Source organism: Vicugna pacos, chromosome 6 (genome assembly GCF_048564905.1).
Source record: "Vicugna pacos chromosome 6, VicPac4, whole genome shotgun sequence".
Classification (NCBI taxonomy): domain Eukaryota; kingdom Metazoa; phylum Chordata; class Mammalia; order Artiodactyla; family Camelidae; genus Vicugna; species Vicugna pacos.
In genome coordinates this window covers 4,308,294-4,369,241 of record NC_132992.1, presented here as the reverse complement: position 1 = coordinate 4,369,241, position 60,948 = coordinate 4,308,294, and the positions used below count along the sequence as shown (strand labels likewise).

The window sequence follows — 60,948 nt, the reverse complement described above, 5'->3', positions numbered from 1 at the left end:
CTTCACCACAGTGGGACTATAGTAGTTAGAAAGACAAACAAATGAAAAATAAGCTTGGGAGGTTTGTTATAGGACAAGAAATTCTAGGCAGTGTTTAGATGCTGCTGGGAATGTTTCAGAAGGAAGGAGACCAATAACGTAGTAACGATACTAACAAAATAACAGAAGGCCTTGAGAAATGAGAGGGACGATGGGATCCCCTAATAGTGATGTGGAGGGACTGAGTTTTGATTAAAGGGATCCTTCAGCTGTAATTGGAGAGAAAGGTTGGGTGCTGAAGCACGTATAGTTTTATAGGTTTGATGGTTCCATCATTTGGTTTCTTAATGAAAGGCAAAGTTGGATGTAGAGGGGAGAGAACATATTCAACGTTCGTCTCAGAGGAGTAATATTTAAGTCATATGTTGCCTGTTTCTCAACTCCTAAAGCTCCCTAGTTGTGTCACATTTCTTGAGATTTTTATTTAATTTTCATTATTCCTTTCTGACAAATTCCTACTTGTTCTTCCAGATCCATCTGGGCTACCACCTTTTTGTGCCACCATACCTGGCATCTCACTTCTGTTGTTATAATGTACTGATGTTTGTGTTTGCTTCCTCTGCTAGAGTACTGTGCTTCTTGGAAAGCTTACTAGTGTGGGGCCCATGTAGGATATTTAAGTAAGGGTTTTCAATCAATGTTTAACACAAACCTTAATAACAGACATTTTGTCTGTGGAATCTACAACTAGAATTTATTAGAGGAATATGAAAGTGTCAAAGATCAACCAATCACTAGAATAAAGCAGCTCAGATATCTGCATCCTTTTAAAAATGGCACTGTATTATGGATACACCACTACAATGGCCTTCGTTTAATCCTTTTGTTTTATTCAAATGCCAAAACAAGTTTCAAGATACAAATCGTAGTTACACTCAGTTGTGTTTAATTTAAAAACATCGATTATGCTTTGTTAACAACTTCCAAAACCAAATGTAAGTTGTTGTGACTAAATGTCTCCCAGTCTATTTCAGGACGAGTACCCTTAATATATTTAGTTGTTACTCCAATTTTCACTCTACAAAAAGGAAAATGAGGCTGTAAGAAAAAGATAGTGAACAGTTATAATATGAAAGACTTCCTGAGAGAACTTTAACCATTGCTAGGGCGACCAAGAAGGATACCTGTTTCTGTTCCATACTAGAGCAACCAGGCTTAAACACTTTGCAAAAGTGCATTTCTGGTCCTACCCCAGCCATAAGTAGTTACCTTATGTCTCTTATTACTTCACAGAAAGTCCAACTCTTCATCAACAAGATTTAGAATTTGCTAATAGCTTAAGGTTCTTTTCCTAGGAAAAAGGGGCTAAAAGGAAAACTCAAGCGTTTATAAGCCAAAAATTGAAAACAAGTATTTAAATGTACTCTCATTTAAACAATTTCAAATGAGGCTGAACTGAATGAATAGTACAGAAACTTCCATCAACACAGAAGGAAAGAAAAAAAACTTAAAAGGTACCTAAATATTTTAATATGCATGGAATCAAATAAAATAATTTTCATTGTTAAGCCCCCAAATTTCCACTGTTTAGTTTTGTTATATAATCAAAGTTAATAACTTATATTTTAGTATGAACACTTCACTTCTGCTGATAGCAAAGCATAGATTTTCTAATGTTCTATGAAGCCAAAGAATTGGACAAATATCCAGCAAAAAAAAAAACAAAACGGAAAACTAGCTAGGTACTTTAGGTAAACGTACAATGTTAGGATGTTTTATTTACTTCAGCATATGGCTGTTACTATGACTGATGCTGCATGCTACGTTTAGAATTAGATGTAGTCTTTTTCTGAAGATTTAAGGCAGACTTCAATTCCATCTGCTCACTTATGGTATGAAAATGGATCAAAAATGGCAAATAAATCAGACAAGTCAGTAAGAGAATGGCCTTTTTACAGTACCAATTGGGAAGTTAGTGTCATGTGTAAGTATACAACTAAACAAGTCATCAAAACATGGTTCTTCACGGTACTTTTTCCATGAAATTTATGACTACTTGGAAACTACTTGTTCTAATTTTTAAGATGAATAAAATTCAAATATTTTCAGGAAACAAGTATGGGTAGAGAAGATTAAACTAAAGAATTGAATCTCAATCTTCAATTTTAAAGAATTTATTTTCCCATTTGTAGAGTAACATTATTGTAAAATCCACAGTTACTGCAACATCTGCATTGCTTAAAAGAACTCCTAAGAATTTTGTTAAAGCATATTTTTAAAAAACTGAACGAAAATAATGTACATTTTATCTCTGAACAGTGTGTCATTAAAGTCCACGTAATGTCCTCTGTATAAATCAATGTGATGTTACATAATATACATGATCTGAATTTTATCCTAAAAGCTTCTGACCATGTATGATATCCAAGATAGATCCAATGTTTTTAATGTCAGACTGCTGAGACAGTTACGATCCTAAACAAAAGAAGGAAAACTTTATATACAGGACAGAATTCTGACAGTTTAGCTATTTGCAGCATCTGCTTGGCGAGGCCACCCTTCTTCTTCAACTCCAGAGTCATACTCTTCTTCAGAGGATTCTTTTGTTGGAGCCCTATAATGAAAAGCCATGCATTTTTTTTTTTTTAAATAAGAACTATGGGTAAACACAACTTCTCAAAAAATAAATAACAAATTGATAACAAAATAATAAATTAATCCACAAGCTACCCAAAGAAAGAAAATATTAAGAGCACCTTTAACATTAAGATTGCTTACTGATAAAATACAGGAGACATTTAGAGCACACAACCAAAAGTTGCAAGTCATTTTTCTAACATTTTCCCTAATAAAAGTTTTACTGAAATAAATCAACAATGAGGCTTCCATTATGAAGGCTTAAAAATAAATCCACTTCTTCACCAAAAAAGTAGAATCTATTATTTCAACCCAAATCTTTAACATTTAGCATCTATCAATGGCAAAGAAGTTGAAAGCTTCTGACCAAACCAATATGACTCAAATTAGTGAAAATTATGGTCAAACCATCACAATTCCTTTCTATTAATATCAAACAACAGTAAAAGATTATGTCTCTTTGAATAAGCAACGTTGTTCAAAACCAATCATCTCATAAGTTATCTTAGAAGATAAACAAAACGTAATACACTTTGTGATAGGAACCTAATTTTTGTGTAGGTAACATTACAGTCAAGCCCAGTTTAATAAATATTTACTGAATAGATCGCAGTCACCAAACCACAACCTGCAGGCCAAACAAAGCCCACCATCTGTTTCTGTAAATTAAGATTTATTTGAACACAGACACGCTCATTCATTTATGGATCGTCTGGCTGCTATCAAGCTATGAGGACGCTGCTGAGTAGTTGCAATAAGGATTGTATGGCCCTGAAGTATTTAGCCCTGTACCGGAAAGCCTGCTGACCCCTAGAATAGTTATATAAAGCAATCAAAGATACGTCAAATTTGTCAACTGATAAGATATGACAAATTCTGTCAACAAAGTTTTGGTCTTATGAAAGACATGGAACAAGTCATTCACAAATTACAAAATTAGCAGGAAGGTTCATTAGAATCTCTTCATTTGGATTACTTTTATGTCTTTTTTGATACTTCATCCTTAAGAGAAAAAAGTGGAGGCTAATTTTGAAGATCAATTTTCAGAAAGACTCAAAATATTATTTTATAAGTAAAATTAGCATCTGTTCTAGTTTGACAATACACTTTACCGGATGTATCCTGGTTCCTTCTTTCCTTCTACTACTTCTTTGTCAACTTCCACACATACTATATCAGAATTAGGGACTTCGAACATTGGTTCTAGTAACAGCTTTTCCTAAAATGATAAAGTAATGAGTTACATGGGAAACTGAGGTTACATACACAGTACTTGTATTCTACAGGTTATCAATCAAATTCATTAACTCAGCAAGTATTAATGAGTCCCTATTATGCACCAGGAACTGAATGTTAAAAAAGTCAATGTAAAAGATTTCATATTCTTCATATTAAAATAGCTTCTAACTAAATTCAGAGAGAAATGACTCTATAAGGGAAGGCTATTTGTAGTTCTGCCTACTTGGGTCACTATGCACATACAAAAAGACTACTTTCATTTTGTATGAGACTCAGATATTACTCAGAAGCATCTGATATACGCTATGACCAAAGGAGGACCAATTAAGGAGGATTACTATCCTTAATTTGGAAATGATTTAATCCTAAATCATCTCTACCAAGCTATGACTTCAAACAGTATTTGTCTCAAGTGCTGCAGTAGATCTAAAGTTATTTACTAAAGAAAACTAGTTTTGCCTACGAGTAGGGGCTGGATTACATTCCATCTTAAGGAAAATACTGGTCGAGTACACCAAATTTGCTGGGAAAAAAACATCAACTATATTATTTATTCTTCTAGTTTGCATGTTTATAAATCTGTCATTAACACCTGAAGTCCAGACCTTCGTTAAAGAATATAATCCCAACAACAAGGACCTACTGCAGAGCACAGGGAACTATATTTAATACCCTGTAATAACCTACAATGGAAAAGAATCTGGAAAAGGATATGTATAACTGAATCACTCTGCTGTACACCTGAAACTAACACAACACTGAACATCAATTACACTTCCATTTTTAAGAATTAATTTAAAAAATAACAAAACACAAAAAAGAGAGAGACTGTAATCTCAAACTGTCTGTGATGAATGTGTAGATCTAATCAGAACGTCCTACTTTTTACGAGAGAGGTAATATTCAGCAGTGAAATCCTTAAAAGAGAACAGGAACATGTGCTTGTTTGGGGAGCATGTAAGGAAATGGTAACCCACTGTACAGCCGTAGCTGGTAGGCAGGGAGAGAACGCTAAGAGAGTGGGTGGTGGCTGAAAGTAGGCTGGTCTCTAGGATTTGTAACAAAATTAAAAGTGAGTTCAATAAAAAATGTTAAAAAAAAAAAAGTGAGTTCATACCATACTGAACAATTCAGGGGTAAAATGTCATGGTATCTACAATTTATTTTCAACAAACAAGAATTAAGATCTCAGTTAGTCTCACAGACATAGAAAACAAACTGTAGTTACCAGTGGGGAAAGGAAGGGAAGGGATGAATTAGGAGTTTGGGATTAACAGATATTACTATTGCATAAAATAGATAAACAACAAGGACCTACTGTATAGCACAGGGAACGATATACAATTTCTTATAATGGAAGAGCTATAACAGAAAAAAATCTAAATATACACACACACACACACATATATGTATGTATATGAATAACTGAATTGCTTTGCTGTACACTTGAAACTAACATTGTAAACTGACTACATTTCATTAAAATTAAGAATTAAAAAAAAAAAGATTTCAATGAGTCTGAGAAGGTGCTCTGGGGCTTAGTCAAAAGGCCTATGCAGACTTTTCTGAAATTCTCCTTCCCACAATCCTGATTTCCTCTATTTCATTAATTATATTATGTGTATGTCCTCTGTTGTGAACACCTTTAAAGTTAGTTTTTAGAAAGAAGAAAAATATAATCTACTGCGACCAAAACAAACAAAGAAACAAAATCACAAAAAAAGTTAGGCTAATTCTCTGCATGTATTTCCAAACAAAAGACATGAAAGTTTAATATTCTCGAAATTCAGACCAAGAAATCATCTAGTTTTTTGTATACTAATGCCAACTTACCATTATGGACCGAAGGCCTCGTGCACCTGTTTTTCGTTCTAGTGCCAGTCTGGCTATAGCTTTCAAAGCATCTTCAGTAACATTCAGTTCACACTACAAATATATTCAAAAGAAATAGCTCAGATAATACTTAATCTTACTTTTGTAATATAACCATACAGCATTTGATCTATTAACAATTACTACCTACCACTATTACTGGTCTTTTTAGAACAAAAAGAGACCAATGCCCTGACTTTACAGATAAAGATATAAGTTCCAGAGAGTTAAGTACACTGATTCACTAATACTTAGAAAGAAACATGGGGTCAGAATCTTCATGTTCTGATTGACACTATTCCTTTTCAGACTGAAGCATTTTTAGGTTATCACTTTCTTTCTGGAAAACATTCATTTTAAAGAGTGTTACCAACTCATCCTATGGAACAAAGATAAAACTTGAGACAAGCCTCTCTAAATTACCAGATTTTAAAAATTACTGAGAATTTAATATACCAACCACCCCCCCAAAAAACAAAATACTTTGGAACATTAGACTTCACAAGATCTTGGTATTAAACTTTTGGTTATTAATTTCCACCTGCAGAAAATGTAAAATTTAAGTGAGGTAATTATCTCTCATGATGCTTTAGAACCTTGCCTTCAGAAAGCATTTGTTTGTAACAGTTAACCTATGAGAAGGTATCAGTATGAATCACAAGTTTGTCCTCAGTCTCTAAAGAGGTTTTCTAGATTAACACGTATTTTCTAGGACTTCGTTCAACATTTATTGAACCTCTATGTGTTTATATATTAGAGACTAAATGATGAATCAGACATCACCTTTGCCCTCAAGAATCTGAAGTCTATTGGGTGGTGACAAATCAACAAAACAGCATTTACAGCATAGTGTTTGCACACAGTGCTAAGAGAGCACTAGAGTGGGGGCACCTAAATAAGGCTAGGGGCCCACTGGAGGATTTTAAGGAGGGGAGTAAAATAATTAGCTTTGTGTTTATTCACTCAATAAATATTTATTAAGAACTTAATATCTACTTGCTGGGCACTGTGTCTAATAACTTTAAAAAGATCCATTCTGGAAATGAAAGATAATGATATTTTGGTGGCAGTGGTCAGAGACAGACTTGAGATAGGGAGATCAAGTAGGAAGCAAATGCACAGGTAAAGGTGAAGAATTATAAATGGGCTTGCCTTGACGTACAGACAGTAGCCACAGAGAGACTGGTATTTCAAGACACTAAGTTCATAAAACCCAAAACATCTGCTATCTGATTGGTTGTGTGGGTTAAAGTGATCTCCAGGTCTGGCTGCAGAGAAGTAGGTGTGAGAGCTAACTTTAGAAAAAAGTATACAAAGTATGTCACAATGGAAGCATTTAGAATATCAAGGCTAAAGAGACAATCCTGTGTGCCTGGCTAGAGGGGTTACAGGCAGGCTGCTAGCATAATTTCTCTCTCATTTATATATACCCTTGGGTTTTAAAAGCTACAATGTCAGTTTCAATGAAGAAAAAAATACAGCCAACTCTTAAGTGTCTGATATAACACAATGTGCTTTCTGTGATTCCTAGATGAACAGATCCGTATCTAGTGAAGAATAGGCTGGTATTCCAGATGCGGAGTACTGCTTTTTAACTTGTTAGGCTAATACATACAGAGTTTCAATAGCAAAAAACCTCATAAATCACAAAAAATACAAATCTAACCTTATCCATGCTGAATAAGGCCTGGTACTGAGGGATAACAGCATTACGTGGCTCAGTTAGTATTTGCACAAGTGTCTTCTCATCTAGGCTATGCAAAGGAACTACCACAGGCAACCGTCCCACAAACTCAGGAATCATGCCAAATTCAATGAGATCTCTGGCTTCTACATGACGTAATAAACGGTCTTTTTCTTCAATGTCTTGGTGAGTATTTGATTCTCCACTTCGGTTGGCAAGGTCTGCAGCAGCTGCCGCCCTTCTACCTTTTCCCAGATTAGACGGTGTTCCAAATCCAAGATACTGCCAAAGAGAAGACAGATATTACAAACAGCAGAATGAAGCTGCATCATGCTAAGCATTTTGCATGCATATCTCATATGATCTTCGCCACTGAAGAAGGTCTACTATCATTCATATTTTACAATGAAGAAAACAGGCTTAGAGAGGCTGAGTACTTTGACTAAGCTGTTGCTGCTCTAAGTGTAAAGCCAGAATTCGAACTCAGGTCTATCTGCCTTCAGAACTGAAAACCTAACCAATTTTCAAAGACTGAATTCTAGTAAAAGTAGGTAAGTAAGAACTGTGAAGGGAAGTCCCTTAAACTCAGATAAAAATGTTGCAGGATTTTTAAGACCTCTAGACTAGTGTGGTTTCCAAAATGTGTAAGAACTGTGAAAATGGAGGCTATAATTTTTTTATAACCAGAGTCAATTTTATAATACTCTAAACAGGAGTAGGGTCTATGGAATAAGCAGCCTTATAAGGAAATTACCGACAAATGTCTTAAGTCATTGCTAAGCATTCTATTAAAATCATGATTTGGGGTCATATACATTACCCTATGAGTTAGAATAATTTAGATTTTATAAAGAACAACATTTAAAGATTATACAAAACAAAAATGGTAACTTGGCTGTAAAAGGTTGGGTATCCAAGGTGTATGGATCTTGCTTCAGTCAATATAAAAGAACCATACTCCAGACAACTGTCAGAAAGTTTAATTTTGATATGTCATACAGCTTGTCAAAAGTACAAGAAAAGTTACATGGTATGTGAGAAAACAGCCTAAGTTAAAAATCTATTCCTAAGTCTCTAAGCTTTGTATGTGGACAGTTAGTGTATCAGAAAACAAAATACCTTTCATTCAATAAATACTTATTAAGCATTTACTGTATACACATGTGAGCACATATGGTAATACAAACATATATGCGCACACACACACACACACACACATATATATATAAACATTTATTAACCATTATAGTAAAATACTGAGGATACAGACCTGAAGACAGCCCTTACCTTAATGGGGCTTATTTTCAGTGAGAACACATGAGGATATTAAAGTATCATAGGTGTAATGAAGGACAACTGTGCAGGAAACCCTGGTAGTGGAAAGGAGGAAAACAGGCACATACTAGGGAGGGAGGGTAGGAGGTGATCAAGAACGCCTTCACAGAGGAATCGCCTAATTTTTTTTAATAGATTGAGCTTTAGAAGATAAACAAGTGTTTGCCAAACAGACTGAGGCAGGGAGGGACATGAGCAAAGGCAACAGGAATAAAACTTAGGACTGCAAGCAGTTTGATATGGTTAGAATATATTACTTAATATTGTACCCCTGGTTTTCAACAAGGTTTTATTAAAACAACAGCCAAATGGATGTGTTTAATCCTTTATAAAATCACTGCTGAAGACTCTTATGTTTCTATTTTCTTTTCATAAAAATCTATGTGACAAACTGTTTTTAAATCTTTATGTCTCATAAAGACATAATACCCTTCCTCTTTCAGGCAATAAAAACCAGCTCACAATTTCTCCCTATTTTCCATTAAGAAGTTTGAAGCTAAATGGAGTGACAATTTCCATTAAGTTGAAGCCATGACCTAAACCTTTCTTTTATATGTTTCTGATCTCTTTTCTAACATTACTTTTAGTTGTTCTTTTCTACAAGTTTCTAGCTTCAAATTCTTTTTGGAAGTATGAATTATAAATAAATATCAGAACATGGTCCCTGCATTTGGTTGCGAATTTCAAATATTAAGTTGTTTCTCTTTCTCTTCCCCTCATCTCTCTCATGTGCACACATGCAAAGAAATAATTTCTTCTTTCTAATTTGTTAGGCTAGTTTATGCAGAATTTCAAAAGCAAGAAAAACATAAATTAACTACTATGAAAAATTAAAATCTAACCTTATCCACGCTGAGTAAGGCCAGGTACTGAGGAATAAGAGCACTACATGGCTCAGTACTTGTATAAGAGTTTTCTCATCTGGGTTACGCAAAAGAATTACCACAGGCAACCCTCCCATTAGCAGCACTGTTTTTTTTTTTAACTATTACTGCTACTTAAACTAGTGCATGCAAGGCCAACGAGACTTAAAGCAAGCAATACAGAAAAAAGTGGATCCATGATATATTCATTTAAATAGAAAATAATACATAAAAGAGATCATTTGTGGCTAGCTATTACGTAAAACAGAAGAACATGGAAAATAGGCACGTTTGGGGGCAAGAACTATGTTGGCATTACATTTTACTGTAATCAATCAAATGTACCAACAAGTAGCTACTGGGCATGGACCTTGAGGATATGAAGAAGTAAGTTCCAGTTAAAATAGTTAAAATCAAAGCTTAGAAGAATGTTTAAGAAACATCTGTAAAACTAGATGAGTTCACAACTCAGCTTGAGGGGTTACAAGCAGGCTTGCTAGCATAACTTCTCTATTTATATACACCCTTGGGCTTTCCTCCATCTGTGAAAGTGAGCAGTGATCTACGATAGACTCTAACGATGGGGGCAATGGAGACAAGCTCTTTACTGGGCTCCAGTGAATTGGGCAAGAGAAATGAATGAATATATATTTTACCAATTCAGCAGCTACCTCAAATAATAGAAGAATCCCTTAAGTGAAATATAAAATCAAAATCGTCAAGTTATATTTAAAAATGCTCATATACAGATGATATTTAGAAATTTTCCAATTTACTACTCTGAGATTTCAAAATATAACTAGGAATATATTTCTGGTATAATCTAAGAAAACCTAACTCTTAAAAATCCACCGCTGGCGGCCAGCAGATATGAAGTTAGAAACTGAGGGTCCATCTTCTGTAACTAAAAATGCTCTCTCTACTAGTAACCTCTCAGAAAAACTTACCTTTTCATTTTTTCTCCTGCTGATGATTCTGTCCAAACCATTGAAGGCACCAGATGCAACAAACAGGATGTTTGTTGTATCAACTTGTACTGTTTCTCCACGTAGCTTACGGGAATTCTTTTCTGGAACATTGACTATCGTGCCTTCTAGTAGTTTTAATAAGCCCTAAATAAAAAATGAATGATTTATGGCATAATCGTGTAAGTGTATTATTTATTATACTTAAGATTATGGGACTCAATGGGGAAAATAATACGTGGTTATGGTCAATGAGCATAAATGAAGAAACCTTCCACATTTCTACAACTAAAGTGCAAATCACATCGATAATTCATAAACTTATTTGGAAGAGTTACTGGGCTCCTTATGTATTCAGGAAACCATACCATTAACCTGAGAGGTTGTTTTTGATGGTAAGGACATAATTCTGACATAAAGAGAAATATGACTCTGTAAGATGTTACCCAACCATGGTGGGAACATTCAGAATTTGAAAATATTTGAAGATTTGTATTTCATGTAAATTAAAATTCTGTTCTACTCCTAGTGTTAAACTTTGAGAATACTTTTATTGAGATGCCTTTATGAGAAATTATGCAGCATATTTTATAAGTGTGATTGCACCTCTGGTCAAAAAAATCAAAAGCAATTTTCCTTACCCTGCAGTTTATGTCATGATTAGTTACCAGTAAAAGGTCAGGTTGACTAAAGATCATTATGACTTAATTATGACTCTACAAGGAATAAAACACTATTTTACCTTCTAACTAAGCGCAAACAGTAAGATACTTGTACATAGTTCATTTATGTATAGTTGGAACCAGAACTTTCTTTAAGAGTCCTCTAGAAATGTTTAATTGGGCCTTTGAGGAATAAAACCAACAAAAACTAAACTTCAATTTTTTTTCTGTTCTTTAAAGACTTTTTAATTTCTTAACAAAGGAAATCTGGTATTTAAAATCACCAACAGCTTTCTCTTAGCTGAACTAAATGGTATGTGGAATTTTGGGGTGGGAGAAATAAACAAAACAATCTAATTCAATGTGAAACCAAACGTACAATATTTGGGAGGTTGATGTATTCCCTTCCTTTTAGTGGACTTGAACAAAATATTCAACTGCTTACTTGCTGAACGCCTTCTCCACCTACATCCCGTAACTGATGAATGCCTGGCACACTGCCAATCTTATCTACTTCATCCAGAAAGACAATTCCTATAATTTAAGGAGGATTCTATTTATAATATGAAAAAGATATACACAAGACAATCTCAGCTTTAAAAGACTAGGTAGCTAGAGAGCAAGGTTATTCAATCTTTCACATTTAACATATGCAATGGCTTAATATTATAAAAATATACTGCTACTTTTTCCACCTGTCATTTTGTACAAATGTTTTATAATTTACTCCACAGAATATCATTTGGGTATGATAACGAACTATGGGTATGACCATAGTTATCTACCTCACTAATGTTTTCAGGTTCCTTATTCTAGGAAGCTGAGATAGAGGTATAGAGTGAAAACAGGAAGTAGATACAGTGCCTGTGCTAGCAAAACTTTAGCTTACTCTCTCCCATCTACATCCTTGTCTTATAGGAAGCTAGAGAGGAGGCTGTCAAGCTCTTCATGAAAACAAGGACAGATAAGAGATGGGGAAAGGAGAAATGCAGCATCTATGACATCCTGCAGGTCAACAGGCTCATCTGTTTCTATATTCATCTGGTACTCTCTTGCCTTATCCCCTCCCCATCCCTACACCAGCATTAGGAGTCTGGAGGAGAATCAGAACAGGAAAAACAATGATAGTATTAAAAATCTAACAGAATAGTAATCTGGCCTATTTTCACCCTACTAGCCATCTTATCAATAAGGCAAAGCAAGTTTTGTGGCCCTTAGTCAGTATGCTAGAAAATGTTTAACATAGCTACTTTTATGTAATTATAGAATTTTACTCTTTGACTCAAAATTAAGAATTATATTATCTCTTACTACTAGACTGCTTCCCTACATTTGGCGACTACATCTGTGGACAGACAAGCTGTGCTGAAAACATACCTTGTTGTGCTTTTTCTACATTATAGTTGGCATCCTGGAGCAGTTTGGCAATCACAGATTCAATATCTTCACCTACATATCCAGCCTGAGTCAAAGTCGTACAGTCACAGATAGCAAAAGGGACATCAAGGCATTTAGCTAGAGTTTGTGCCAGCAGAGTTTTACCTACAAGTAGAACCAGTAACCGAAACTTTACTAAAAATATTGATGTACAATTTCTCTACAGAAGTGCAAAATAAATCTGAATAGTATGTAATAAAAAAATTATGGTTACATCTTTTCCATACCATTATTTAGATCTAATGGTACGTTATTTTTATTATTCCTGTCAAGGTCTAAAGGGCAATACCAATGTCTCAAGTTCAGCCTGAAGACTTGTATACATTCTGGTAATGTATCTATAAGATTGGTCTTAGATTTTCTTCTTAGAAGCCAGAACCCCCCCAATCACAAGACACAGGTTACAAAATTATTTATATCCTATGTTTTAAATAAGTAGTAAATTTTCCCAGGAAGTTATTTACCTGACCCAGTTGGTCCAAGCAGCAAAATATTGCTCTTTTCAAGTTTTATGTCATCGTGGGAAGAATCTAATACTTCACCTCCTCGTTTTTCCTGAGGTATTTGTTGATTTACCTGTTGCTGCATTGATGCTCCTAAAGCATTACCATGTGGGCTAATTCCAGCAATCTGAAGCAATTCTGAAAAAAAAAAAAAAAGCCAAAGGAATTTACCAGAGCTTCATTTGAAAAAATGCCCAAAAAACTCTACATCTCAAACCACTTATTGAGAAAAAATTTGAATACTGTCTTTCTTACCTAAAAAGGAAGAAAACCTAAACTTATCTAGTGACAAATGTACAATACATAATGATTATTCAGGGAATCCCAAGCAAAGAAATGCATTCTTTTTACCCTCCTTATTTATACAAACCTGTATGAAGAATGCCTTTTCACTCAAAAGAAGGCAGTACAATAGAACAGTGCTACGAGTCAGGAAGCTTTAGCTTTGGTCTTTGTCTCTACATAGCTAGCTATAATATTGAGCAAGTCATATAAACTTTGTGTTTCTGTGTCCTAATCCATAAAATGGCAATAATACCCATCCTATCACATCCTATCAATTTCAAACACATCTTTGGAAAGTGTAAAAACAAAACACAATTGATTTGGAGACACTCTGAAAGACAAACAAAGGTGTATTATTTTTTTCAGTACAAAGGAAAAGAAGCAGGGCTGTAGAGAAAGGGGAAAACACTGACCTGAAAAATAGGGAACTTGGGTTCTACTCTCGGTTCTATCATTGTGTTGTAAGACCATGGCAAGTCACTTAGCTTTACTGGGCCTGGTTCCTTACCTATAAAGTGAAAATACTGAGACATACGACCTCTACAGTCTCCTCCACATCTGAAAATGATCCTGTGGGTCTACCAGAGAAACCAACTATGCGAAGAGTCACTATCCCTGGCCCTGTCTGAATTTCTGATTTTACAGAATCTCAACTGGATCTTTCTAGTCCCTTTATTGGAGACATAATCTTAACTAGATGGGACTGACATTGCTCATGAACTAGCATTTTATCAGTTGAGTCCCTTAAAAAAAATCTTATTCTCTCTCTTGGCTGAAGGAAAGAATCCCAATAGTCTTTTCAATTAGTCAAATTTTCAAATAGATACTGCTTCTGGCTCTCAGCATTTAAGGTATCTGTGCTTATAACATTGTTGCTTGTATTTTCTGGATTTATTTTTAGGTTGTTTCTAATAAATGCTATGTCTCATTATAATCCACATGAGGCAAAAAATGCAGTCTTCTATATGAGTTCAGTTAGCTAGTTGTCTCTAGCACATACACATGCACACACACAAAATTTAAATTTCAGCAAAATCTAGTTAGGAATTGTGACAATATAAAAGGTGCTTGGCTCAAGTGTAGGTCTACCCAATGGGGAAAAAATGATTTAGGTGAATAACTTGAACAAAATTGCAAGAAGCATATTAACTACAATGCAATCACATGAGACACATATTTAACTTACTCTATGATTTAAGTTTAATAAAGAGGAATAATTTAAAGAATACAAAACAAATGATGTATGCCATTCCATTTTATGAAAATATGCCTCAGGATAAACTTGAGATAAACTTCCTGTTCTTTGAGTTGTCTCTGTTCTTGCATCTCTCTCACCACATAAGCAGTTCTCTATAATGAGAAGGACCATGAGCAAGTAGGCTAGCTCAGTTGGCTGGGTGGAGCTCATCAGCTATATGGCCCTAGGCAAACTACTTTAAATTTCTGTGCTTCAGTTTTCTTATACTTAACATGGTGATGTAAAGATTAGTTTCTGTCTCACAGGTTTGGGCAAGATTAAATGAGTATATACACATGTAAAACACTTACAACAGTGTCTGGGAGATAGCTTTCTAAGTGCTTTAGAAGCATCTGCTATTAGAATTAATATTTTCCAACTGTTTAACCATCTGAATAACATGGCCGTTAAGCACAAGCCAACTATTTCATTTAGTGTTTAACTTAAGAAAAACATTATGTTCCAATGATAATGGAAAAAACCCTCAGTCTTAACATGTTAAAGAGATACACGCTGATCTCTAACATGTGATTTCCAAAGGAACTTTCAAGAACATTTTGATTATATATGATTTTGGCCTAATGCCCTAACTTTAGAACTTAAAATCCCACATAGGACAAAACTAAACTATACATGAAAATTAATTCTATTTAAACTCTCAAAATATTAATTTCCAAGTCAATCAATAATATAATTACAACTCGCTTTTTACCTAAGTTCTTAAATACTGTTACTTGTTAACATTTAAATTACATTAAATCACTACATACATTAAAAACATCACTACACTTACGATATTTGTTTCAAAATATTCACTATAGACTTTATTAATTCACAGCAGTTTCACTAGCCATCTGCTCAAATTTATGAATATAGTATTGACAGCACATTTTATTACATGTAATAAATCTCATTCCAGAGCTGGTATACAAGTTCTCATGGCTCACCCTGAATATACAGGACACCTCAAAAAGTCGATATATAATACCACTTGGTTCAAAGGCAAATGTAAAATTATCAAACTTTTAAATGAAAAATGTTTATGCTGTCTTATCTATTGTCTTTTGTTTGTTATTACAGTTACTGGAATACAAAAGGCCATGTGAATCTTTTTATGACACCATTGAAACCTTTACCCTCTGTGTAGCAACTATATCCACCTCCAAAGAAATGGGTGCAAGATATCAGAATGGCCACTAGCCTTAGTGTCCCAGGTCCTTCCACACCTTCCATCAGACCATCTGATGTTTATGGGGCAATCTAGGGCTGGCAACAGTGAGTTGGGGCTTATTTAGAATTTGCAAGTCTATATACTATGTTTCACAAACACCAAAAAATAAACGGTGTGGTTCCTGGCAAAGAATAGCTGGAAGATAATCTGCCTCTCCCCAAATCTGTCACTTATAAGTAGGCCAACTCTAATTTATGGTTAAAAAAAGGATATAAAACTCAAGCTATGGATTTTTAAAAATACAACTCCCATTAATATGCAGATCTATATTTACAAAGGAAAACTATATATAATACTTTTTATTTCTCCACATTATGCTTTTAAGAAATATCACAACAGAAAAGATTAAATCAAATATCTAAAATAACCCAACATCTACAAACTACACAAATTAGCTATGTTCCAAAGTTACATATACCATGTACGATAAATACCTTTAGATAATATATAGTATCTTTTTGGGTAAAACACAAGCAAATGCATGTCTACTGTTACTACTGCTGACATACTTCACTGAGGTTAATCTCAAAAGGAAGAATGATTACAGAGGAGGACCTGAGGAGAGGTCACTTACTTGTAAATCTGTACTCATCCTCTCGTCTTCTTATTTCTAACTCTAAGAAAGAGGATGAAAATGGCAACATGAAAATATTATATATCTGTTTAGTTTAGGGGAACAAACAAGGAGCATCCCACTTCTTCCCCTCTTCCAAATATATTTTAAGACTATGTTCATTAACTTTTTTTAGCTTTTCACATTATTAACAAATTTATTTGCTAACGCTTTTCTAAATTAAAAAAACCCAAACATGCTTAATGATGGCTGTCCAGTCGCTAATATTCACATTTGTCAAATACAAAGTTGATATTACAAGAAAAGAGTAGTAATAATGTAAGTCTTCAGTAAGAGTTTAAATCCTTCATACTATAAATACCATATACCCATTTGCTTTCCAGCACCTAGAACAGCCTAACTATTGATTTGCTGACTAAAGGAATCAGAAAAAATCATTTTGCTCCATGACTAAACAGTGCTATTGGACCTTACAAAAATGAAGGTTCCAAGTCTTCCATTAGTTATTGTGATTTTCACTTTCTAAAAATAAAGTAACTGATACTACTACATAACTATTTTGCAGTAAGTTCAACCAGTGAACAAGTGTCTTCACTGAGCCAATTAGTTACATATATAGTAGCTACTAAAAGTAATTCAATACGAAAAGTAGTTAGCAGAACTCCTTCAAATTGTAAAAGGATGGGGGGGAGGGTACAGCTCAACTGATAGAGCGCATGCCTAGCATGCATAAGGTCCTGGGTTCAATCCCCAGTACCTCCTCTAAAAATAAATAAATAAACCTAATTACCTACTCCCCCCACAAACAATAAAAAGGCTTTAAATTGTAAAATGATGACTAAAAGAATTTAAAACGATAGGCTGTATGTAGGACTAAGTAAGAAACCATACCTCCTTGACCAAAAAAACCAACCAAACAAAAACACTTCAAATGATTCACATTTTTAAAATAAAATTCTACTAATATAACACACATTACTGTCCATGATACATTGAGATTACACAGTATACTGGTATGTTAGAATCCATCATTAACAAGAATTATACTTTGAATCACTTACAAATTTGCCCTTAACCTTGCACCCTGTAGCTAGGGCCCAAAAAGGAAAGAGTGCTGGATATGTTCTGTAAATTATCATCTCCATATACCTCTGCCTTAGGCAAATTAAATTCTGTATCTTGAACCCAAAAGAGAAGAACACAGAGTTTTACAGAGCACTGCAATGATCCGGTCATGGGGAGCTAGTTGTAGTGAAGTCTACAATTCAAAAATGATGTCTCAATCTGTACCCCCAGTGACTTTCATTTTTCACTAAGACACTTGTTGAGAGATACATTTTACTGTGTGATTAAGAACCCAAGCTCATAAAACTGAAAACAAAAGTTTTAAGAAACAATACTTAACTACAAGTTGTTAAGTACTCTGGTAATTTCTACTCACACTTACTTTCTTTTAAAAATGCTATTGGCAACATACCAAAATGATTTCATGAGCCACTAATGGGAAGTGACCTGCATTTTGAAAAATGTTATACTATACTAAAAGTATTTTAAGACAAAAGCAAGGAGTTGCACTCTAAGCACAGTAATCTCTATTTTGGTCAATTATCAAAACACTAACCTCTAGGAGTTAATGATGTTTGCTTCTCAACCTCTGCTTGCTGTCTCAAATTAGCTGGGATATTATTATATATTCTTTTATAATGATTGTACACAGCAACTGAAAGCACCTTCTTAGCAAATGACTGGCCAACAACGTACTTGTCGAGGTAGTTATAAATCTGAAAAATGATTACATATGAATAATTTACTATGAGCTATCACAAAAATACACATTAAAAAGTCATATACTGAGCACATTTGCTTACAGTTTAAAATTTGAACAAAGACTCATCAAAATGCCAGGGGCATGATACACCAGGTAGCAATGATACAGAGGCCCCAAACCCTAAAGGAACAAAAACACAGTTTATTTGCTCTTTAGCTTAAAAAAATATCACTGTGCTCTTATAGTGTTATGCCAATTTCTATTCTATAAACAATGTCATCAATCCTAATTTTTGAAAGTTAATATTAAAGTCACTTAGAACACCTCCACTTGCCACCACAGGTGTAAAGTTATTATTATTAATGTAAATTACTTTAAAAAATCCTTTCTATACCTTTCACAATCACACAAATAATATTTTTCACAAAGATAATATATAAAATTATCTTTTTCAAAATAGGCAGTATAATAAAAAGTTAAATCACCAGTATAAATGTGTTTTAATACTCACAAACATATAACTTTTTCTCAGATATTCACTTTAAAGCTATGCATTTATCTAAATGGCAATCTAAAAGACTTATTCTTGGCAGAAACTAAAGCTTTATTTGAAACTTGGATACTGCCTACAGCTTCGAACCTGGGGTGAATTTCTTCCAACTTTTAGTAAACAGAAATTAACTGTTAATATTCACTAACTCCTTAAAATAGTTTTTTATTTATTATTTATAAGCAAAAAATTGTTTATTCATTTTCTACAACTTTGACTCAGATGTCTAAAGCCTACGCAAATTCGTGGGGAATATAAAGCTTAACAGCTTTATTTTCTACTATATTATCTTTACACGACAAATTCCTCAGTTGTTGACTGCATGCATTTTATTATGGAGTTTAAAAATTGCCATTCCTCACAAATTATACCCGTGAATTATTAAATCTGCCACAGCACATTTGGAAGTAGAGACAAATACACTAGCATCTAAACAGCAGAAGAAAGCCACACTGAGGCAGACATAGGTGAGAAATAACTAAGTGTGCAACTATCTGATGTATGGCCAGAACAGAGGGCACACAGCCCAGCAGCAGGGCACCTCCTTCTCAGAAAGCGCATGCCAACGACCCAGCGGAGCTGGTGGTACGCTCTGCTGTATTTCACACGGACAAATCACAATCAGTCTGAGACTCCTAGAAAAAGCCCACACCACAAAAGCCAAAGTGCTACACAGGAGAGCCCTGGCACATTGGTCATGAAAAAAACTGCGCGCTTTTATTGTTAGCCTGAAGCTGTTCTACCATAAAGTAGATTAATCTAAGGATGAAAAGCTGCAGGTTGGTATTACAGATTAATAAAAATAAATCCACAGCTGCTCTTTTTTAAGGATATCATTTTAGATTTATTTAGTATTTTCAGAATATGTGCTGCTGAAGTGAGCACTAGATTTATTTAGTATTAATACCACTTTAATCATCATCAACTATATTTCATTATAACTGAATACAGTCATCATGACACGGGAAAACAGCAATGGACTCCGCAACTAAATTTCAAGTATCAAATATCAATAACAATTCAGCAAGGTATAGTCCATATTAAGAACTTATAATACTTATTTAGATACTAGTATTAAGATTTAATGTAAACTGGAGAGAGGGAAGCAATAAAATGTTTTCAAGATAAAATGCGTGTAAGACTGAGCTTGGATGTATACCTTCTTGGGGGGAGGAGGTGGCCTCTGTTGGAACGCCAATTTTACAGCCTCTGCTGCTGATTCAGGTTCTTTAATTACGCTTTTCTTTGAGTCTGCTTCTGATAGCACAACAAAAAAATGATGACATTTTTCACACTTCACAAAACGGGTAGATGCTGTAAAAGAAAGGTCAGCAGAGAAAAATAATTCAAATTGTGTTTAACCTTAAAGATTCACTGAAAATGAAAACCATGTACTTGACAGAATGCTTGCAGTTCACTCCACTAGCCACAATAAACAGCCTAGTTTACACCTAGATAAATGATAAAGATGAGTTCAGATAACTGCATTTTGTTCATTTCAACTAAGTTCTTTCACTTGTAATAGACTTCATCAGAGAAAAGATTGGTTGAAATTCTTTCAACTTCCCCATTCACTAAAGTTAATTTTAAAACTTAATTAAGTTCTAAACTCTAACACTATATTAATTATTTTATTGAAATACTTGAACAAATAAACTGTGAAAAAAGTAAAGTAAATTATTCTATTTTTCCAATATTCTATTACAAAAAAGTATAAACATATACAAAAGTTGAAAGAAAAATCAATTTTAATCCCTAAAAACTATATTCTTAAGGTTCTTTTCAAACCTATAAGCATTTTTAAAACTTTGACTTGGTAAATATATAAAGTCATACCTTCCTTATTTTCAACTTTAACTACTTCACTAATTCCTATTTCTTTGACCTAAAAACCACTAAAAAACAAAATAACAATATTCTCAGTCATACTGAATTATTAATTCAATATTGTATTAGTCATACAGCTTTTGAAAATAACACAAGGGCAGTTAAGTGAAGGTAAAAAGGGTTTCTCAATGCCAAGGCTTCAGCTACAGGCACCCTGTGTTTAAACCAAAGCTGATTTCTTCTTTTCTCTCATTTAGGATTCAGACATATGAACATATATTCTTAAACTTCTCTAAACCTAATCCTATCAATGGTAACCAGGGACCTCAGAAAGCAGCATGGGAAGAGAATCCCATATTAGACTATTAGACTATAGACTATTAACAGATACAGTGCAAAAGATACATAAGAATTAGTCACACGCTGGCAGGTCTACGTAATACATTTTTGGGTTACCTTTGTATAACCTACTAAACAAGTAAAAAAGGCAGAGAAAAAGAATTTTTAAAACTATAGGAATCTCTCTCCTTTGGGAAAACTAAAACTACCTATACACAGATTATAGGAAAAGCTGCATTGGCAAGCACATCTCAATCTTCAAAAAAAAAAAAAATCCAACTTTTTAAAAAACAGACAACGCCACATTAAAACAATAAATTTAACTATTGATTCAGTCAATTTAATTCTTAGATGTCTGTTATTAAACACAAGGCCAGTCAAAAATACATTTTAGACAAATTCCAGTCACAAATTTTAAACTAGACAAGGGATCATTCATGTATTCTATTTATCGATCACCTATTAAAAAAAAAGTGCTTCCCTAAAGAAAAAGATCAAGCTATTCCAAGCACCTCTAATTAACACAAACCCAAATACATTATCACCATTTTCCATCAATGGGAAAGACAGTGGCTTTATTTTATGATAAGGCACCAGCTTATAATTGTTACTGATGGTAAACAGGGCAAGGATTAAAGGGCAGAGAAGCCTCTGATCTAGTTTAGGCTGTGTGACAGGAAAATCTGGCCTAGGAATACAAGAACAAAATATTTCTCTGAAGAAATTAGGTCAAAGGGAAAGAGATTGAACACTGACAAAATAACATTCCTCTTTGCTTAGCTGAAGAGTTGCTTAAATTCTACCTGAATATCTGCAATACACGTTTACACTGAAACATGTTCAACATATACCCAAGTTCAAGGATTCAGTTTCACTGTCAGAAAAACAAACATTGCAATGCATATTTTTTACTCTTAAAACCAAGGAGCAAAATCTAATTCTGTTAAATTATAAGGGGATTTAAAAAAACCTCTTTCCTTTAAACGATTACTACACACATCCTGTATTTCTTTATAAACAGAATACTGATTCCAGTAAACCTGCATGTATAGTATACCAACAACAGAAAGACTACCTTTTTTTAAAATTGAAGTGTAGTTAGTTACCATGTATCAATTTCTGGTGTACAGTATAATGTCCCAATCATACATATATATATTCATTTTCATAAAAGGTTATTATAAGATATTGAATATGGTTCCCTATGCTACACAGAAGAAATCTGTTTATTTTTATATATAGTAGTTAATATTTGCAAGTCTTTAACTGCCAAATTTATCCCTTCCCAACCCTTTCCCCTGGTAACCGTAAGACTGTTTACTTGGTGAGAATGTACATTGGTGCAGCCACTATGGAGGACAGTATGGAGGTTCCTCAAAAAACTAAAAATAGACTTACCACATGATCCAGCAATCCCACTTCTGGACATAAATCCAGAGGGAACTCTAATTCGAAAAGATACATGCACCTCAATGTCCACAGCAGCACTATTTACAATAGTCAAGACATGGAAGCAACCTAAATGTCCATTGACAGATGACTGGATAAAGAAGGTGTGGTGTATCTATATATCCATCCATATATATCCATATATATATAAGGGTCTAGTACTCAGAATATATAAAGAATTCTTATAACTCAACAATAAAAAAAAACCCAATTTAAAAATGGACAAAAAATTTAAAGTCTTTTTTCCAAAGAAGATATACAAAGGGTCAATAAGCACACGAAAAGACGCTTAACATCTTTATTCATTAGGAAACTGTAAACCAAAACCATGATAAAATAACATTTCATATCCCTATGGTGGGGACAATAAAAAAGACATAAATGTTGAAGAGGATGTGGAAAAATTGGAACCCTTCATTAGCTAAGTTGTAAAACAGTACAGCCACAGTGGAAAAGTCTGGCAGTTCCTTAAAAAGCTAAATAAAGAGTTACCATTTTACCCAGCAATTCCATTCCTAAGCATATATGCAAGAAAAGTAAAAACACATGCACACACAAAAACTTATAAACAAATGTCCGTAGTAGCATTATTTATAATAGCCAACAAGCAGAAACAACTCAAATGTCCATCAACTGATGAATGAATAAGCAATGGAATACTATTCAGCCATAAAAAGCGATAAAGTATTGATACATAATATAACACCGATCACCTTGAAAACACACTAAGTGAAAAAAGCCAGACATAAAATGTCACATAATGTATAATTCTATTTATGTGAAATATCCAGAATAGACAAATCCATAGAGACTGCAAGTAGGTTAATGGTTGCCAAGACGGGGAAGGGGAAAGGTGGAAAGTGACTGCCAAGGGGTATGGGGTTTCTTTCTGGGGTGATGAAAATGTCTTGGAATTAGATACTGGTGATGATTGTACAACTTCATGAATATACTAAAAACTCTGCAACATACCCTTTGAAAGGGTGAACTGTATGATATACGAATGATAGCTCAATAAAAAATTAAAAATTTAAAAAAGGAAAGGACTAGACTTGTATGTATTAACATACTTGCTCTCAAAACATTGCTGAATTGAAAAAAGCAATCTGCAAAAATATGGACACTATTAAATCACTTATGCTTCTTAAAAGTTACATGTTTGATGAAGATACATAACAGAAATATATTTTTAGCATTACCTATAACGGTCTACTTTTTTAACAAAGGGAGATATACACATGTATTTCTCAGGTAATTAAAAATAATTTTAAATGATGAAAAAGTAGATAATTACCTAAACAGGCCTAAACAAAAGATTACAAAGGACCAAAAAGCATATAAAAAGATGTTTATGAAGTAATAACTAAAGAGATGCAGATTCAAACAAAACTCTTTAGAACTAGGATGACCCAATTTTCAATGAGCAGACACAGAAGATCCTCAGTATTCAAAAGGGACGTATTCTGAAGAGACTTTTATTATGGACCAGCAAAACCAAGGGAAGAGGGCCTCAACTCACTGTTGGGGTCTCCTACTCCTGCGTAGCAAAGCTCCAGACGACAGGGACAGTGTCATGCTCATCTGTGTATGGTCTCAGCTGAGTGCCGTCTGACTTAACCGGTATTTGCTTACTAAATTATGTATAAGTATGTACTCTTCTTTTACTCTTTTCTTCCACATTCTCTACTCCCACATCCCCCTCCCTAATTAGAATTCCAAACAGCCTTGAGTTGATTAGATAACACTAAACTATAGTGTTTTCCACAGTTGGTCTCGTTAAACATCAGATTCTAGGACCCCATCCAACATCTAGATAATCTATTTAAATTTTTTATTTAAGTATAGTCAGTTTCCAATGGTGCATCAATTTCTGGTGTACAGCATAATGTTTCAGTCATACATGTAACATACCTATAATCATTTTCAAACATTTAGATAATCTTAATGGGAAGGTGGGAATCTGTATGTTTAACAATCACCCTCACTGACTTATTCAATCTGGTAAGTTTTGAAAACATTGTATAAGAGAAAAATTTAATCTCAGGAAGAGCTAGTTTATCCCGAAAGAATTCCAGCTGGTAGAAAGGTATCACTTAGGAATTTCTGAATAGGAAAGGAACTTCTAAACAGGAAATCTTCACTGCTCTGTGACCTTGGGATAAGTTACTGAAACTTATTCAATCTCAGCTTCTTCATTTATAAAAATGAGGATATTCTCTGTCCTAACGAAAATAAGATTGCAAGAATAAAATTACATATACTGGCATTTATTAAATGTTAGTTTCTTTCCTTTTCTACTCCAAGAAGAGTAGAATTATAGGCCTAATAAAGGTGGAAATCTTTCTTTGGGGAAAAAAAAGAGGAAAATTTCTTGATTAAAATAAATGCAACACAACAGTGCCAATATGAACTGAGCAATCCTCAGACTTATTAGAATTTTATTATATAACATGAAATTTGTTAATAGCAAATGTTATTTAGAAATTGTATCATCCAGGTCTACTACTTTCATTTTATGCTGCAATCCAAATTAATTTTCATTCAGATTGATTATTCTCTTTGATCTCCTACTAGGCACAGCCACAAAGAGAACCTCAACATTCCAGCTACAGAATGGAAACATTTTAAAAGTCTCTTCAAAACTGTAACGACATGCTACTTGTAACACTTTTCCATATAGTGACCAACTAATATTAATGATAAATGTGAAACTGTAACTGAAGTCTCAATATTTGGGTTAGAATACAAAGAATCCTCTCCAACTAATCATTAGAAACCAAAACTTATGCCAAACCTGACCATCAACCTTTTCACAATTGGAGTGTATTGCATGTATCATGCTGACACAGTAGTGCAAAGTACTCTTGAATCATTACCATTAACCCTAATCATTTAGGAAATAAGTTATCTGATTCATCAAATATCAGCAGTAGCAGTAGCATTAGCATCTCTGCAATTCAAAAAGAGTCACTGACACTAACAGCAAAAATAGACCTGTTGATTTCTTCCTTCTCTAGTGTTTAAATCACTAATCACTATCAGAGACTTCCTAAAATTGAGGGCTTAGCTCCCCTGATTAGTACACAGAGATGGAAAATACCTTCGTATTTGAATGCCTGACTTCTCTAGCTATATGAGATGCTTAATAGGTATTTGAAGAATGAAGTAATAAATACAAAATAAATAAGCCTTGCTTCTCCTACAGCTTAATGGTTACTACATAAAAACTCACAAAATCCAAATTTTATATAAACATATGTAAGTAAAATAAAGAAGTAAGTAGTTTTCTTAAATTTTCTCTTACACGATAGTACAAAGTATTACTAACTAGTCTTGGGGATTTTTAGTATCTGGTGAACATAACAGAGTCATGTAAGCTCAGGAAGAAAATAATTCTGGTTTATATAATTTGTATATTTCTACACAATTAACAATTTATATAAAAGGCAGGGAAAAAAATAACAGTAGAAGTAATACTTACACACGAAAGTCTCTACATGCGTGCATAAGTCGCCACATTTAGGACAGCGAAGCTGGTTTCCACCTTTCCCAGAATTCCCAGAGCCTGATTTCTTACTGCTTCCCTCACTTGCTGATTTCTAACATTTGTGGAAGAGAAAAAAATAAAGTGTCAATTATTACTTTCAGGCAACCACCATATAACTCAAATATAAACTCTACTGTTTATAATCAATCTTCTAATTTTTACAGTTTCTAGAATAGAATTATTAGTATAATTTATATCTCTATGATCACTGGTTATAAAAAAATATAATTTCTAGTAAACACATATTTGCAGTACTCCTTCTTTCCATGGTATATGCCAGAGTGCATAACAATTAGTTTTCTTTCAATGACAATCAATAAGCTCTAGGGAAGAAAGTTACTATACGTAAAAAGCTACATTTTAAAGAAATTGAATCAGGAGTTATTATCATGGCAAGTAGTGATTTAACTTTCTTGAATCCAACTTTTGTCATCTCTAAAATAGGGATAATTTTACCTACTTCAGAGTCATTTTTAGAATTAAGTGTGGGTATGAAATCACCTAGCATTTTGTCTCTCACACATATTATTAACTCAAGTGTTAGTCAAATTCACATAATTTAAAAAAACCTGATAATTCACTGACCCAATACAATCACCAATCGCCTGCTTGCTAGCTAGAGAGCATCCCAACATTAAGTCATACAGATATTCAAGAGTTTCAGGTAGAGGATGAAGCAAGGCTAATACTAGCCTGAGTTTTGAGAGCTGTGTGGAAGCAGAAAATGATGGCTATTCCTAATCCAACTATCACAGACTGACTACATAGAGATTATTTAATGAAGCTTCTTTACTGCTTTGGGGTGTTAGAAATTTTAACTACTGCTTACTAAGTGCAATGCTTATCAAACTACTTTATGGTTCAGACTGAAACACAAAATAAAATTACATAAAATTTTTTAGATCATTTTATTTATTTCACATTTCCTACAGAAAACATATAAACCAACAAAATACAGAGTACTATTACTATAATCAATTGTTTAAATGAGGGAAGTCAAATATATGTATTTGTTAAATAAATAAAGACAAATACCAATAAAGATAAAATACCTTATTTCCATCTCCAGAGCCATCTTTACTCATTCCATCTTTTGAGGCAAAGTATGCTGGTGTTTCTGTAAAGGCTCTAAAAGGAGCTCTTCGTAGAAGCTGAGTTTCAAAGGCCCCAAGCCTTCCTAAGATGGGTATATGAATGCGACCACAAGAAATACCTGAAAAGATGATGAAATTTATTTAGTTCACACATCAAATATTAACATGCCTTCAATATGTCCCCTGGAAACAAAAATTCCTTAAGCATAGAGGAGGTTGAAAAAGCTATAGTTTTCACAGCAGTAGTACAAACTGGTAACACCATCCTCAAAAATAGGCCAGACCTGTGCTTTGGAAGTGAGGAGTGACCACCCAGGTCAGAACAATGAGTGGCTCTTCCAAAGTCTGAGAGATAAGTAGTTCAGTATCTATCTCATCTGCAGGGGAAAAAGACCATTTATGTCCTATATTCTTATACTTCTTATATTATTTCTATCAATGAGAGTAAACAATTGAACTCTTATTTGTCTCTTTGGTTATATGGGGATAATATCTGCAACAGTGGCAACAAATTTCAAATGTTCCTTGAAAAGTTATGTGCTGTTCATTAAAACACATGTTTAAATGAAGTATTTCAATCCTATAGAAAAAATAAATGCAATTCAATAAAACAGACTGTGTAACCACTATCCTGCTTTCAAACATGTTAACCTTTTGCCATATTTGAAGTTAAAATTCTTAAAAAGGATATAGGTTGATCACTGACTTAGCTGGAAGACTTTTTTTGTAAAGGACCAGGATAGTAAGTATTTTCAGCTTTGTGGCCATGTATGTAGTCTCAGTCTCAACTACTCTCTCTGTAACCTGAAAGTAAATGTAAACAACATGTAAGCAAATGAGTGTGGCCAGATTTGGTTCACAGAGTCGCTGTTTGCTGACCCCTGCTTTTTCTCTACAAATGCAAAATAAGCCCCCAAATAAATTACAGTCAATGGCAAAAAAGCCATACTATATACTGTGAGGCAGCGTTTCCCAAACTGTGTCTTTAAAAGAATGTTCTCTACACAAGAAAATTGATGGTTGTAGGTTAAACAAAATTCCATAGATTTCAGTATTGTAGGGTTACTCAGAACCTTGCATAAGCTAAAGTACATTAATGAATCGCCAAGAAGGAAATTTCCAAGCAGTTTACCTGAGTGCTGTTAGAAGGTAATAAACAAGCAAAAGTGGGGAGGGGTAAAGTTAATAGTTAAATAAATTTAAGAAACTGATTCTGCCTCTCTCATTTTATTCCCTGCAAAATTCTCAACTCAGGATTTAAATTTTTATTTCTACACCTATTAAGAGCTTTTAAGAGATCATGCACATATGTATATACTGTATCCAAATGCAAAAACTGGTTTAAAGTTATGTACTTCAAATAATTCAAAAACAGTTGCTTAGCTATATAATTCGCTGTTTTGCTAACTTCCATTTTCCAACACAATTCTGGACACTGTTAGAACAACTAGTTTATTTATTTACTTATCATGGTAAGCCATCTCCAGTTTCACAAAGTACAAAAATGAAGCCACCAAACTACTTAGGAAAGATACAAATAAGAGGAAGCAAACTGTCTCATTTCTAAATAAATTTACAAAGAACACCAAAAAAGGATTAAGGTTTATGACTGACACCCTGGCCCCAATCCGAAGACTGCAAAATTTTGCTTAACACTACTAAGTTTAAATATTAATGAGGAAAAAAAAAACTGCATTTGATGTTTTCCTACTAAGCAATGTTTTCAAAAGACAATTCAAATTTTCTCAAGTATAACATTTCCATTTCTTACAGCAAATGATGATAGCCATTACTCTCATTAGAATGAGATCTAAGGTAGTTCACAAATTTGAAGCTTAACATTAATGTTTTTCCAAGGACATATTGTGATTTAAAGACTGTCAATCTAAAAAGCAAGTCAAAAAAAAAAAAGTAATAGGGAAGAGGGACAGATAAAATCAAGAATGTTCAAAAACATCCGTAGTAAATTTATATCAAAGGCAGCATGATACAATAAATAATTATAATCTATGTAACAAGTGTTACCTTTTAATTGAACCACTACAATGTATTCACAAAGAAAACTACAATTATAACAAGCTTTATGTGAGGTTATTTGTACTTGGATTATTTAGAACAATACTTAGCCCTGAAATTATCACATACAATGTTTTAGCACCACCTACAATAAAATACACTTTTTAAAATAGTGTTCAACAATACACAGCATCTAGTATTATTAGAAAATAAGCTAAAAGGTAATTATCTTTGGGAATTTAATAAGAGAAATAAAAATTACGAGCATGATCCTTTTAACATCTACTTTATAGAAAGAAAAGTTAAGTCCTTCACCTCAAATAACAAGTAATGTATGAAGCCAACGCAACCATACAGTCATCACAGAAAATACTATCTAAAAATGTTCATGTCATTGAAACTTCTAAATTTAAGAACTTCTTTGCTCGCCCTGCTGGTATGGTACTGTAGTGCTATTTTAACATTCTATAATCTATGGGCTATACTAACAAGATGCTATAAATACTAAACCATCGGTTCCCAAACTTGGGCATGCATTAGAATCACCTTGAGGGCTTGTTAAAGCACAGACTACAGGGGATCTTCCCTGGTTCTGATTCAGAAGGTATGAGGTGGGACCCAAGAATGGATTTCTAACAAGATTCCAGGTAATCATGCTGCTGCTGGTCTTGGGACCACACTTTTTAAAGCTACTTTACTTAAAAAAAATGAACAGTCATTCACTAATCGTCTGACATCCTCATTTATTATTATTTATTATATTATAGAAATCATTGCATGAAGCCAATCAGGAGTTTTTAAACCCTTTTTGTGCCATGAACCCCTTTGCCAGACTGGTGAAGCCTATTCAGAATAATGTTTTTAAATGTATAGAATAAAATACATAACAAAGGAAACCAATTATACTGAAGAAGTTATCAAAATATTATAAAAATATGCTTCTTAACTACCAAGATTATATAAGATCTAACAGCTTTTTAAATAAGTACCATGATTTCAAAGTAGTGGCAAATATAAACAATATTTTGAGATATCAGCAAAACAAAGCACCCTAAAAGCCAAAAAAGGGAAGTATTTCTGTAAAGTATATTTCAAAAGACTACTTGGCAACAACGACAGAAGACAGTTAAAAATTTAAACCATTTACAAAACTTTTGTCATATGAATAAAGCTCTGAGCTTCAGAGCAGCTGTTTTTAAAAAAAAATGTATTAGAATAAGGTACAATGATTTTAGGACTATTGAAAACTAGAAGAGTTAGCTCACAGCAAAAAAAAAAACTGACAATGAATATATGTATGTTCATGTATAACTGAAAAATTGTGCTGTACACTGGAATTTGATACAACATTATAAAATGACTGTAACTCAACAAAAAATGTAAAAAAAAAACTAGAAGAGTAATTTTTTCTATTTTTAAGTATTTGACTTCTTATATTCAATCTTGAACTAAGCATTCTCCAAAAATATACAAATGATTCAGCTTAAAAGATAAACCTATCTTTAACTTGCATTTTAGAAATACAGCAAAAGAACTAATGAAAATTAAAAATTAGCTATTTGTAGTGACAATAGTTAAGTATATAATAACTGATGAAATGGCAAATCAGGTTAAATGCTCACTTGAACACTTGGCCTCTAACCTCTAACATAAATTGGAAAAAAAATTCAACAAAAACTCACAAACAATACTGGCAACTTACTAGATGCTTACTGCTTTTTAACAATCTCAGATTTTCATTTTATGCCCAAGTTACTGTCTCAAGAATTCTGAATACTTCTTAATAAAGAAAAATAATATCACTACTATGAGCGCTTTCCTCAAGTTTAAAAATGCTGGATAGGTTTTCACCAAGAAAAGAGAAATGTTGATTAGGAAATAGTCTGCAATTCCAGAAATAAAGATCCTCTAACATTTACACACTTTGTCTTATTTAATTTGTACTGGACTTAACTACAAGAGAGGGAAAGGGAGAGAGGGAGATAGTGAGGGAGGGAGGTAACTAAAATCTAACTAAAAACTATTAAGGTAAGCAGATTATGTAACTCTCATAAAAATTATGGACGCCAACCAACATGTTTGAGCATCTTCAATCTTCATTTGCATCCACATGAGGTGACACCATTGCAAATGGACAAGGACAGAAAGCATCCAGAAATCAAGGGAGTTACACAGGATCCCAAAATTCTTGCAGCCAAATTCAGACCTAGTCACTTGGAAATGCAATCAAGCATTTCTGAATATACATATTTAGACTGCAAACTGTTATATACGCAAAGCACATTTTTAAAACTATACATCAATATTGAAAGCCACAATTCAAGTAGAAAAAAATTTTTAAATTTTTACTTTACTGTAGGTTTCATATTCAAAGAGAATAGTGAGGAGAACTACATTAAATTGGATACATACAGCCCATCAGGAAAAGAAAATTGGTTCAGTGTCTAGTACAACAATTTAGCAAATAATCTTTCAAAATACTGTTAAAAATTTTTAAAGTCTAACATGACAGACAAGCCAACAGAAACAGAGAATACCACTGTATTTCAGAGCTCTGAAATATCCCCTTTTATTCTTAATCCATTGTGTAATTTCCTATTAGAAGACTACATTAATGAAATTCTTATTTGTTTAAATTAACGTTGCTGAAATTGTTAACTCTACTGTTTATAAGAATAATAAACTAAAGTTCAATTCTGATTTTTCTATCTTTCATCTTTCTTCCTCTTTTTTGGAATCCTAAGGAAAAAGAACCATCCTGGAGGTTCTTAAACCCTTAAAGAAAATATCTCTATATTCTTGTAGATTCACATATACTTTTAGAGTTTCTACCATGGAAAAACATTTCATGTAATTAAGCCTTGGTAAAGTCTTTGTTTTTTGGTTTTGTTTTTTAAGTTTTTTTTTAATTGAAGTATAATCAGTTTACAATGTGTCAATTTCTGGTGTACAGCACAATGCTTCAGTCATATAGGAACATACATATATTCATTTTCATATTCTTTTAAACCATAATTACTACAAGATATTGAATATAGTTCCCTATGCTATACAGTATAAACTTGTTTTATCTCTTTAATATATACCAGTCAGTATCTGTAGATCGCAAACTCCAAATTTATCCCTTCCCATCCTCTTCCCCTCTGGTAGCCATAAGTTTGTTTTCTATGTCTGTGAGTCTGTTTCTGTTTTATAATTAAGTTCACTTGTCTTTTTTTTTTTTAGATTCCACATATGAGTGATATCATGTGGTATTTTTCTTTCTCTTTCTGGCTTACTTCGCTTAGAATGACATTCTCCAGGGCCATCCATGTTGCTGCAAATGGCATTATTTTACTGTTTTTTATGGCTGAGTAGTATTCCATTGTATAAATACACCACAACTTCTTTATCCAGTCATCTGTCGATCGACATGTAGGTTGTTTTCGTGTCTTGGCTATTGTAAACAGTGCTGCTTTGAACTTTGGGAGGCAGGTGTCTTTCTGAATTAAGGTTCCCTCTGGATACATGCCCAGAAGTGGGACTACTGGATCATACGGTAAGTCTATTTTCAGCCTTTTGAGGAATCTCCATACTGTTTTCCACAATGGCTGCACCAAACTGCATTCCCACCAGCCTTGGAAAAGTCTTAAATCAATGTGAAAGCTAGTCGCTGTTTTAATATTATGTAAAAATATTAAATTCTATAGTGATATTGGGTAATGTCTCATATTTTAAGCTTAATTTACTCCTTTACAGTGGAAGTTACGGCTTGTTGTTTCTGAAAACCTCTAGCCAACTTATATTAACAGAAAAACAAATAGGTAATTCCCAAATAAGCCATTAATTTATGTTTATCTACCTAACGATAGATTTAATTTTTAAAGCAGCAGTTGTTTTGAAAAGAAAAATAAAGAAATAACTGCACGCCTCTTATAATTCAGTTTTCAGGGACAAATGATAGGAAGAGATGAAGAGCTTTGTCAAAGAAGTCTTTCCTGGCCAAAGAGAACACACATATACCTTATAAACGACCAGAAACTGTACTGTCAACTCCACTAGATGTAAACTCGAAGGTGAGGACTTGCTCACCGCTCCCTCTCCAGCACTAAAACAGGACCTGACACATAGTAGATTCTCAACAAATATGTCAAATAACTTAATTTAAACATCTGTCACTTTCAAGAGTTTGCAACTCAAATTCCTGGAACAGGGACAGCTACTTGCTCAGGTTTAACAGTGTCTTGGGACTAAATTCACTCCTTTATATTTATGTACCATTTTACAAAATGCTTCTGCCCACACTACTTCTTTTAATCCCTCTTTGTGAAATAACTATCAGAAAATACACATTTAGTAAACGGTAAGGATTTTACAATAAAGCAAAAAACTGGAAAAGGTGTTTTTTCATCCAGAGGGCATAAGCGGATAATTCAAAATGAAACGAATTTGTCTACAAGTTAGTGATTCTAACAGGATCTGGCCTCTGATATTCATAGATTTAGGGAAAAGAAAAATGGTTTCTTTTCCGGAATCTCTTGGCTGGGGTGCCACTCTTGCACATATCCTGATAAACAGAAACGTAAACAAGCGCCACCCTTAAAAAAACTATTTGGGACTGTCAAGTTAGGAAAACCGGCAAACGACTGCTGAGACACCGAAGTATTTCAGAAACAACTTCTGCGGGAATTCCATTTCCTCGGGCGCTTTTCTGCGGGTCCCGACAAGTACTGCGAGTCCCCTTTCTGTCCCGGCATAAGCGGCCGCACAATGACTGTGTGACACGGCGGGTCCCGCGCGGCCTGCGTCCGGGACGGCCGGCTCCGCGCCCCGCTGCCCCGAGGGACCCCCAACAGTGGCAGCCCCTCAGCCGAGCCCTTCCCCCAGCCCTCCGCAGGCCCGAGGGGAACCCTGCCGGGCTCCGGAAGAGGAGCCGCAGGCAGGGCAGGCGGCAGCCCCCGGCGGAGCTCCGAGTGGGGTCTGGGGACACTTTTTAACGAACGGAGCATTTCGTGCCTCTTTAGGGGTTTCTGCGAAGCGACCCCATTCTAGCCCCAAAGTCAGAAGGCCTGAAAGCACGCGGGCGGAGGAGCACAGGGGGTTCACCTCAAATTTGAGAAACAGCTGCTCCAGCGGTTGGCAGAGCCCCATCCCAAGGGGGAAAGGGCGGGGAGGAAGCGAAACGCCATGCATCCCCTCACACCCCGGAGATGGTATAGGCCTCTTGCCCTCCCCGCGGTCCCCACCGTCGGCCGGGACCCTCCGGGTCAATGGCTCACGTGAGGGACTACTTCGTTACCTCTTTGCGCGGAAGCGAGCGAGGAGCTGATGAGACGCGCGGCAGTCGCGCCGCAAGTACAGGCGCCGCAGCCGGACATCTCCGCGGGGCCTAGGCCGGGGCTTCGCCCCCTGCTGCCCTCCGGGTCTCAGCGGTCGACTCCTACTCGCAGGTTCTCTGGCTTGGTTCCAGAACCTCCTGCCGGCTCTAGGCCCAGTACAGAGTTCACGCGCCTGGCAGCAAGGCCTTCGCGCTCTTAGTGCCCCACTGCCGTCTACTCAATAGACACCTAGCCCCCCCACCCTCCCCCTACTCCTCCCCCCGCCCCCCTCCCCGCCTATCGGGCCCAGGAGCGTGCGCGCGCCTGCGTCGTAGGGCTAGGGAGGGGGCGTGGGCACGCGCGGCGTGTGCGTGCGTGAGACACCGATGTGCGCCGCGGGAAAGGGGGCGGCGACCTGGGCTCCAATGAGCGCGCTAAGGCGGACGGCCGACCCCAACTGGAGAACTACAAGTCCCTGCATACAATTCTTTAGTTCCTTTAAGCCTAGTGTTGAAAAGTTTGGGGCTGGGGTAGAAGCGGAGAAGTGCGTGCTGGGAGTTGTAGTCCCAACTTGTCGCAGTAAACTGGTCGTTTTCGACTGGTGGCAGGGAATTTCAACGTGAGACAGGTGGCTTAGCCGGCCTCAGGAGGAGTCTTGAAAGCCGCCAATTAAAGAAGTTCCTTCTCCCGGGGATTAAACATCCTGTGTTCCTTATCTTTTCCTTATCTTTAGTTACTTCTCTTGTAACATGGAAGTGGAATTTTTACCAAGTTACCTGAGCAACAACTGTTGCATGACAACTCTCTTTAACTTGTTCTTTCAAGCCTAGGGATGATGACTCTTCCAGACGTTGCTAGCCCCTGGGTGCTTTACAACCCTTTGTCGGTTCCCTTAAACTTGACCATACCCTGGTTAGTAGTTCCTTCATTAAACTCTTTTCTGTTACCCTTGGACATCTGTCTGTGTGGCTGGTTCCTCTCTGGATATCTAAAGCAGATCAACCAGCTAGCTGACAAGGTGGAGGATGTTGAGAAATGAAACAGATTCTTTTCCCATCCGGGTTGACACTAGCCTGAGTATTTACTTCGTGAATAAGATTCTAATCAACTCCAAAGCCCAGAGAAATTGCCAAGTGATCTTGGATACCTTTAGTTCTGAGCCGTCGGGAGGGTCTGGTGGGGAGGGGAGCGCTAATGCAAGCCACAATCGAGTTATTTAGCCCTAATCCATCTTTGATCAGAGAAATGTGGCTTCTGGTTCCCTGGGTCTGGCCATGAGAAGGGGCAACGGCCTTGGCCCAGGTCACATGTGTTGTTTGTGTCTCCAGGAGCTGACTCCTGGTACTCCCTCAGCTTAAAGGGACAGAGTCCAGGAGGGAGTCCAGGTCCTATTCAGCTGCCTTCACTAACAGAATTTTGAGAGAGGAGAGACTCTAAAGTTCACACTGTGTTCCTAGAATCCCTCAGAAGCCATAGGTCTTTTGTGAAGTTGAGGGGACTAAGAGGGTGGACCTCCCTGTCTCCTCTTCCTCTGAGCCACCCCAAAGTCAACCAGAGCAGCTCTGCTTTTATCTGTTTCATTTATTGAGGTTTTGTTTGAAAATATAGTTGTTATGCTGTAAAACTGTGTTTGAAAACTACTGATTCTAGGTCAAACCTCTTTTAGCCTTAAGCTAAGCAGGTCTCATGGACTGAAACACCCAATTTAAATTTCTTTCATTTCACACCACCTTCTATTTAATTATACACACATTTTCTTATTATTATAGAAATAAATTGTTTGCTAAAATCTACAGATTGCTATAAAGCAAGCCAAAAAAAAATCATAGTTAAGCCAACGCTCATCTGGGGACACTCCATGGAGCTTTCCCTTTCTGTCACTTCTAAGCACTTGACTTCTCACTCATTCAGTCAACAAATATTTATTAAGCACCAATTACATGCCAGGCACTGAGGAAATCGCACTAAACCAAAAAAAAAAAAAGTGCAGTCATGGGGCTTCCATTCTAGTAGGAAAAGATAAGACAGTAAGTAAAACAAAAATATGTGCCACTGGTATGATGACATAGTAATACCACTATATTGTTTTGTAATATATCTTTATATCATTCCCATGGCAACTGAACATTTAATTTTATTTATGGGCTGATGTTTTGTGTATTTAGCCTGTATTCCCAATTGGACTCTGATCTCTTTGAAGGCAGTTATTTCATTATATACGTGGGCTGAATACACAGTAGAAATTCAGTCAATACTTGATTAAGTACTTATCTTCCAACAATACTTTTGCTTGGCAGAAAGCTGGGATGGTGTCTTCAGAAAATCTGACATATAATCAGAAAAAAATTGTAATTGACAAAAGGTGTTAATAGACACAAATTCTGCATATTTATACAGTGGTTAATCCAACTAATTTGAGTGTCCCAGATGGAATTCTCAGGAAATGCCTGATTAACAGAGTGTAGACTTTGTCCTAGAAAGTACAAAACAAAGAGAGCTGTACACAACTCAGTTTAACTTTTTCTCAGATGTGAGCAAGGGTCAGGTGGCTTTGGCATCAGACTGGTAGTGGTTTCATCACACAGGCAACAAGAATTTGGTAGTTTCAAATACATCACCCCAAAACTATGCTCTGTTGGTCAATATACCTGGATTGTTAAGGTCAGTACCCAACAAACCTGGATTGGAACTCTAACTTTGTGCTAGGCTCTTTGGTGGTATAAATCTTACAGTGTAATTCAGATTGGGGAATTGGTACCATGGAGATATACCAAGACTTCCGTTTGGTATTTGAGCACAGAGGAATGTCAAGTTTAAATAACATCTGTGTTGGAAAGGGTTCACATGTAAAAGATCACTTTTCATGAACCACTTGTCTATTTGACAAAGGAGCATGTTCAGTTTTATAAGCGTGCATTCCCTGACATGAAAATCACAGGTTGGGACAGTGTCTTTGCTCCCAAGTATGGCCAGGTAGCCATGAGATGGAGCAGAGTTTAGTGTGTGTTTGGGCAAAGAGCAATGGGGCACTACACAAATGCACGCTAGGACCCTTCTCTCTCACTTGGCACTTCATGGGTAACCTCTGGTCAGGTTCCTATCAGGCCACCCCTCAAGTTCTGGATCTGGAAGCAGAGTCGATTGAGATTTTCTCTTTGATAAAATGAATCCTCTGTCGGGAAAGTGATGGCAAATACTCCGTGGTCTTTATCAGCTTTTTGGAAGAAAATACTTCCATATCACACCTACTTTTATCTCTCTTCTGCATAGGCTGATGGTGCTTAAAAAGGAAACTCAAATGCAGTTTTCCAGCTCAAGCAGTTTCACTTGAGTTGACTCCTCATCTTGAGTTACTTACTTTTTGTGAACTACATAGTTAAAAGTACAATGCCTGTGTTTTATACTCGATTCTACCTCCCAGGATTGTGAACATTGTGAGTTGCTAAGTGAAAAGTATTTTTATAGGTTAGAGTCAGCAAGTCATCCAATATAGCACTGGATTTTTCAGATAAAGAAACAGGCCTATAAAAAGGCAGGGACTTGATCAAGGTCACACCATAAGCCAGAAACAAAAAGAGAACTAGAGCCCAAGTCTCCTAATTTTAAAAACTCTGTTTTTTAATATTTTCATTTTTTAAGCCAAGACTCCTTTTGATAAACGGAAAAATCTTACCTTCTCCTTCACCAGAGATTCTGGTACAGCCTCTCAGAGAGCACAATTCTGTTGAGAATCACTGTATCTTCTGAATAAAGACTTTTTTTTTTTCATGGCTGAACACTGATCCTTCAGATCAGCAGACATTGATCCTGCCAGGCACATAACAGGAGCTCAACATTTATATTTTAAAAGATAAAGACAGAAAAAAATAAAGACTATGTCTGTAGGTAGTATGAAACTCAAAGTAATACTAACAACATCATATGGAATTTTACAAGTGCTTTCACACCCAGCTTCTCATCTGATTCTCACAGCAATCCAGTGAGGTGCTGTCATTATCTGCCTTCTGGTTTTGCAGCTGAGAAAAGACACAGAGAGTTTAAGTGACTTGCCAAAGAGTCCAGCAGAACCAGGATTCACACCCTAATAATCTCCACTACTGTTTCTATTACTTCCCTATGTCTTCCTCCAAAAGTTGGTAAGATTTTAGGGGTCTGCAGAAGCTCTACTCCCTACCCAGAAATATCTCACAACAGGGACTCAAACACTGCCATTTTATTAAGGCAGTGATGACCCTTGCCCCTATCCTTCCTTCTTTTAAGATTGACCTAGTGTGTTTGTTAAAATATGCCTAGGCCCTTCCCCTAAACAGTTTGATAAAATAGTCTGGAATGGGGTTCAGAAATCTATATTGCTTGAATACTAGAATCAGGAGATGCTAAGGTTTATTTGCAAAAATGAATAAAGACTGTTTTCACTGTGGTGGTAGAAACCTACACCTTGGTTTCTCAAGGCCTTTTTTTAAGGCTCCTTCTAATTACCACCACTTTCTCCCTCAGTGAGTCACTGCCCAGCCTTGGTATTGTAGGGAGACCAAGAGTTCTACAGGAAGATGCTCACCATCCTCCCGGGCCTGGCCTTGGGAACTGGTGGTGAACTGAGATAGCACAAGTGCCCCTCCACCAACACTACCTTACCCTCAATTAGGGAGCAGTCCGTTACCCTGATGTTCAGGGAGGTGGTCAGCAGATGGCACTAACTCACCATAGCTTCCCTCTGAATCCATAGGGTAGAGGGGCGATAGGGTAGGAGTGAAGGGTTTTTAAAGCTAATCCATTAGCTTTTGGTGTACCAGATCTTGAAGACAGTGCTAGGAAATACTTGTTTAGTTTTTGGTTTTTTTTTTAAGAAAAAGAAATTTTTTATAGAGGTACTGGAAATTGAACCCAGGACCTCACACATGCTAAATATATACTCCACCACTGAGTTATACCCACCCTTCTTGTTTAGTATTTTCTAAAGGGCACAGATGTCGGGTGGAGGACTGGTGTGTGGATCCTAGCTGGGTCACTTAAGATCAGTGTGTATTCTGGCCAGTTACTTAACTTCATAAGCCTGTTTTTCCAACTATAAATTAGAGTGCTGTTAACCTCCTTTGGTTAATGTGAAGAATAAATGATTCTATGACCCTTAGTACCAAGTAGGTTCTTAATAAATAAAGTTTTTTTTTTGTTTTTTTACTGTACAATGCTGTTATTTATGGCTTTCCTTTTAGGCTTGTAAAAAATTCCTTTTTTATGTGCTTCCTGGCCGACTTGTTGATGACATCAGCCTGTTCCATTGTACCTTGGCACTGGAAGGAGCTTGCTTGATTTCAAATGCAAAATTGAGAAAGAGAGATGAAAGAGAGAGGATATGGACCCTTGGTTTATAAGTCCTTTACAATTTGCAATTAACTTGCATTAGCCATGATATTGGAAAATGAGAGATATTTATGCTTCAGTAACAATTGTAATCATTTCTACTTGCAAGCAGTATTTATTATACACAGGCATCCACTGGGCTTTGTGTGTAAAGTAGTACCCACTGGTAAATTAGTCAATAAGAAGAAATGAAGAGAAAAGCTTCTGAGCCACCAAAATAGATGTTGCAAAGTTGGCAATTCACAGTTCATGAACTTTGCTCATACCTGAGCCTTCAGAATCTCACTGTCTATTTACTCATTTAAAGCATTGATTTGCGCATATGGATCCCCTTCCTATGAGTGAGTAAATTAGAAAGAGGTGCTAGAAGCAGGCATGTTAACAGCAACCAAAGGGTTCTTGTCTAAGAGCCTGACAAAAAGGGAGGAAACAGACAAATAGATGCAAGAACTCAGTAAGAAGACAGACTCATAGATGCAGAGAACAATTGGTGGTTACCAGAAGGGAGGGCGTTCAACGGGGTGGGGAAAGTAGGTGGAGGGGATTAAGAGGTACAAACCTTTAGTTACTAACATATACTGTGTTCATATATATGTTCAACTGATCCTCATAATAGCTTCATGAGGTACATATTATTTCTTCAGGTTTATAGTTGAGGAAACTGAAGCACACAGAGGTTAAATAACTTGTCCAAGACTGTACTGTCAAAAAGTAAAAGAACCCATATTTGAATCCAGGTAGTCTGGTTCTAGAGTCATGCATTTGACCATGGTGCTGTACTCTGCAGGGCTCACTGTTAGATCTTCTTGGGTGAAATAAACATTTTATTGCAATGTTAGGCTTTTAAAAAGTATAAAAACTTCCAAGAACATGCATGAAAACTCTTATGTTACTATAAAGGATGGAAATTTGTCATATGAAATGTTTTAAAGAATCAAAAGCAAACTCAAGAATTGTTTTTAAAGTGAGCAAGCAGTTGAAGGCTATCAAAAGTGACCATATTAAAAAAACAAACAAACAAAAAAAAAACCAAAAAATGACCATATAGTTTTGAAAAAGAACCACCACAACAAAAACCTTTTGAGATGAAAAATATAATTGGTAAAATATGGATAAATTGAGTTAATATTTGTGTAGTGGCAAAACTATCTTCAAGCATTAGGACAAAAAAAGACATTTTCGGGTAATAAAAACTGATAGAACAAAGTTGGAAGACACACTTCTTGGTTTCAAAACTTACTACAAAGCTACAGTAATTGAGACAGAGCGATACTGTCATAAAAGGAAACAGAAAGAGCAAGAGAATAGAATTGAGAATCCAGAAACAAACCCTCATTTTTATAGTCAATTTCCAACAAGTGCCAACCCCATACAGTGGGAGGAAGAAGCTTCATCAAGTGGTGCTGAGTCAACTGGATGTCGACATACAAATGAAGTTGGATCTCTACCTATATACGAATACATAAATTAACTCAAAGTGAATCAAAGGCCTAAATGCAAATGCTAACACTATAAAAACTCTTAGAAGGAAATAGAGATGAAAGTTCCTGACCTTGAGTTAGGCAACAGTTTCCTAGATACAACACCAAAAACATAAGCAACCAAAAACAAATAAGTAAATTGGACCTTATCAAAATTAAAAACTTGTGCTTCAAAGGACACAACCAATAAAGTGGAAATACGACCTATAGAACAAATATTTGCAAATCAAGTATTGATAAGGACCGTATTCAGAATATATAAAGGACTCTTACAACTCAACAGTTAAAAAGATAACCCAATTTTAAAACGGGGGTGCTACAGACTGAACATCTGTGTCCTCCTGAAATTCATATATTGAAACCTAATCCTTAGTGTGATGGTATTAGAAGGTGGGATAATTGGGAGGTGATTAGGTCATAAGGATGAAGCCTTAATCAGTGGGATTAGTGCCTTTAAAAAAGAGACTCCAGAGAGCTCTCTTGCCCTGCCCACCTTGTATCTATGAACCAGGAAGTGGACCCTCACCAGACACTAAATATATCAGCACCTTGATCTTGGGCTTCTCAACCTCCAAAACTGTAAGAAATACATTTCTGTTGTTTATAAGCCACCCAGTCTTTGATATTTTTTATAGCAGCCCAAATGGATTAAGACAATGAGCAAAGGATTTGAATAAACATTACTCCAAATAAGATATACAAATGACCAAAAAGTAGGTAAAAATGATGCTCAACATCACTAGCCATTAGGAAAATGCAAATCAAAATAGTGGATGTGACTTCACACATACTAGATGGCTGTAACTCAAAAAAGCAGGAAATACCCAAGAGGCGACAAGGATGTAGAGAAATTAGAACCCTCATACAGTGCTGGTGGGAATGTAAAATGATACAGCTGCTATGGAAAATGATTTTGCAGTTTCTCAAAAGTTAAACATAGAATTACTATATGACCACAGGACCTAGCAATTCCACTCTTGTAATACCAAGAGAATTGAAAAGATATGTTCATACTAAAACCTGTACAGGAATGTTCATAGCAACATTATTCAAAACCAGCAAAAAATGGACATAACTCAAATGTTCATCAACTGATTAATAGATAAAACATGGCACATCCATACAATGGAATACTATTCAGCCATACAAAGTAATGGCACAGCAATGAATGCTACAATATGGATGAACCATGAAAACATGAAAAAAGCCAGTGCATATTGTAGGACAGCATTTATATGAAATGTCCAGAATAGGCTAATCCATAAAGATAAAGTAGTTGCCAGGGCCTTGGGGGAGGAGGGATAGAGTGACTGCTAATGGGTATGGGGTTTCTTTCTGGGATGAGAATATTCTAGAAATAGACAGTGATGGTGGTTTTTACAACTTTGTGTTTTTAAAGCCATTAAATTGTATACTTTAAAATGGTGAATTTTATGTTATATGAATTATATTTCCATTTTAAAACCTGATAGTTCTACCAACAATGGCCCTTCACTAAAATATTTCTAGAAGATATTCTTTAGGAAGAAGAAAAATTACTTTAAAAGAAACGCTTGAAGTGATAAACATGTAAATATATCTAAATAAACATTGTATAAAATAATAAATATTTTGAAGGGCAAAAAAAGGAATTATTGTTTGAGGGGGTTTAACTGATACTGTTTACTTTTGATTTTGTTAGAAGTAGTATGTATGATAAAAATTAAAGAGAAGGCACTAAAAGAATAGAAAAAGTATAAAACTCAAATCAATATAAGGAAACAAAACTGGAATAAGAAAAATATTAGTCAATCCAAAAGTTGACAATAAAAGTAATTTTTTAAAAATCCACCAGGTAAATGGTAAAAACAAGTCCAAATGTAATTGTACGCACCATATGTAGTATTCACTAGAATCACTAAAAAGCAGATTGTAAGTTTGAATAAGTTAATATTCAGCTATAATGCTATTTACAAGAAATATCTTTAAAAAGACACATCAGCTTAAAAGTAAAAAAGATAAAAAAGACATTCTGAGCAAATATTAACCAAAAGAAAGTTGGGAGCTATATTATTAGACAAAATAGGCTTTAAGACACACACACAAAAAAAACATTACGGGGACAAAGAACCTAACTACATAATAAAAGATTCAACTTACAAGAAGGCATGACACTTCAATACATGATGAGCATCTATTAAAATAGCCTCAAAATATATAAAGCCAAATAGAAGACTCACAGGGAGAAACTGAGATGTGCATCATCTAATGGATGATTTCAACACACTTCTTATTTATGGAACCAAACAAGTATAAGTTAATGGTCTTATATAGAGCCCTGCACCCAATGATTAGAAACCATATATATATATATATTTTTTAATTACACATAGAAGCTACAAAAGTTGACCAAGTACTAGGTCACGAAGTAATACACACGACAGATTTCAAAGAATGGGTACCACATAGATCTCATCTGATGTATCTAATGTCCCCTGATACTTGGTCATGAAAAACTAAACTCCCAGTAAACTCACTGTCGGACTGCAAGCCTTGTAGTAACCCAGCCTCAAGAGCCTGGAGACGGTGACAGAGACATTAATAGTTTGTTGGACAGGGGATCTTACACGGCCAAAACAAAGGGTCCTGGAGCTACATCCCACTTTGTACGGACACCGCAGCAATCTTCGCTACTCAGGGTAGAAGGAGGTACCATGTACAGGAGGAATCAAAGTCAGGTTGACTCATTGCAGGGAAACCAGCAGCTGGGGCAGGGGGCAAGCATGTAGATAGTTACTAATTAAGCCCTATAATTAAGAGGATTGGATAGTCATGAGAGTGAAGCAGGGCCTGGATGAGCAGGGGATGGACAGAAAGCAAGAGAACAGCCACCTTCAATGGCCTGACCACACACCCACAATGATCTGCTCACTGTCCCACTGAAGTATTCACCTCTGGGGCGTCTTCTCAACTCTGAGAATTGCACCACCTCCCTCACAACCATGACTGTATAGTAAGGCTGCTCTTTATACCCTACTCCCCACTATGGCCACTGTTGATTGGTCTAGAGGTGGGGCCCCAATTCAAAATGAGCCAATCAGATTCTCCAAGGAATCCGGGCTTCCATCAGGGCTCTTCATTAGTTTGAAGAGATGGCCACTTCTTCTGTGAACGCTGGGGAACAGAGAAAGCTGATCTGCAAAGAAACCAGGGGTTCCTGCAGAGAAAAGAGACCACATAGTGAGAGAGAGACTGAAAAACAGACTGACTAGAGAGAGGGGCTTAGAAAGAGAGGGAAACGGAGTCAGAGAGACAGTTTGAGAAACAGAGCACATAGAGCAAGTCTGAGTTAAACTGTCAACAACGAAATAAAATTCAGACTTGACGAAATTTAAATAAAAATTTTCTCTGCCTGTTTGGGCCTCCTTCCTCCCCTTTAGTATGTATTGTGCATCTGCTTAACTAGCCCTTCTTAGGAGATAACATTCCTTTTTAATCTCATAAAAGGTCACAACGACTTAGGAGGTAACCTTCCTTCTTATCTTTTAAGGGGCCGCAATGACCCGTGAACCATGCTTTGAACATGTAGATCTGGATTGTATAAACATCAGTAATACATCGTTTGACATGTAAACCTTCGTCTCTAAAACTTATATAACTGTGTTTTGACCTTTAACAGGCAGAACAGTCCTCGCAGCTTTCTGAAAGACTCCCAGGTTATAATCCTCAGGTTGGCTTGAATGAAATTTTCCATTTCTTCCTTAGATCAACTATTAATTAATTTTTTTCATCGACATATTCGTGGTGCAGCTGGCAGGATAGCAGAGATACTCTCCAGCGGACACTTGGAGTCTACCCCTAGACTGGCACTTGGTACCAGCATAGACCCATTGAGCCCCTCTGTCTTCTCAGTACTCCTTAGGTGTTCTGGTGAGTTCTCCTGATATCTGGATCTCATTGCTATTAAGTGATGATGCCCTAAATTTTATTCAAGCTGTTTTTACTTAAGACTTGGAGTCTTAAGGGGCACCCACTGGTGAATTTCCTAGGCAGGGACCTGGGGGGTTTGGAGCAGGAGGCCCAGGGAAACATAGATAGCTGGGTTTCTATTAAATTTGGCTTAAATTAAAAAAAAAAGTTTGGTACACGGTGTGAACAAAACATTTGCTATTTTGAAATGAAGGACAATTAATTCAGCTCCAAAGAACAAGGGACATCTGATTCTTGTAGCCACAAGGTGTTGTCAGGTGACTGAGGGTCAAGCCTCATGACTTGCAGCGGTCCTACAGGGGAAACCCACTACAACTAACAAGTAAATACTGCTTATCCAGGGACACACGATATAAAAACTGATCATCTTGTACACCGAGCTCCCACAACCTTTTTAGACTGTCAGAGACATGTAACATAGTCAACCAACCCAAGGGTAACTCCTTGGGGAGCTACACTCTAAAGCAGCACACATCCAATCCACTGCACTGTCCTCAGAAAGTTGTTCATATTGTACCTCTTTTCTGAATTAGGCTACCAAATTGATGATGAGAAATTGTGCCTCAAAGGCCAGTCAGCTCCCAGACAGACAGCGAAATAAAATTGCTAAGGGCAATCCAATTAGAGCCTTGGAGAGGAGGAGAACTCCATTAAGGTAACCTAGGAGTACTGGACATGGCAACTGGCCACAACCCAGCAATTGGATAATTTTTTTTTTTTTGAAACTTACAAACGATTGGGCCCCAGGAAGAAATACATTTGGATCATAAGCAAAAAGTGTGAGCAATTGTCTAAGTAATTAGCGTACAGGCCTGGTCCAGCAGCTTGTGTCAGCTGTCTACTTAAGATGTCATCTTCTTCTTGTCCTGGTCTAATAGGTAGTGTTGGTCTTAGTTAGTCAAAATCAGGAGTCAGAAACAGGAGTTGCAGCTAATTGAGGAGAGGAGGCCTGATTTGGTCCCTTCCAACATGGCTGTAAGGAGTCCTTTATCTGATGTCTTTTCCAGTATGCATAATCTCCTGGTTGCAGGTCAGGGCACATCTGATCTTCATCCAAAGATAGATTACTATGATAAGCTTCAGAAACAAACTTCACAATTATGTAGCATGAGCAACAAGGAGCCATCTGAGAAGTGAGTCTTTGGCAATAAATATAGACTTCAATTAACAAGACTAGAATTTAATATCCACTGAAACATAGTTTTTTCTCTCTAAAATTACTCTCATTCCTACCAAGTATAGTCAAATTAAGACTAATTTGTTTGCAAAGTAAACCAGGTTTCAGTAAACGTGGCCTGATTATTTACATAAGTATAACTGATCACACAGGCTCTTTTAAGTTGGCTGTGCTGGAAATTTTTACAAGGAATCTCAGATTGAACTTTTAAAAGACCTCTCAAGGGCATGAAAGCCATGCCAAGGGCTTGTCATAGAGTCTGCCTACGATATCTATAGATTTGGGTGGATTCTTCTCTTTTTAAGATCCCCCAAATATCTCGAGACTCCTACACCTGTTAGGAAGTAGTCTTCTTTCTTTGCCCAGTAAAGCTGCTGGGAACCTAACAGTTTCCAATTTCTGGAAGCATCAGATAGAGAGAAATATAAATGTTTCACTTCTACTTACAAAAGTATAATTTACCAAATTGCTATGTCCTAATTAACTTGAGGGGAAAACCAGAGAGTGATGGCCTAAATTCTGATGACTTTATAGTTTTGGGTTCTGGCCTTTCCTGATGTCTGTTGGCACCTCTGTAACTTGTGACCAGAAGCCTTCCAGTGCGCAGTCCCACCTCAGCTCCTTGCCTGAAACTCCAGTCCCTTTGCCTGAAACTCCTGTCCTGCACTGCCTCCATCTTGGCTTGTCTAAATCCTCTCAGTCTTCCAAGACTCTGTCCTTGACCTGAGATCTTGGTGACATTTTTCTCTATCAATCCAGTGGCTAGAGCTCTCCAAACTGTAGAGAGCATTCTGCCTGGAGAAATTCCGTGGTTGGAAGCAGAAGCAGCCTGATTGGTCCCTCTCTCTTCCTACCTGTGCCCTTCCTCCCTGCCATCTGGGGTCCATCTTCTTACAGCTCACCCTCAGTAACTGGGTTATGAGCCAGGGTACAGCAGGCTGAGATCAAAACTCTGGGGCTTTTCTGAAGTGAACGCTTTGTCCATCCGGTGTGCAGAGTTTCCACAGGGGAAGGGAACACCCGGTGAATCATCAGCTATTGGGTAAAGCAAAGGCATCGTGGAAACTGTGCTCTTAGCCTCACTGAAAATCGTGGAAAGTACTTTAGAGATGGTTTAAATTCTAAACTAGACCAACTCTTTCATCTAAATTTTTTCCTATTTACTTATAGTTGAGGTATAATTTAGATATAACATTGTATTAGTTTTAGGTGTACAACCAACCCCTTCATTTATAGGTGAGGAAAATGACCGAAGTCACACATGGGGATGGGGTGCTTAGCCAGAGATATTTCTAGTTGATTATGAACATAGGGAGCACAAGTGTCTTTGGATGCAAGATGCTGAGAAATTAGATGTGATGAGCTCAACTCAAGTGTTTCCTTGTCTAAAAGAGAGTTATTCCCCTCCCAGCCTCCACCCCCTGATTTTGCATAAGCTGTGTCTTCTTGTGCCCCTTGCTCCTAACAGTCACACCTTCAGCAAGCCAGCTCCTAGGTATCATTCAGACTTCAAATTAAATGTCGCCTCCTCTGACCACCACCCCATTGAAGTCTGGTGCCACGATGTGTAGTATATGTTATATACTCATGAAGGCCTGTCTACTTGCACACGTGGCTTTGCATAGAATAGGCACCCAATAAATATTTGATGAGTGAGGGAAAAAGTCAAGTACCAGCCGCTGCCTGCTGGAGTCCATTTATTCAAGCCCTCAACGGAGAACAGAAAGGGAAGGCCATGGGCTAGGAGCCTAGTCAGCCCACCTTTCCCAGCGGCCTCTTTTGGTGAGTTTGAAGGGACCTGGATGGTCAGGATGAAGCAGCACCCACTCGCTCCTGAAGCAGTGAGGCATCTGTGCTACAGAGAGCTGACCACTGACCCCTTGGCAGGGCAGTCAAGCCCTCCCAAGCAGTCAGTGGGAGCTACTCCCTGGGAAGTGCAGTCTGAAGGTGGGTTAAGGAGCAATCACAAGGCCACCAGGCCCCAGCCCTGCATATGCTCACTGTCTTATAGGTCATAGGGATGGGTGCTTAGCCAGAGATATTTCTAATTGATTATGAACAAAATCCCTGGGAGCTAGGCAGATGCTAAGCCAAGAGTACAAATCCAGGCTGGACCAGAGGGGGCCAAAATGAGCTTCACTGTGCCAGCCAGGGGATCAAGGGCAGCTTTTTGTTCTAACTGTAAGCGGTGCCCTCTCTGCCCCCAACCCCCTTGGCCTCTTTCCTAATAGATCCTGGAGGGGTTGGGAAAGAGGCAGTCAGTGTATCTCACTCAACCCCACACCCTACCACTTGGGCTGTTGAAGCCTCCAAGGTCACTCTGGCAACATCCAGTGGCCTTTGATTTACTATTTTAAACCAAACACCTTTTCCAAAAACAAAACTTTGTCCATTTGGACTCATCACTTTACTCAAGGGACAGAGGCTGTTACACACAACAGATATCTAGAGTCTGGAAAAGCTGGGCATGTTTAGAAGAGCTTGGAATAAAAAAGAAAAATCCCATCACTTTGGAGTGAGGTCAGCCAGCCCAGCTGGAGAAGTCGGCAGGCTGCAGGGGGTGGCTGAAGGACCACTTGGCCAGTTTGCCGGACCCTGGGCCAAGCCATTGTATAAGCTCCCCAGTCTTGGAAAGAAAGAAAGAAAAAAAAAATCAGGACATGTTTTCAGCTTTGTTCAGGGGCCCAGAACATGCTCAAACTCCAAGAATCTCTGCTCTTCTCTGCAAATGGAAAATATGACCCATGAGAACAAACTTGATCACTAGAGTGTGTGCCTAGTCACCCAGCCCTGTAACTGGGGGGGTGGGTGGTGCGACGCCTCACGCCACCTTGTGACCACTTTCCAGAGACCCCTCTGTCCCTCTGAGCAGTTGGCTCACTTTCATAGTTTATAGACAGGACAGTGGCCTCAAAATCAAGTACAAAATGTGCATTTATTGACATCTGTTCTGGGTCACACTGGGTTTCTAGCAAGAACAAAAGCGAATATAAAGGGAAACACACTAATTAGCAACCTAGTGCAGTCAAGGACAGCAGGAGATGTTTTCTTCCAGACTTGGTAGAGGAACTACGATTACCTTATATTCAACATTGTAACATTGAACTTGCACTAGAGTTGCAGAATCAGCAAAGAAATAAATAAGTTATTTACATTTCAAGTAATAATATCGTAGTTTATTCCTTTATTTCACCATCTTTTATAAGTATGAACTGTGATGGAGGCCTTGCTTACGTCCTGTGGAGCAAGGACAAGAAATATGCTTTATATTGGTTATTTAATCTTCAACATCAGATTACAATTTTTTTGTGTGGGCAAAATCACAAAAAATAAAAAAAGAAAAGAAAAGGAAGGACATTTCCATCAATGGCACTGAATGAAGAACGGTCAAAGCCACAGAGTTTGCCAATGGCCAATTTCTTGTGTTTCTTGTAAGAACAGGACAAAGGGGCTTGATTTTGACACTTTGGAGGCTGCATGCCAGTCTGTATCACGGGACAAAGACAGTAAGTAAAGGCATGAAGGAAAAACAAGCAAGTTGCACCAGAACAGATGGGCTTAAATTAACCGAGTGACAGTTTGGGCGTCAGTCTCACAATGGCTGTCACGTGAGGAGGGAGAGAGGAGAAGTACCACAAGCCTCAGTTGCTCAGAAGCTGCTGAGCAACCCCAGGAAACCCCGGAGAGGCCACCCCTCCAAGCCACTGGCGCTGGCCACCCCTACTTGCCCGCTGCCTCCTGGAGGGCGCTCTTCCTCTGACAGTGCTTGCAGGGGATGGCCGGGCCGGGGTGCTTTCGAGGTACTGGAAGGCGCTCTGACGGCCCACCTGCCTCTCTACGCAGTTAAAGGTGAGGGCCACTCCCACATTGCTCTTCATGACTCTGGAGGAGCCATCAGATGTGCCATCAAAGCACCGGCCAAGTGCAATCTCCTTGGCCGTGCGAGGGTCCTGGTCAGTGACAGTGTAGATGCCATAGTTGTGGCCCAGGGGGTCCAGGGGCGCCAGCATGGTGTACGCACTGGTGTCATTGTTGACCGCCAATGGAAGGTGGTTGACCAGGTACTCATGCAGCATGGGGTTTACGCTGGTTCGACGGCAGCTGCCCTGGGGGATGATCTTCACCAGTGTGCGGTCCACGCGGTCCTGGTCATAGAGCATCCCACTGCACTTGAACTCCAAACAGGCAGAAGAGACATTGGGCTGATCCCTGTCACGTGTGCTCTTCACATCCCGGATTCCGTACAGCTTCCCCACTGTCTGCCGGTGGGTGCCCCCCATGTTGCGAGATCGCACGTTCACCTCCTGTGACCCCACAATCTTTACCTTGATGTAGCAGGCCCTGAACTCCATTGGCTTGGGCCACCATGCCAGGTAGTCTTCAGTCCAGCTCATGGGGTCAAACTCATTGAAAGGGACCGTGTTGTAGTCATACCGATCCCCCTCAATCTGGTAGAACCGGAAGTGGGCTGCACTGGGCGGTGCATCCTCACATGCCTGGAGGTTCTCAAAGGCATAGATGGGCCCATTGCTCTCCTCGGCTGAGTTGGGCCTTGGCTTGGCCATGCTGATCTGGAAAGCTGTCTTCTTAATCTGTGGGTCCTCGTGGTCTGTCCGCCGGTACTTGAGCTTGTTGAGGTAGGGCTGAGGAACGCCAATTGCATTTGGGTTGAATTTAGGAGCAGACTCCACTGCTTCCAGTTCTTCCCCAGCCAGGCTGGCCAAGACGTAGGCGGAGTAGGCATCAGGGGACTGGTCATCACAGAAGGCAGGCACACAGGCCCCATTGGGGCCAGTGAGGACGCTGTCAAAGCGGCCCCAGGCCCTGGGATTGGAGGAGAAGCCAGCCCTGGGCTCCAGATTGATCGCAGACACCACGACCCCCTGGATCTGCTCACTGGGCAAGAACCGCTCACTCCGGTAGGCCCTCACCTTGATGAAGCACCTCCTGCTTTCGGGGACATCCAGGTTAAAGAGCCTCCTCTCACGGATCTCCATGTTACCCACCAGGAAGGTTCTGTCTTCCCTTTTGTTCCGCCTCTGGCTTTCAAATTTGAAGTCACTTTCCTCCTCCCACAGCCCTGTGTCTGGGTTGAGTGACCAGAGTTTCATCATAGACACGTGCTCTGGCATCTTAACCTGGGTTGAGTCGAGGTGGACCTTCACTTTACCAACATTAAGGGACTCTGAGGTGGCCTCATCTCTGAAGTCCACAGAGAACATGCCGTATGTCCGAAGTGGGAAGGTATCTCCTTCATCAGTGATGAAGTTCAGGTCACTCTGTGCAGCAGTGGCTGTGGAAATATTCCGGGGATCCAGGAAGGTCACACTGGCCTCTACTCTTCCTGTGTAGGGCTCCCCGTTCTGCCTGTAGAAACTCTTGGATGGGATCTCCAGCTCAGCCACAGGGTCTTCACCAGCTACATCCCCCAAGGGGATAATGTTGGTTTCCATGGCCTCCAAGATGATGGGCTCTTTCCGCCGAAGCATCTTGATCTCATGGAACACTGCACTTCCCTTCTTATTGAAGGGCAGCACTTTGGTGGTGTTGACGAATTTCTGCATCCTGTCCACAAATGTGAGCACCAGCCTCTCAGTGTCCTGGGGAACATGAAGGGTGAATGTGCCCTTGTAGCCAGTCATGCTCACACGGTTGTTCCCCAGGTACACGTGGCCAAAGCGCATGGGCTCCCCATTGTCAGCAGCGCTGACACGGCCCCGCACAATACTCCTGGTCTCCGTACACCGCTGGCAGCTGCACTCCTTGGCCACCTTGGTGGGCAGCGTGTACCCACTGCACTGGATCTCCCTCTCCTCTGTTTTGGAGATCCCACAGCAGTTCTCCACAGCATCCCGGCACCTGATCCCGTTATCCTGCTGCCCTGCACAGGTCTTGACCGGGCAATGGCCCACATCATAGTAGAAGGAGTTGGTGGCATTCTGGAAGCAATCATGGGGCAGCTGGATAAGGTAGCTCTCAGGGATTGGGTTGCAAGGAGCCTCATCAGGGGCTATGGAGGGAAATAGTGTGGATATGAAATATAAGTTCCTATCCTGTACAAAGGGGACCTCACCCTCACCTCTCTACTGTGTGTTAGGGTTTTCAAGGTACTTGCGTATCCATGACCCCAGTTCTGACGGAACTCCTCTGAGGGAGAAAGAACAGCTGTGACTGATCCCATTTGACACATGGGGAAGCAGAGTCGGTTGCTGAGACCACTCGTGTAATAGTTCTTTTTGGAGGGTTATTGAAAATTTGTGAAGGTGTTTGAGTTACCACCAAAATTGGGAGTGCTCCTGGCTTAGAGTGGGCGGGGGCACCACTGCTGTGTTTCCCACAGCGCCCAGCATGGCCCACATAAGGCACTTTTCTGCATCCTGTTTGACTCTCACATATCCTACCAGACATCCATGTAGGTGGAAAATTTGTTTAAAATGACCTGAGCCTGGTATTTTTTCTTTTAGTTTTTTTCATTTTTTGGTTTGTTTTTCTTTTATTTTTGCCTGGTATTGTCTACATGGTTTTACCATATGTTGAATTTTTCAAGAATATAACTACCGTATATATGAAGTTAAGACTGTACTCGGTTTAGCTTGCAAAAATACCAAGAATTGCTTCTTGTCTCAGAAAAGTCACGTACCTACGACACTGCCCATGGAATGTGAAATGATGCCCCTGTACCCATCAGGGTTTGTAGCTGTCACATGCATGGTGGCTGGATGCAAGTGCGATTGTCCCATCTCTTGGTTAGCACTCTTGTGTCATTATGCCAAAGCATGTACGTATTGAAATACATACTATTTTGTATTGAAATTATTTTCTTTGTATTTCCCTTTTATGTTATTAGGGCTATGTGCATATATATTTAGAAATTACACGTAGTTATCTATAAATTGAATGTCACAATAGTGAAACTATTTTTTAAATTTAAAATATTAAAAATTTAAAGTATGAACAATAACTGAGACAAACAGGGAGCATTGCTATAAGGAGCTGGGACCCACTGCTGATGGGGCTCCACATCTCCTCTACCAGGATCCAAGTGTCCTGTGTCCTGTCTGTCCTGACGTGTGTCACTCAACTTTCCTGGAGTCTGTGAAATATTCCAGAATCCTCCCAACAAAATTTTCTCTCCCTCTGCCTTTGGTTTGGTTTTGTTTAGGCCAATTACTAAGATATCCTCCTTCCCCCTCACTGTCTAAGTACAGGTTCCTGACTGGTCTTGGCCTCCAGGGCTCTTCTCCTCCAGATCACTTCTGGAAGCCAGCTCTAATCAGGTCACTCTTTCTTGTAAAGCCCCCTCAGTTTCCTACTTCTTCTTCCTCTTTTTTTTTTTTTTTGTTGTGGGGGGTTTGTAAGGGGAGAGGTAATTAGAATTGTTTATTTGGCTTTTTTGTTTGCTTTTTGGTGGAGGTACTGGGAATTGAACCCAGGACCTCATGCATGCTATGCAAGAGCTCTACCACTTGAGCTATAACCACCCACCCCCTAACCAGGTTCCTACCTCTACCCCTTTGCTCAGACTGGCCCCTTGGTCTGGAACGCCCCCCATCTCCGTACAGACTGACCCTGGCTATTCTTTAAGACCAGAACTTCCAAACATTGGCTACAAATTAGAATCACCTCAGGGAGTTTTAACCTGTGCGTGCCCAGGCCACATCCCAAACCAATGAAATGAGACTTGCTGGAGGTAAGACTCAGTCATCAGAAATTTTAAAAATTCAATAGGTGACCCCAATGGGCAGCCAAGGCTGAGAACCACTATGTAAGGCTCAAGCAACCATTCTTGGCCACTCCCACCCAGAATGCCTCTGTCTTTCATCTATAGAGTCCAAGGCCCCTAATTCTTGTTTCAGCTGCATTTTTCTGTCTTTATTGATTTGTCTCATATTTACATTTCTTCACCCTTCCTGGAGTGGCAGATGTGTGAGGGCAGAATGGACGTCTGTGCCATCTGTGTGTCCCAGGAAGCACAGCACAAGGAACCCAAGTTTTTACTGCCAAGTTATGCCCACTGAGGTGCTCCCCAGCCCTGGGGCAGGGGTTCCCAGGGGCCCTGACAGGCTTACCTATGACAGTCAGCTGGGCAACATGAGACTTTGCAGCCCCAGCGTCGCTCTGGGCCTTGCAGAAGTACGCCCCAGCCTGGTCCCGCCGCAGGTTCCTCAGCACCAGCTTGCTCTCATGCTTGTAGAGCGAGGGGTCCAGCAGCGTGTTGTTGTGGTACCTGCAAGGGATGGAGAGGGACAGCCTGAGCGGGCAGTGCCAGGAGCAAGGCAGATGGTGGATGGGTTCGTGCAGATGCCAGCACCACCACTGACTCAGCTCATCCCAGAGAAGACTGGCCTGGGAGTCAGGGGACTTGATTCTGAGTCTTAGCCCCACCACTAGCTGGCTGTAGACCCTGGAACAAATCATTTCACCTCTGGGATTCAGCTTCCCGTTCTACCAAGTGGGAGCAGTGATTCCTAGCTGACTCCACAGAATTGTTGAGAAGGTCAGACCAGATAATGGCTGTGAAATGTCTGTGAAGGGTAAAGGACTCACAGCAGGTGGGGGTGTATAGCTCAGTGATAGAGTGTGTGCTTGGCATGCACGAGGTCCTGGGATCCATCCCCGGCACCTCCATTAAGGGAAAAAAGGGGAACCAAAGACTCACAACCACTGGGGACTCTGACCTTGTTTGCCCCCCTTGGGGCAAAGGACAGGAGACCCTTGTTTTGCATCCTGACACGCAAGTCAGGACCCCAAGCCCAGGACGCTCTGTGAGGACCCCAGCTTCAACAGGACAACAGGGCTTACTGGTTGTCTGGGTGACCTCAACCCTGCTGCCCCCCACTGGCAAGTGCTCGTTTCTCGGCTCCACACCAAGGCCTTATTTGTAACTTTATTCTGTCGGTTATTATCATAACTAATACGCCCAGACCCAATGCAAGAAAGCTCTGGTTTTCAGGAGGACAGTTGGGCCAGGCAGCTGGCAGAATACTCACCAGAAAAACTTGTCTGGTCTGGGCTTCCCTGTGGCCTTACAGCACAGGGACACGCTCTGCCCAGCTTTCCGTGCTTTTGTCTCAGGGTTCATCACAATGTACGGAGTCTCTGAGACAAAAGATGAGAAATGGTGTTTTGGTTTCTCTTTGCGACAGGTTCTCCAGAGCCTTGCTCCCTAAGATTCTTTGTGTTAAAATTGTATGCTTCACACCCGTTACCAGCCCCTCTCTAATGGTCCTAATAAGGGAAATGGTCCAGAATGGAGTTTATACCTTCCATCCGTTCAGCCTGGGACCTGCTCCCGTGGCCTCTTAGTAGCATGTAGGTGAGGCAGGGGAGAACCAATGAGACCTTGTGCCAGACAAGATTTCCAAGCACTGCCTCTGAGACAGAGCTAGCTGTTTTGAATGGTGTGATATTCCTGCTCTGCTGACTCCAGCAGAATTTTTTGGCCACTCTGCACCGTTTCTGAATTCCCCTAGCTTCTCTCTCTGTGACCTCTAAATCTTTCACTGTATTATAATTGACTATTTCAGATAAGGTTACCAGGAAAGAATACATACATGCCAATATCTGGGGGAAGAACACTCTAAGCAGAGTATATAGCAAGTGCAAAGGCCCTGAGCCAGGAATGTGCCAATATGTTTGAAGAACAGATAGGAGGCCATTGTGGCTGGAGTAGAGTGACTCAGTGGGGGCAGAGGGGACTGTAATAGGAGAAGAGAGAAGAGAAACAATGGAGGAGGGGCATATGATGTTGAAACTTGTGGAGTTTTGAGTTTTACTCTGTGCAAGCTGGGAAGCCAGCTGTTAACACGGTAATCCCTTTATTTAAAAGTCCAGCCATCCTCCCCAGCCTTATCCCAGAGAACTTAAGTACCTGCCCTAATGAACTCTGCCTTGATGGTGGCTGCCTTCAGTCTAGTCTTGGGCACTGTCAGCTTGATGGGGGCAAACTTGGTCTTTGTGATCTTGAGAATGCTTTTGCCATCGGGACACAAGCCAGGGACTCGGAATCTTCCACTGCTGTCCGTCTGAGTCAGTAGCTTAGGTGTCTTGGTCAGCAGGTAGACAGTAGCCCCTGAGGCTGGGGCACCCCCAGGGAGGGAGACAGCCCCATGCAGCACGAAGTCCTGGCACATGCAGGTGTCACAGTCAGCGTTCACCTGGCCCATGGGGCAGGTCAGGTCACAGGCTGTGGAAGAAAGGGGCGCATCAGGAGGGCTTATATGAATTCTGGTCCTCCTTCAGCCATGTCCCAGTCTGTGTACTCACACATGCTTCCTCTCCTCCTTAGGCCTTTGTTATCCTTCCCTATCAGCTTGCATGACTAATTCCTACTCATCCTTCAAGACTTAGCTCAGGACACTTCCTCTAGGAAACCTTCCTTGATTCCCCTAAGCTATAATAATTGACCTTGCTCTGTGCTCCCGTATTATCCTCTACACCCCCACCATCAGAGCACATAATAGATGCTCAGTTAACATTTAATGGATGAATGAATGAATCTGTCTTGGTCCGACCCACCAACCTATTCCAGGCTCAGCCCCATGCCCTGCCCAGTACCAGGAGCAGAGGAGGTACCTGTACAGGACTGATCCATGCAGAGCCGGCCCTCCTCAGCAACCTCATCGCACAGTGACACGGACTCCGCCAAGCAGGTGCGTGATCGTGTCTGGACCCCGGTGTGACCACAGGCAGCAGAACACTTGCTCCAGGGGGACCACGGGCTCCAGACGCCCTGTGTGCTTCGGCGCAGGGATCCTGCAAAGCAGGATCAGCAGACGGTCTGACTTCCCTCCCAAGGGGACTCTGTCAGGAAATCTGACCCTAAGGCTGTTTTTCCTCAGAGAGCAAGGCCTCTGTTTATGTCATCAATGTCAATGATATTTATATTTCCTGTGATAACTTTTCCAACAGATGGAAGTTAAGAGTCTTGAGGAGGTAGTGTCTCTAGTTTTCACAAAGATACTGAATGGGCTGGGGTGGCCCTGAGAGGGACTTCTTGGCCGAGCGCTGGGACTTCGCTGCGCTGTCCTAGGATGTGCAGGGGTAGCACCATCTTACCCTCCACCAGTGTTGAAACAACCCCGTGCTCCTCCAGAAGGGCCCCCTGGGAAGCCAGGGCCTGGGGCCTCAGTTACATCAAGCCCCCTTCTGCACGGTCTTCACCTCTGGCCTGAGGCCTATGTGTGAGAACACGGGCCTGAGACCTCGCCCAGGAGACCCCGTCCAGCCTGAGCTCCTACTAACGACCCGCTACAGGGTCAGGCCCTGTGCACTGGCGGAGGCCCAGGAGGGGAGCGTGCGCATCCAAGAAGCAGGCAGGCCTGCAGCTGGCTCAGAATTAAGCTGGCTCAGAATTACCCAGTGTGGGGAGAGAAGTCGGAAAGAGCGCCGACTCTTGGACTCTGCAAACACAGGCATGGGTTTAAACCCCAGCCTTCCACTTATCGGCTGTGTCGTCCCAAGAAGTTACCTAACCTCTCTGAACCTGGAATAACTTGTCACAATGGAGATTCCTCACAAGTCAGTTGTTAAAGTTCAGTCATGCAGATAACTAGCACAGTGTATGACCCGGAGGAACTAAAATAGAAAGTAACACTTAGTGAACATTCACCTGCATTAAGCCCTCTACTTTCATTATCTCATTTAATTCTCACAAAAACCCCCAAGAAGATTTGCTAATATTACCCGTGGTCTACATGTGAGAAACCTGAGGCTCAGAAAGCTTCAGAAAACCTGCCTAAGGAACAGAGTAGAGAGGGCAGGTCCAGGATTGAAACCAAGCAGCCTGACTCCAAAGCCTGCGGTCTTCACCACCATGCCACATAAATAAAGTGGATTGAAAGGAAATCACCCCAAATCACAGAACACTCATGGGAAGATTATGGTTCTCATGACGCTAATGGGTTATTACGGAGGTGAAGCGTGTGATGTCCAGAGCTCCCGGGGCCCCAGGCAGGTCCTGGCCTCTCCCAGTGCCCAGGCTGCTGGGACAGAGTGGGTGGGGGCCATGCGAGCTCACCTAGAGGGCAGAGGAAGCGCACAGTGTAATTGGAGCAGTTCTGGCCCGGCCGCTGCTCCCTGTTGAGGCACCAGAAGCCCTCAAGGGGGCTGCTATGGACCACCTGGCCAGTGCTGCCTGCGGGTGTCCAGCTGGTGGTCCGAGCCTCTAGCCGCAGGGGCCGAGCGCACACCCGGTCCCCATAGTAGAAGCGAATGGCATCCAGCCGCTCGTAGTCGCCCTGCCCACCTGGGTGGTCGATGTTGAACCATGTTGTCCACTCCCCAGGACCTGAGAGACAGAGCCAGGTAGGAGGGGAGCCAGGCCCTAGAGCCCCAGGTGAGCTCCACCCCGGGGAGTCATCCCTGAAACCTTTCACCCACCCCTCACTGGTCTCAGGCCCCATTGCATCTCTCTCTCCAGCATCTCTCCAATCTCTTACCTTTCTGCACAGTCTACTGTCAAAGGCTCTGTTAAAGCTCTCAGCAGCCTGCTGTACCAGGTCAGTTACTTCCTGCCTCGTCTCTCTACCTCCAGCTTCCCCTCACCCCATCCCCACCCATCTTCGATGCTGCGGTCAGGGTGAGCTTTCTCCTTGTGGATTGGCCCACATCACTCCCGGCTTTAACCCCCTCAGCCAGGCATTCAGATGCTGGTGCGCCTTCCCCTGCTCTCTCTCCATCCTCACCTCTCCACTCTCTCCCTGTCATTCTGTGCTCTGGCCCCAGCAAGCCCCTACAGCATCCCTGGAATATATCAGGCAGCTTCGTGATTCTGAGCTGTCCTAGATACTTGGTCCCTCTGCCTGGACATAGATGTAGGCCAAATGCCTTCTAAAAGTGGGTTTCTGTGGAACGCTGACATTGCTCCCTGGCTGCAGAGATTCTCTTAGCAAGCTCAGTAAAGAGCCCCCCTCCTGACCCCTCCCCTCCTTCAGCCACAACTTACTATCCAAGGGGTCAGCAGGCTTGGCAAAGATGCTGGAGGTCCTCTTCCCAGGCTGGACTCTTCTCACCGACTGAGTGAGCAACATCTGTCTCCCTGAAGGCCAGGAGGAGAAGTGAGGGGCCAAGACTGTTAGGGTCCTGTTACCAGCCCCTCAAGACGTAAGAAAGCAGTGTGATGTTGAGGGGTGGAGCATAAGCACTGGGCATGAGTTCAAATCCTCACTCTGCTACTTAGGGAAGGTAAAGGGACCAGGCATGCGGTGCATGTTCAACAAATGGTGATTCCCTTTTTGCTTTTGTACTAGAAATGGCTCATCAGATGCTGCTGGGCAGCCAGTGGGCTGGGGTTCCTATTTCAGGGTCTGGGCTTGTCCTCTTTGGTGGATTGAAACCTTACTTTCCTCATCTGTAAAATGGAGATATGAATTTCCACCACACAGGCAGCGGTCCAGTTGGCATGAGGATTCCAAGAGATAACACAAGCAAATACCTCTGAAGTATACAGAGACAGAGCCCACACTGTCTGACTGTGTGACCCCGGGCCAGATACTTAACTCATATGGCCCCTGTTCCCTCATCATAAAGTGAGGATGATAATAGTTCCACTCTCAGAGGATTATGGGGATTAAATAAGCTCATTCATAAAATCCACTTAGAACAATGCCTAGCACTCAGTGTTAGCAGTTCCTCTTCGCTCAAGGCTGGACAGTAGACGTCCATTTCCCTTCTCCTGGCGAAGTTTGGCTTTGGGAGTCTACCCTCCCCTAAAGGACTGATGTGGCCTAATTGGAGGAGTGGCTCTCAATTTTCTGACCTCAGGCTGCTGGAGTCTGGCTGAGAATCGGGACAGGGACCTCAGGCCACAGGCAGCTAGCTTCCAGCCTCACTCGACCTATGGCTGGGTTGGGGGCTCCAAAATGGGAGGGAGAAAAGAGAGCAGAGGGCTGCAAAAGCTTTGAAAGGCAATTAACTCTCACGTGAGGAGCTAGATCAGAATTCTCTATGCTGCTTAATTGGGGTGATAGGAGCTCTTTTAATCAAACTTATCTGATTTCCCCTCAGACAGCTGAATGTTAATCATCTTCATCACCAGCAGCTGTCAGGGTAGAAAGAGCAAGGCGGGAGGTGGGCACGCTCAGGGTTTGGCCTGATGCCGAGACAGCCTTTGTTCCTGCATCTGTGGTCACAAAGCCTGCAGTGCGTGCAGCTTTAAGGGAGGATTTTGAGCTTTTTTTTTTTTTTTTTTTTTTTGCTTTACCTGAATATGCGGTTAGAAATCAGGAAAGGAAGGGGAGATGGGAAAGAGAGGGTGTTTGGGGTAGTGCTGTGAGCTCTGATGTTTAGACACCTCAGGGAGCCCACCAGGAAAATTCTCTCTACCTGTTCCCTTGAGAACTCAGTGTCACCAGACAACAGAGGTCAGAGGGCAAGGAGACCAGAAAGGGTTCTAGTGTCTCTGTGAAATTTGGCTACAGGGTCTAAATGAATTTTCATGAAACTGAAACCAGATCAAATCCCAAATCTGCTTGTAAAAACGCAGCGATCCCTTGTGACTCCCTTTTGCTTTGGCTATCAGGAAGCTCAGAGCTAAAATTAGCACTCAGGGGCAGCGGTGATCCTCTTAT

At 39.2% G+C, this 60,948-nt stretch overlaps 2 protein-coding genes across 5 annotated transcripts in view; both read right to left on the bottom strand.

Annotated features, from left to right (window-relative positions):
- Positions 1 to 848: 848 nt before the first annotated feature.
- CLPX (caseinolytic mitochondrial matrix peptidase chaperone subunit X) lies at positions 849 to 34,644 on the bottom strand. 3 transcript variants are annotated; one of them, XM_006209601.4, is made up of 14 exons: positions 34,372 to 34,644; positions 27,036 to 27,196; positions 25,918 to 26,035; positions 19,981 to 20,135; positions 18,125 to 18,284; positions 16,504 to 16,545; positions 13,138 to 13,314; positions 12,614 to 12,778; positions 11,682 to 11,770; positions 10,557 to 10,721; positions 7,394 to 7,693; positions 5,689 to 5,781; positions 3,729 to 3,835; positions 849 to 2,593 (listed from the first exon to the last, which is right to left on the bottom strand). In XM_006209601.4, exons 1-14 carry the CDS (start codon positions 34,448 to 34,450, stop codon positions 2,503 to 2,505), a joined length of 1,902 nt encoding a protein of 633 aa, XP_006209663.1. In that variant the 5' UTR covers positions 34,451 to 34,644; the 3' UTR covers positions 849 to 2,502. The 3 variants fall into 3 exon arrangements, with proteins under 3 accessions (XP_006209663.1, XP_072818323.1, XP_015099339.1); XM_072962222.1 differs by lacking the exon at positions 34,372 to 34,644 and adding an exon at positions 34,179 to 34,317; XM_015243853.3 differs by lacking the exon at positions 16,504 to 16,545.
- Positions 34,645 to 49,532: 14,888 nt separating this feature from the next.
- CILP (cartilage intermediate layer protein) overlaps positions 49,533 to 60,948 on the bottom strand; it is a 14,085-nt gene continuing 2,669 nt past the window's right edge. Inside the window, exons 3-9 of one of the 2 annotated variants that reach the window (XM_006209602.4) lie at positions 59,325 to 59,417; positions 58,398 to 58,667; positions 56,954 to 57,133; positions 56,250 to 56,564; positions 55,369 to 55,477; positions 54,448 to 54,605; positions 49,533 to 52,388 (exon numbers count right to left, since the gene is read on the bottom strand). In XM_006209602.4, coding sequence (XP_006209664.1) covers positions 50,020 to 52,388; positions 54,448 to 54,605; positions 55,369 to 55,477; positions 56,250 to 56,564; positions 56,954 to 57,133; positions 58,398 to 58,667; positions 59,325 to 59,417 — 3,494 coding nt within the window. In that variant the 3' untranslated portion in view covers positions 49,533 to 50,019. The remainder of the gene's footprint in view (positions 52,389 to 54,447; positions 54,606 to 55,368; positions 55,478 to 56,249; positions 56,565 to 56,953; positions 57,134 to 58,397; positions 58,668 to 59,324; positions 59,418 to 60,948) is intronic. The other variant, XM_015243854.3, reaches the window with a different exon arrangement.

Excerpts from the sequence above, each read along its gene's own strand:
- CLPX (XM_006209601.4), bottom strand. The coding sequence starts at position 34,450 with ATGTCCGGCTGCGGCGCCTGTACTTGCGGCGCGACTGCCGCGCGTCTC. Across the intron at positions 26,036-27,035 it reads GCTCTGGAGATGGAAATAAG|AAATCAGCAAGTGAGGGAAG; the intron begins GTATTTTATCTT and ends CACAAATGTTAG. Across the intron at positions 7,694-10,556 it reads GCAGGAGAAAAAATGAAAAG|TATCTTGGATTTGGAACACC; the intron begins GTAAGTTTTTCT and ends TCTCTTTGGCAG.